Source organism: Lepus europaeus, chromosome 7, assembly GCF_033115175.1.
Source record: "Lepus europaeus isolate LE1 chromosome 7, mLepTim1.pri, whole genome shotgun sequence".
NCBI classification, from domain to species: domain Eukaryota; kingdom Metazoa; phylum Chordata; class Mammalia; order Lagomorpha; family Leporidae; genus Lepus; species Lepus europaeus.
The window spans coordinates 50,741,420-50,813,328 of NC_084833.1; the positions used below are offsets into that span (position 1 = coordinate 50,741,420).

Sequence of the window (71,909 nt, forward strand, 5' to 3'; positions counted from 1 at the left end):
CTGTCAAGAAAAAAATAAATAAATAAATAAAATAAAATAAAAAAATGAAGAAGAGGACTTGACACCAGAACCCTCTCTTTCCATACAATGAGAAAGCAGGAAGCCCGGATGACAGTCCCCACCAGAACTCAATCTGCTGCACCTTGATCATGGATTTCCTAGCCTCAAGAAGTTTGAGAAATAAATGCTTATTGTTTAAGGGAGAAGAATGCTATCATAGTGTAATCTTTAAAATGTGAGAGGAGGAGCCGGTGCTGTGGTGTAGTAAGGTGAGCCTTCGCCTGTGGCACGAGCATCCCCTATGGGTACCAGTTCAAGTCCTGGCTGCTCCACTTCCAATCCAGCCCTCTGCTGATCACCTGGGAAAGCAGCAGAAGATGGCCCAAGTGCTTGGGCCCCTGTACTCAGGTGGAGAGAGATTTTCCTTTTGTGGTTTCCCACCCCCAAAAGGCTGTAATGGCCAGGGCTGGGCCAGGCTGAAACTAGGAGACAGAACTCCATCTGTGTCTCCCATATGGGTGACAGGGGCCCAAATACTTGCACCATCATTCACTGCCTTCCTAAGCACAATAGCAGGGAGTTGGGTCAGAAGCAGAGTAGCCAGAACTCGAACCAACACTTTGATATGGAATACCACTGTCCCAAAGAGGCAGCTTAATCCCCCTGTGCCACAATGGTAACCCCTGTTATTGGAAGTTTTATAATAGGGGCCAGTGCTGTGGTGTAGTAGGCTAAGCCTCTGCCTGAGGTGCTGGCATCCAGTATAGGCACTGGTTCTAGTCCTGGCTGCTCCTCTTCTCATCCAGCTCTCTGCTTATGGCCTGGGAAAGCAATGGAAAATGGCCCAAGTGCTTGAGCCCCTGCACCTGGGTGGGAGACCCAGAAGAAGCTCCTGGCTCCTAGCTTCAGATCGTCTCAGCTCCAGCTGTTGCAGCCATTTGGAGAGTGAACCAGCAGGTGGAATACCTTTCTGTCTCTCCCTCTCTCTGACTGTAACTCTGCCACTCAAATAATAAATCTTAAAAAAAAAAAATCGGTAGCTTAACCCACTGTGACCCAAAATTAGGGTTTGTTTGTTTGTTTGTATTTTTTGACAGGCAGAGTGGACAGTGAGAGAGAGACAGAGAAAAAGGTCTTCCTTTGCCGTTGGTTCACCCTCCAATGGCTGCCAAGGCCGGTGTGCTGCGGCCAGCGCACCACGCTGATCCGAAGCCAGGAGCCAGGTGCTTTTCCTGGTCTCCCATGGGGTGCAGGGCCCAAGCACTTGGGCCATCCTCCACTGCACTCCCGGGCCACAGCAGAGAGCTGGCCTGGAAGAGGAGCAACCAGGACAGAATCTGGCGCCCTGACCAGGACTAGAACCTGGTGTGCTGGCGCCGCAGGCGGAGGATTAGCCTACTGAGCCACAGCGCCGGCCAAAACTAGGTTTTTATCCTGATTGTGTTGGTGATCACACAAGTCTAAACATGATCAAATTGTCTCGAACTAAGTACACAAGTGGGTGCCAGCAAAACTGGTGAAATAAGGATGGGTTAATATGTCAATTTCCTGGATATCAAATTGCACTGTAATTTTCAAGACGTTACCATTGGGAGAAATATGAGGAGGAGTATATGGGATCTCTGGATTCATGCCCCTTTACGATTATCTCAAAAATGAATGTACAGGGAGAAGGTGTTTAGCCTAGCGTTTAAAACACCAGAGTGCCTGGGTTCAATTGACTCTGCCTCCTGGCTCCAGCTCTTGCTGTGTGCCTCTTGATTTGTTAAAGTTCATGGAAAATGCTTATTATGAAAAGATGTGTTGGGGCCACCGCCTGCAATGCCAGTATCCCGTAAGGGTGCCGGTTCAAGTTCCGGCTGTTCCACTTCCTATCCAGTCTCTGCTATCGCCTGGGAAAGCAGTAGAAGATGTCCCAAGTCCTTGGGCCCCATGCACCCGTGTGGGAGACCCAGAAAAAGCTCCTGGCTCCTGGCTTCAGATTGGCACAGCTCGAGCCTTTGTGGCCTTCTGGGGAATGAACCAGCGGATGAAAGACCTCTCTTTCTCTCTCTCTCTCTCTCATTCTGCCGCTGCTTCTCTGTAACTCTGCCTTTCAAATAAATAAATAAACCTTAAAAAATACACTAAAAGATGTGCTAGGTTTTAAAATTTTGAATGAAAATACACAGGCTCAGAAAGGCACTCTTAAAATGCTGTCACACATGGTTTTTATGGTCTTTATGATGTGTTTTAGGTGTTCATAGGATTTATTTTTTGCTTGATGATACCAAAAAGGAAAACACTCAGAATAACTGGATTCCAGATGCATGAGGTACTATTTGTGTTCAATCCCTAGGAAGGTGAACATGTTAATAAGTGCAGGTTCTGTCAGATCTCTCTGTATGCACAATACGTTGCTAAGCCAAATGTTTTGTTATTAATAACAAATAAAACCTGTTTTGGCGGGAGTTTGGAAGTGGTTTGAGGGAATCTATGGCACCTCAAATGAGCAAAAGCAAAGATGCTGGTGGCTGACTGTAGCTGTAACAATTAGATCTTTACAGATGGCTAGACTCCTTTAAGGCTGCGTTTCCATGTACTTAAAAAAAAAAAAAATTCAATCTACACAAAAGAAGCCATCACTAAATAGCAGAAACGGCACCAGCGTGGCGTGACTGCCTGTTGAAGCAATTCCCGCCCTACTGCTGAGATTCGGATTCAGCTACCAGACACCACGAATTCGCGTGGATCTTGGTATAACCTAGTGGCGCTTATTAAAAGAACTGAAAATACTTTCCCAATAGTAAATAGTTCCCAATAGTAAATAGTACCTCAGTTGGTTTGGGGAGCAATTGGGCTTCCAGCTCCAGGTGCAGAACTGTTCCACACAGACCACGTAGCCTTAGGCAAACGTTCCCCTTGCCTTCCAGAACAAACTTCCCTCGTTTCAGCTCCTAGAAGTAAGTATTTCCACGCAGCGTTTACATGGCATTCGCGCTTAACTCGGCGCCTGGATTGCAAGGAAAACGTAATAAATATCTACTCCCATTCACCTCAGTCGCCTAAGCCAACCATATACCCGAAGGGAGGAAGAAAACAGGGCGCTTGCCGCGCGCAACTGCAGGACGGAGAAGGCGTGTCCTCTCCGACTCGCCGTAGGTGCTAGGTGGCTGCTGCTTCGGTCCCCACCCCACCCCCTTCCACGTCAGCCAAGGACTCGGAGGAGCCGCCGCCGCCGCCGCGGGTTGCAGTCCAAATAGACGGTCCCGCGGTGACCCCAGCCGCTGCCCCTCGGAGCCAGGTAGCGGACCTCGAGCCCCCCAGTCGCGGAGGCTTGGTGAGCCGGGCAGAGTCGGAGGAACTGCCTCTCTGGCTGAGAGATGCGAACGGCAGCTACTAGGCCGCTCGCTCCGGGCCTGGCAAAGGGGAACGGGTCGGGGTGGGGGCTGGGGGCTGGGAAGCTCTGGGCCGGACGCCCATCTCAGCTCGCGTTACCGATCGGGGTCTTCTGCCTCCCAAGACTCCGGGCTCACCCTTTGAGGTGGGGCCTGCTTTGCTGGAGGCGTGGGAGAGGGAAGTGGGTGGGTGAGCTGGGGGTGCAGCGCACCGATTGAGGGACCCCCAGACGCCGTGGGCGTCGCCTTGTGCCCGCGATAAAGCGCTTTAAAGTTTTGGCAGAGTAGTCACATAGCATCTCTTAATTTGAGCAGTTCTGATTGTATATTCTGTTAAAAATAGTGTTTTGTAACGTTGAGGGTGGGCTGGGGGACTGTCACTGTTTTTGACCCTTAATTCTGCTGTACAACATTCTCAAACCCTGGACAGCCAGAGGAATAGGGGAATCGGACGTGCTATACCTTAGTCCGGGGCTGACAAGGGTGGGTGTTTTGTGTTAGAATTTATTTTCATGTGAACACAATATAGAACGGTCCTTCCCATTTAGTACTTGAAAACTCGTAAGCCAAACGCAATGAACTTTAGCAATAAAGAACACAGTAGTTTATTGGTTTGTGAGTTTTTTTTTTTTTTTTTAAACGTGTAATGATGTCCCTGTATTTATTTTTCTAGATTTTCTGGCATCTGTTTATTCTTAAGTCTTCTATCTGGGGTTGATTATTAACTGGAAACCATGACGGCTGCTGAGAACGTGTGCTATACGTTAATTAACGTGCCAATGGATTCAGAACCACCATCTGAAATTAGCTTAAAAAATGATCTAGGTAATGCTTATAGTATTTTGAGAATGAAATGAATATAATGCTCTTTTACATTGCATGGTTCTTTATAATTATGAATGCTTTAGTTTTATCTAAATTCTTTTTTTCTAATGAAAATGTATTGCCTTTTGACTTGCAGTATTGGTTTTTGGAAATAAGACAACATCTCAGTTATGCTTGCTAAAGCTAAAGAAATGCAGTCACTGAGTTATCAGATACTTCTCAGACTTAATTGTGCAGTTCAGTATATTATACTTAAATGTAGTTGATAATTCTTTGGAGATAACAGGTTAAGAATTTGTATTAGAATGTCTTAATTCCTTTCTGCGCTTATCTTCCTATTACTTAGCTTATAAAACCAAAAAATTCAACATTGGAATCAATGTGTTTTTCCCTAAAATGTTAAACTTTTTATTTTTAAAGCATTTTTGCCAAGAAGGAAACAAGAACAATATTCCTTTTTTTTTTTTTTTTTTTTTTTAGTTATTTGAGAAACAAGACAGAGTTCTCACTTTCTGGTTCACTCCCCAGCCAAAGCTGGGACCCTAGAACTCAGTCTGAGTCTCCCATGTCTCCCAGGGTGCCCATTTAGCAGGAAGCTGGAGCTCTGAGCAGAGCTTAAACTCCAATCTAGGCACTCTGGATATGGGATGCAGGTGTCTCAAGAGGCATCCTAACCAAAAACCAAATGCCCAACCCTGTATTTCACTTTAATTTATTTTAAATTATGAGTAATTTTTTAAAAAATGTATTTCATTTCGTTTGAAAGGCAGAGAGAGAGACAGAGATCTTTCATTTCCTGGCTTACTTCCCAAATGCGCACCGCAGCTGGGGCTGGGCCACGCCAAAGCAAGGGGATGGGAACTCAACCCAGGTTCCTACATTGGTAGCAGGATTCAAGTACTTGAATCAGCACTGGCAGCCTCCCAGGGTGTACATTAGCAGGAAACTAGAATTAGAAGCAAAGTCAGGACTCAAACCCAGGCACTCTGTTAAGGGATGCAGTCTCCCAAGCAGCATCTTAACCACTGTACCAAACACCCACCCCGTTTATTTTCCTTTTAAAAGTGTATGTATGCCCTGTCTCCTTTGTGTGATTTTGTCAAGAAAAAAAATTATTTTAGGGGTGGGCATTTGTTGCAGTGGTTGTGATGCTACTTGGAACACTCACATCCCATATCAGAGTGTCTGGTTTTGGAGTCCATTTCTGATTCCAGCTTTTGCTGATACACACTCTGGGAGGCAGCAGATGGCAGCTCAGGTACTTAGATGCTGCCACTCACGTGGGAGACCCGGATTTTCTAGGCTCCTGGCTTTGGTCTGGCCCAGCCCCAGCTGTAAATGGGTACTGGGGGAGTGAAACAAGGAATGGAAGGTCTCCCTCCCTCCCTCCCCCTTCCCCTCCCTCTCTCATATTTATTTGAAAGAGTTACACAGAGAGAGGAAGAAACACAATGCTTGTGCTTCTTTCTTTCAAATAAATGAAAAAATAAATTTTAAATAACAGTTTCTAAAGTAATGATCCTCCCTTAATTGAATTTCTAAAAATAAATATAATTTATGGGCACGCATTGTGGCATAATGGGTTAAGTCACCGCCTACAACACCAGCAACTTATGGATGCTGGTTGGAGTCCCAGCTGCTCCACTTCCTATCCAACTTCCTGCTAATGCACCTGGGAAAGTATGGACACCTGCATCCAGATGGGAGACATGAATGAAGCTCCTGGCTTCTGGCGTTGGCCTGGACTAGCAGTGGTGGTTTCAACCATTTAGGGAGTGAACCAGCAGATAGAAGATATCTCTATCTCTCCTTCTCTCTCTCTCTTTAACCCTGCCTTTCCAATAAATAGAATAAATCTTAAAAATAAAATAAATATAACTTAAGCTGATAGAGTGCAATAAAGAATTAGACTTCAGATATGGATAGTATTTAATGTCGGTTTTTGGTGTGGCAGTTAATGCTCATCTTGTATCAGAATGCCTGGGTTTATGTACTATCCTTGACTCTTGACTCCGACTTCCTGCCAGCGGGCATCCTGGGACATAGAGGCTAGTTACCTGGCTCAAGTAGCTGGGCCCCTGCCACTCACATGGAAGGACTGGATTGAGTTCCAGGCACCCAGCTTTGGCTCGGTAGCCCATGCAACCATTTGAGGAGTGAACCAGCAGATTGGAGCACTCAATCACTTGCTCTTGCTCTCTTTCTGCCTCTTTAATTAATTACTTTCAAAGTGGACAGCATCTTTAGAAGGTAGTTTGCAGAAAAGGGATTTTTATTTAGTATTTTATTTGCCTATTCTCAGTTCTTAATCATCAGTAATGGAATACCTCCTGATTTGAGGTTACTCAATATTAAATTCTGTTGAGTCTTTTATAGAGAGGGGAAAAGAAGCCCTCTTTTTTGCCATTTAAACTGATACTATTAAATACAAAAGCCACATATGAGTTTTTTTTGTTGTTTGTTCATGTGAGATAATTGAATAGAATACAAATCAGTGAATATGCTTTCATCACTGCTTTTTTTTTTTTATAATTTAAAAGTTTTAGGGGCTAGCACTGTGGCGCAGTGCGTTAAAGCCCTGGCCTGAAGCGTGGCATCCCATATGGGCGCCAGTTCTAGTCCCAGCTGCTCCTCTTCCAGTCCAGCTCTCTGCTATGGCCTGGGAAAGCAATAGAAGGTGGCTCAAGTCCTTGGGCACCTGTACCCACATGGGAGACCTGGAAGAAGCTCCTGGCTCCTGGCTTTGGATCGACACAGCTCTGGCTGTTGCAGCCATCTGGGGAGTGAACCAACCAGTGGATGGAAGACCTCTCTCTGTCTCTATCTTTCTCTGTAATTCTATCTTTCAAATAAATAAAATAAATCTTTAAAAACAATTTTAAAAGTTGTAATTAGATCCTAAAAATATGTAAGGCTGTGGCTGGGAAGATAAAGAATAAAACTGATTTTAATTTGAACAAAACCTTGTCTTAATTATAGCTGCATTAATTATCTTCCTCCAGTCAGTAAATAAGTAGTCTCTAATGCATATATTTTTGCCTTTAAGAGTTGAGATGAGAAAAAAAAAGTTTAGAAACTCTTTTCCAAGTTTTTCTCTTTTTAAAAAAAATTTTTTTTAGTTTATTTGAGAAATAGAGAGAAGACAGCTTCCATCCACTGGTTTATACCCCTAAATGCCTGCAACAGTTGGGGCCTGGCTAAAACTGGGAACTAAGAATGCTATCCAGGTCTCAGTGTGGGTGGCAGGAACCCAGTTATTTGAGCCATCACCTCCACCTTGCTCTGCATTGGCAGGAAGCTGGAATTAGAAGTCAGAGCCAGACATCAAACCCAGGCACTCTAACATGGGGTGCAGTCATCTTTATAGTGCTAAACATCTGCCCCATCACATTTTGGTTAAATAGTGAGTGACTGTTTTCTTTACCTTCAGTCACTGGAACTGAGCTCTGAAAACTATACTCCCTGGAGTAGGAAATACACAGTATATTTTGATGAATTCTGAATTGATATTTTAAATTTTCTATATTGGGGGGGGGGCAGCGCTGTGGTGCAGTGGGTTAAAGCGCTGGCCTGAAGCGCTGACATCCCATATGGGCACCGGTTCAAGTCCCGGCTGCTCTACTTTTGATCCAGCTTTCTGTCATGGCCTGGGATAGCAGTGGAAGATGGCCAAGTCCTTGGGCCCTTGCACCCTCGTGGGAGACCTGGAAGAAGCTCCTGGCTCCTGGCTTCGGAACAGCGCAGCTCTGGCCATTGTGGCCATCTAGGGAGTGAACCAGCGGATGGAAGACCTCTCTCTCTTTCTCTGCCTCTCTCTGTAACTCTTTCAAAATAAATAAAATAGATCTTTAAAAAAAATAAATTTTCTATATTTTTGATAGTATTCCTAGAAGAAGGAAGCTCTGGGAATTTGAAGATGTGAAAAGAAACAACATCCTTTTTTCACCTCAATTTGAGTTATTGTAATAAATGGAAATTGGAGTGGGAGTCCTTAAAATATAAATGGTGTAGTTTTTGGTTTTGTTTTTTTTTTTAAGTTTGCAGTTACTTCTAAAATGTTCAAGTTCTATTATAGATGGAGTTCTAAGGTGATACAGCTTTGTGCCTTTTGGACTTTGTGTCCTTTATGTTATCAAACAGGAGAAAAAATAATTCAGAGAGTAGAACGTTGCCTGATCTGTTCTTTTTTTAAGATTTATTTATTTATTTGAAATTCAGAGTTACACAGAGAGAGAAGAAGAGGCAGAGAGAGAGAGAGAGAGAGAGAGAGGTTTTCCATCCGATGGTTCACTCCCCAATTGGCCGCAGTGGAGCAGCTGGGTCTCGAACTGGCCCCTGTAAGGGATTCTGGCATTGCAGGCCAGGGTGTAAACCTGCTGCACCATAGCTCTGGCTCCCAGGTTTATTTTTATAGCTACTGTCATTCATTTCTCTTGATAGTTTATTTTTTCATGTTCATAGAATTAAAAACAAAGTTTACCCCGATTGATACTCACTTCATCTTTTTATATTTATTTTTTAATTTGATACAACACACATTTCACATGTGGTAGGACATAGAAGACTTTGAAGCAAGTAAAGATGCATGAGAAGTTAGTCTGTTTTAAAAATGCTGACATAGGGCAGGTAGTTAGGGTGCTGATTGAAATGCCCACATCTCTTATTGGGGTTTGAGTTCTGGCTCTCTCTGTCTCCTGATTCTCTCTTCCTGTTAATGTGTACCGTGTAAGGCAGCAGGTGATGGCTCAGATACTTGGAACCCTACCTCCCACAGGGGAGACACTGATTGAATTCAACGCTCCCAGCTCTAGCTTGGCCCAGCCCCCACTGCTGTACAAGTTTGGGGAGTGACCCAGTAGATAGAAGATTTCTCTGTGTCTCTGTACCATTCAAATAAATAAATAATATAAATATTGACTCTCATTGGATATATTTAGCAGTAACTTTGTGTTTGCATTCCAGATACCTTAGGATGTCTGTTCTGCAACATGTGAAAATATGGTAGCCATAGTATATAGCCTTTGGAGACCAGAAGCAACTTTGGACTTAGCTAGTGCAATTCTTCTGAAATTGGAATCTTTCCTATGACCCTACCATGTGGTCATGTACAATCTCTGTAAGGATTTTATTTGAGAGGTAGAGTTACAGACAGACAGAGGGAGAGACAGAAAGGTCTTTCTTTCCTTTTTTTTTTTTTTTTTTTTGAGAGGTAGAGTGGACAGTGAGAGAAAGACAGAGAGAAAGGTCTTCCTTTTCCATTGGTTCACCCCCCAATGGCCGCTGTGGCTGGCGCACCGCGCTGATCCAAAGGCAGGAGCCAGGTGCTTCTCCTGGTCTCCCATGGGGTGCAGGGCCCAAGCACTTTGGCCATCCTCCACTGCACTCCCGGGCCATAGCAGAGAGCTGGACTGGAAGAGGAGCAACCAGGACAGAATCCGGCACCCCGACCAGGGCTAGAACCCAGTGTGCCGGCTCCGCAGGTGGAGGATTAGCCTATTGAGCTGCGGTGCCGGCCAAAGATTTATTTTTTTTGTTTGAAAGACAGAGTTACAGAGAGAGTTAGAGACAGAGAGAGAGGTCTTCCATCCGCTGGTTCACTCCCCAAATGGCCGCCAATCCAAAGCCAGGAGCCAGGAGCTTCTTCCGGGTCTCCACGCGGGTGCAGGGGCCTAAGGAGTTAGGCCATCTTCTACTGCTTTCCCAGGCCACAGCAGAGAGCTGGATGGGAAGAGGAACAGCCGGGACTTGAACCAGTGCCCATATGGGATGCCGGTGCTTCAGGCCAGGGCTTTAAACTGCTGCACCACAGCGCCGGCCCCTTAGAAAGGTCTTTCATCTGCTGGTTCACTCTCCAAATGGCCGCAAGGGCCTGAGCCAATCCAGAGACAGGAGCCTGGAGACCCTCTTCTGGGTCTCCCACTCAAGTACAGGGGCACAAGCACTTGGGCCATCTTCTACTGCTTTCCCAAGCCATAGCAGAGAGCTGGATCGGAAGAGGAGCAGCTGAGACTAGAACTGGTGCCATGTGGATTTTGGCACCGCAGGAGAAGGCTTTGCCCACTACACCACAGCACCAGCCCCAAGATAACTTTTTTTTTTTTAAGATTTTTTTTTTTTTTGGTCTGGAAGGTAAAAATTCAGAGAGGAGAGAGAGAGATCTTCCATCCACTGGTTCACTCCCTAAATATCTGCAGTGGCTGGGGCTGTGCCAGGAGCCAGGAGTTTTCCAGGTCTCTCATGTGGGTGCAGGGGCTCAAGCACTTGGGTCATCTTCCGCTGCTTTTCCAGGTGCATTAGCAGGGAGCTGGATTGGAAGTGGAGCAGCCAGACCTCAAACTAATGCCTGTGTGGGATGCTGGCACTGCAGGCAGAGGCTCAACCAACTGCGTCACAGCACCAACCCCCATAAAATACTTTATAGTGCATAATGTTTAGGCTAAGCAAGCAATAAACTTTCATTTTGTCTTAAATGTGTCATCCTTAAATTCTCAACAGTGGCTATAACTAATCTTGAACATTTAAATTTTCTTCCAGTTTCTTTCCTTTTTTTTTAAGATTTTATTTTATTTTATTTGAGAGGTAGAGTTACAGACAGTAAGAGGACAGAAAGGTCTTCCTTCCGTTGGTTCACTCCCCATATGGCTGCATGGCCGGAGCTGTGCCAATCCGAAGCCAGGAGCCAGGTGCTTCTTCCCAGTCTCCCACGTGGGTACAGGGGCCCAAACACTTGGGCTATTTTCTACTGCTTTCCCAGGCCATAGCAGAGAGCTGGACTGGAAATGGAGCAGCCAAGACTAGAACCGGCGCCCATATGGGATGCCAGCACTGCAGGCAGAGGATTAACCTACTGCGCCATGGCGCCGGCCCCTCTTCCAGTTTTAAATTGATATCTTAGGAAAGATTCTAAAACTCCAAACCCTGTAAAATATGATGAGATTTTGGAATTAATCTACTCCTTTAGTTCCTAACCCTTTTTGAGTCTGAGAACTCTCCTCCTAATGTTAAAGAAAAGATTGATGTCTGCCCTCTACCATAATAGTTGTTGTAGCTATTCACAGATGTATTCATGTTTTGAAAAATAGCTCCACATGTGTATAAAACATGGTTAGCTATGTGGTATACCTGTAGATTTATGAACTCTGCATTAACTCAACTGGTTGGGGACCAGAAATCGAATTCATTGCCTTCGTAGTATATGTAAAGAATCTGAGATTCAGAGATAAATGACTTGCACAAAGACATACAACTTGCTTGTTGTGGAGCCAGGTGGAAAAGCTTTGTCACTTGGGTATGTATCTGTATTACCATTGCCAATAATATATCAGGGTATTATGTTTAGTTAATTGTTCTTAAAATTATCTGAGGACTTTTGAAGTAATTGTGTTCGTTTTAAATTTTTCAATCAGAAAAAGGAGATGTGAAGTCAAAGACTGAAGCTTTGAAGAAAGTAATCATTATGATTCTGAATGGTGAGAAGCTTCCTGGACTTCTGATGACCATCATTCGTTTTGTGCTACCTCTTCAGGATCACACCATCAAAAAATTACTTCTGGTATTTTGGGAAATTGTTCCTAAAACAACTCCAGATGGAAGACTTTTACATGAAATGATTCTTGTGTGTGATGCGTATAGAAAGGTAAACCAGCCATAATTATTTCTGAATACTGCTTTGATTTTATCTAATTGTAAAGTTGGTGCAAAGCGCTTTGATTTGAATTTTAAAATTAAAACTTTGATGAGATGTTAGTTGTAGATATTTGAATTTAATTTGTAAAATGGTACTGTACAAAGTTTTTATTGTACTGAAAGTATGTCATTGTAAACACTGAAAGAAAGAGTAAGAAAGGAAGGAGGAAGGTGAGTGGGAGCGTGGACAGGAGGGAAGGAAGGGTGAAAGGTAGCACTATGCTCCTAAATCTTATATGTGAAATATATGAAATTTGTTCACCTTATATAGATTTTTTAAAAATTGTTTAAAAGTTTTTTCCAGATATTTTAATGCATTTTATGTGTTATTAATAATAACAGTGACATATGTAGTACACAGTAAGACATTGATAAGATAGGTGAAAACTGCTTTAATGAACAGGAATCTGATTAAAACTGTTTAATTATCAAGTTTTTTTTGCCTCAGATTTCCTTGTTTTTTCCACTAGAAAGTTTTTCATGTAAAAATTCATCTTTATAAAACACTGAAAGTCATTATTTCATATTTGAATTCTTATATCAGGATCTTCAGCATCCTAATGAATTTATTCGAGGATCTACTCTTCGTTTTCTTTGCAAATTGAAAGAAGCAGAACTGCTAGAACCTTTGATGCCAGCTATCCGTGCTTGTTTGGAGCACCGACACAGCTATGTCAGAAGAAATGCTGTTTTGGCCATCTATACTATCTATAGGTAGATAAAGATATTCCTTTAGCTTAGTTCTTTGAAGAATATTTTCTCTTTTAGACTAGAGGTTCTGAAAGTGGTTGCTTGCAGACTGTATGTAGCTTGTAAATGTGTTTTGTTGGCCAGCACAGTATTTTTTCCTAGTCATTAACTTGTCAGCCTTAAAAAAGATCTGATAACACTGGGCCCTGGTTTTTGCATGAAAGAAGTCTGCTAAAATTTATGACAGTAGCTTTCTTTAAGTAGTTTATATTTCCAGTTTATGACAGTGCCTGTATTATTCCAATCCATTTAATTCATTTATTTGATTAGCTTTTATTATAAGCTTTACATTTTTATTTTAAAATTCTCTTTTTATGGAATATAAGCCTTACCTTTTTACCCTTTAGAGTCTGATGAGAAAAGTTTTTCATTGAGAAGGGCTACAGTTCTCAACTGACTCATATTTTAGAAAGGTGAAGATTTAAGACTTTAAAAACAATTCACAGGGACAAGTATTGGCATAGCAGTTAGCTTGGGACACTTACATCTCATATCAGAGTGCATACGTTTGAATCCCGCTGTACTCCCAATTCCAGCTTCCTGCTAATACACATCCTGGGGAGTGATACGTGATGGCTCAGGTAGAGTCCCTACCCACGTGGGAGACCTGGTTGAGTTCCCAGCTCCCACCTTTGACCTGGCTCACACTGTTACAGGCATTTGGGGAATGAAACAGTGGATGGGGATGTCTGTCTCTCTGCCTGTCTCTGAACTCTGCATATCAAATAAAATAAATAAATAATTTGAAACAATTTACAAAAACAGGCTAGGATACTTGGTTTTTGCAATCACTGATGTCAGTTCATTCTATAAACATCTTTGTACATATTAGTTGATTGAAATTTTTTTATTTTTAAAATTTTTTTAAAGATTTATTTTATTTATTTGAAAGGCAGAGTTACAGAGAGAGAAAGACAGAGAGAGAGGTCTTCCATCCTCTGGTTCACTCCCCAGATGGCTGCAATGTCCTGGACTGGGCCAGGTAGAAGCCAGGAGTAAGGAGCCCCATCCAGTTATCCCATGTGGGTTCAGGGACCCAAGCACTTGGGCCATCCTCCATAGCTATCCCAGGCACATTAGCAGGGAGCTGGATGAGAAGCAGAGCAGCCAGGATATAAGCCAGTGCCCATATGGGATGCCAGCACTACTGGCAGAGGCTTAACCTTCTATGCCACAGCACAGGTCCCTGAGATATAATTTCACAGTTTTCTTACTATTAGATTTAGTCTGTTAAGGAAGGCGGCATTCTAGTTAGTAATGTTGTTCAGTACTTTGAATGTTACCAATCAGATGATAGGGTATAACATGAAAATTATGACATTTATGTATAAGACACTGGAAATTTGAGCAGGAACTGTATGCTTATATTAAGGAACTTTTGTTAGGGATATGATAAATTATGATTATTTTTTAAAATAAAGAATCTTTCCCTTAGAGAAGCATACTGACGTATTTATAGAAGAAATAGTTATCTGAGATTTGCTTCAAAATAGTATAGAAAAAGGGAAAATGGGCAGGGGTATATGTGAAATAAAACTGGCCATGAAATAATTGTCAAGGCTAGATGATATATTTTATTAAGCTGGTAATAATTTTGTGTTATTAGAAATAATTTTAAATTTGCAAAGTAAGAGGTAAGTGATAAGTAAATATGTAGACTAATGTTTATAAATAATGTTCAACTAGTAAAATTCAAAGAACTATATTTTTTTCTCAGATAATGCTAAATGAAGGATCTTTCCTTCATTAAGGTAAGATGGTAGCATTGTATTATAAAGTATACAAAAAATATTAGATAAATTAATAGATGGCATGTTCAATAAATAAGTTTTTTCTGTATTAAACTAGAAAATGTATAATTTGATTGCTTAATTGATGAAGATATAACTAATATTTTGCCTTCCTCCATTTCTAATTGATTTAAAGTTTCAAAAAGCAAAAGAATCAAGTGTTACAAAGTTTGAGTCAGTTTAATTTTGGTATTATCAGAGAGTTACTAAAATAACAAAGTAGCTTTTTATTAAAATATATTATCTTTTTTATTTAAAGAAATTTTGAACATCTTATACCTGATGCTCCTGAACTGATACATGATTTTCTGGTGAATGAGAAGGATGCAAGTTGCAAAAGGAATGCATTTATGATGCTAATTCATGCAGATCAGGTGAAGTACTTTTTATAAAATACCTTCATGATATATTTAAATGAGAATTAGAAAGTAGAAGGTGGCCCAAGTCCTTGGGCCCCTGCACCCACATGGGAGACCCAGAAGAAGCTCCTGGCTCCTGGCTTCTGGCTTCGGATTGATGCAGCTCTGGCCGTTGTGGCCATCTGGGGAGTGAACCAGCAAATGGAAGACCTCTCTGCCTTTCAAATAAATAATAATAAATAAATCTTTAAAAAAAAAGAAAGAAATTACACATAGGTCTCGTTATGTTTTTAGTTTTTAATTTTATTTGTAGTACGTGTGATTTGAGTATTTTGATTTTTTGGTATTTATCTGAAAGGCAGAGTTACAGAGAGGCAGAGAGAGAGAGACGTGTTTCGTCCACTGGTTCACTCCGCAGATGGCCGCAACAGCCGGAGCTGTGACGATCCAAAACCAAGAGCCAAGAACTTCTTCCGTGTCTCCCACATGGCTGCAGGGGCCCAAGGACTTGGGCCATCTTCTACTGCTTTCCCAGGCCATAGCAGAGAGCTGGATCGGAAGTGGAGGAGCCGGGACTTGAACCGGCACCCATATGGAATACCGGCCAGCACTGCAGGTGGCGGCTTTACCTGCTATGCCACAGCACTGGCCCCCATGTATTTTTTTAAATAAATATCAAGGAAGTGTTTTTAGAACAGCTAATTTAAGATTTTTCTTACGGCTTGTTTTGTGGCACTCACTTTGATGCTTTGCCTGTTTTTCCTTATGTTGGTATAGATCTAAAATTGCGTAGTAGAGAAAAATAGTAGTTTTTTATAGAGTCTACCTTTCTACATGTCTGTAGAAATAGAATGGCCTTCTATATATGGATGCTTATCTTCTTTAATTTTTTTAAATTTTGTAAGCTTATGCCAACCTCTACATCCAGCTCTGATGGTGGTTAAAATATATGTGTCTTCTTTTGGAAAGCAATGACTGCACACCTTTGGTGGCATTTGATGTGAACATTTTTGCTTTCTAGTATTATCAAAATATGAGAATATGCAGACTGGAAAATAGGGATTTATTCATTCCTCTGAAATCTGGATACTGTCATTTTGTCTCCAATTTTTTATTATAGTATAATGTACATAAGATTTACTATTTTAACCATTTTCAAGTATACAGTTCAGTATTAATACATTTATTATGTTCATATATTACCACACATTTTCGTAACTTTTTGTATCTTGCAAAACTGAAACTCTATACCCACTAAATAATAATTCCCCATTTTTCTTCCCCCAACCTCTGACAGCCACCATTCTATTTTCTGCCTCTACGATTTTGACTATTTAAGTACTTCATATATGTGGAATGATAGAGTATTTGTCCTTTTTGATAGGCAATATTTCAGTTTAATGTCTTTAAGATTCACCTATATTTTTCCATGTGTCAGAATGTTCTTCCTTCTGAAGGCCAAATAGAATTCTGTTTTAAATATATTCCATATTATTTATTCATCATTGGACACTTGGATTGCTTCTACCATTTACTGTTGTGTGCATTGCTGCTATGAGCATGGGTGCACAAAATATCTCTTTGAGATCTTTTAAATTCTTTTGAATATATATTCAGAAGTGGGTTGCTGGTTCATATGCAGTTCAATTTTTGATTTTTTAAGAAATTACCATACTGTTCCCATAACAGCTATAGCATTTTTGCATTACAGACATTGGTTCCAGTTTTTCTACTTCCTCACCAATACTTGTTTTCTTTCTTTATTTTTTTAATTTTATTTTTATGTACTTGAGAGGCAGGCAGGCAGGCAGAGTTCTCATCTACTGATTTATTCCCCAGATGCCTGCAACAGCAAAAGCTGAGAGCCAGAAAGTCAGTGCCAGGTCTCCCCTGTGAATGGCAGGAATCCAGCCACTTGAGCCATCAACTCTGCCTCTCTTGGTCTACATTAATAGGGAGGTAAAGGCCGGCACCGCCGTAGCTCTCTGCTGTGGCCCAGGAGTGCAGTGGAGGATGGCCCAAGTGCTTGGGCCCTGCACCCACATGGGAGACCAGGAGAAGCACCTGGTTCCTGGCTTCAGATCAGCATGGTGCACTGGCTGTAGCGCGCCAGCACTGGGGGGTGAACCAACGGCAAAGGAAGACCTTCCTCTCTGTTTCTTTCTCTCACTGTCAAAATAAATAAATAAATAAATAAATAAATAACAAAATAGGGAGGTAGAGTCAGGAACCAGAGCCAAGAGTTGTTGAACTCAGTCACTCCAATGCCTTGGTCTTAACCACTAGGCCGAACACTAGCCTCATTTTTTGTTATTGTTTTAATTATATGGGCCACAGTGCTGTGTCCTCTTGTAGAATTTGTTTCACTGAACTGTGCTTTTGATACCATGCTATAAACCCTATAGTAAGGGATAATAATTAGAAATAGTTTAGGGGCCGGTGCTGTGGCATAGAGGATAAAGCTGCCGCCTGCAGTGCTGGCATCCGTATGGTCGCCAGTTTGAGTCCCGGCTGCTCCACTTCCGATCCAGTTCTCTGCTGTGGCCTGGGAAGGCAGTGGGAAAATGGCCCAAGTCCTTGGGCTCCTGCACCCACGTGGGAGACCTGGGAGAGGCTCCTGGCTTCGAATCAGCACAGCTCCAGCTCTTGTGGCCATTTAGGGAGTGAACCAGCAAATGGAAGACCCCTCTCTTTCTCTCTGCCTCTCCTTCTTTCTCTGTGTAACTCTTTCAAGTAAAATAAATAAATTAAAAAAAAAAAAAAGAAATAGTTCAGTAACATTGATACTTTCACTGGAAAGATGTTACTGAGGTCACTGTTCTGCATATCTCAATCTCTGATATATGAGGATCCACAGAAGATTTTTCTTATAGATATTAGTAAGAACTAAATTCTGAAGAAGATGATTTGTTCTAATTTATGGATACTCTGAATCATGTAATACATAGAATTTATCTTTCTGATTTAGCTACTAGAAACTTTAGTCCACAGATTTATGGCCCACCTATGAAATATGTATTTGACTTTATATTGTACATTTTATCTGTCTGCTTCGTTCTTGATTTCTTCTTGCCCTAATTTCCTTGTTTTACCTTTAGTTGTATTATGTATTAAAAAATTGTATTAAGGTTGTATTGAACCAGGTGGAATATGATAATATATTCTTACTTTTTTAGGATCGAGCTTTGGATTACCTAAGTACTTGTATTGATCAAGTTCAAACATTTGGAGACATTCTGCAGTTGGTTATTGTTGAACTAATTTATAAGGTAAGAATGATAGTTTGTGTTGTGTAAATAAATGCAACAGTTTAAGATTAAATAGTCTCTTTCTGGGAAATGACCTAATTGTTAGGATAATAGTTTTAATAGTAGAAATATTTTATAACATGACCTTTTAAAGGCTTTTTTTTCCCCCTTTGATTTGTTGTATTTTCCAACTCTTTGCTTCCATCCTTTCTAAGCCTCCATAAGGAATTCTTTAAAAATTCATGACTTGCGGGGCCAGCATTGTGGCATAGCAGGTTAAGCCATGCCTGCAATGTTGGTATCCGATATAGGCACCAGTTCAAGTCCTGGCTGATCCACTTCCAATCTAGCTTCCTGATAATGTGCTTGGAAAAGCGGCAGAAGATGGTCCAAGTGCTTAGGCCCTTGCACCCAGATGGGAGACATGGTAGAATCTCCTGGCTCCTGGCTTCAGCCTGGCCCTGCCCACTGCAGCCATTGGCCATCTGTCTCCCTCTAACTTGGCCTTTCAAAGACATAAATAAATCTCAAAAAAAAAAAAAAAAAAAAAAATTCATGACTTGAGCCAGTAAAGCTGTAAAGAAATCATTGTGTGAGTAGATTATGAATTTGAATTTAAGAATGAAATTCGAGAATTTTTTTTTCAGTGTACAGTGGACTACTTTGGAACTCTAAAAACAAGCCAGAAAAGGCTTAAGTATTTTTTATGTCTCCTGGTTTAAAAAAAAAAAGAAAAATTGTGAATATAGGCATACGTGTTTTCACATGCTTTGCTTTATTGTGCTTTCCAGAGATTTAATTTTACAAATTAAAGAGGTTTTTTTTTTTTTTTTTTTTTTAAATTTATTTATGGGAAAGGCAAAGTTACAGAGAGAGAGGGAGAGACAGAGAGATCCATCTTCTATCCACTGGTTTACTCCCTCTATGGCTGCAATGCTGGAGCAAGGCTGGTCTAAGGCCAGGACCCCAGAGCTTCTTCTGGGTCTCCCATGTAGATGCAGGGGCCCAAGTACTTGGGCCATCCTACTCTGCTTTCCCAGGGACTGCAGCAGGGAGCTGGATCAGAAGTGCAGCAGCCAGGACTTGAATATGCATTCATATTAGATACTGGTATTGCAGGTGGTGGTTTTACCCACTGTACCACAATACTGGCCCCAAGTTAAATTTTTGTGACCACCTTGGTCAAGAAGTCTATTGGTATAGTTTTTCCAACAGCATGTACTCACTTTGTGTCATATTTTGGTAAATCTCTTGTTCTATCAAACTTTTTCATTCTTATTATTATATCTGTTATGATGATCTGGTCAGTGATGTTTAATGTTACAGCTGTATTATTTTGGGGTGCCACAATCCATGCACATAGCAGACTGTGAACTAAATTGATAAATGTGTGTGTTCCAACTGCTCTGCTAACTGGCTGTATCCCCATATCTCCCTCTCTCCTGGCTGCCCATTCCCTGAGGCACAAAAATATTGAAATTAGGCCAATTAATAACCCTACTGTACCCTCTGAGTGCTCATCTGAAAGAAAGGGTCACATGTCTCTCACTTTGAATCAAAAGCTAAAAATGATTAAGCTTAGTGAAGAAGAAATGCCCAAAGCCAAGATAAGTTGAAGGCTAGGCCTCTTAGCACCAAACAGCCAAGGTATGAATGGAAAGGAAAAGCTTTTGAAGGAATTTTGAAGTGCTACCTGGGTGAGCACAAATAGTAAGCAGCAAAATAGCCTTCTTGCTGTTATGGAGAACGTTTTAGTGGTCTGGATATAGATCGAATCTTCCCCTGCATTTCCTTAAGCCAAAGCCAAAGCCAGAGCAAGGCTGTGTTTTTTTGTTTGTTTGTTTTGTTTTGTTTTTTTCAGAAGAAAAATTTAAAGCAAGCAAAGGTTGGTTCCTGAGGTTCAAAGAAGCTGTCATAAAAATGCTAGCATAAAAGTACAAGGTGAAGCAGCAAATGCTGATAGAATCTGAAGCAAGTTAGCCAGAATATCTAGCTAACAGAACAGATTTTAAATGAAGACAAGATAACCTTATACTGGAAGAAGATACCAAGTAGGACTTTTCATACATAGCTAGAGAGGAGAAGTCAATGTCTGGCTTGAAAGGACAGGCTGTAGTAAGAGCTAATATAGCTGATAACTTGAAGTTGAAGCCAGTGTTCATTCACCATTGTGAAAATTCTAGAGCCCTTAAGAATTGTACTATCTACCCTACCTGTGCTCTGTAAAGGGAACAACAAAGCCTACATGACAAGCACATTGTAAGTCCTTCGTTGAGGCCTTCTACTCAGAAAGAAAGATCCTTTCAAAATGCACTGATCACCCAAGAGCTCTCATGGAGATACTCAAATAATATTGTTTTCATGCATCCTGTTACACATCCTTTCTGCAGCCCATGGATCAAAGAATAATGTATACTTTCAAGTTGTTGTGTTTGAGAAATACATTTCATAAAACTATAGCTTCATATGTAGTGATTCGTCTGATGGATCTGGGTACAATAAGTTGAAAAACTTATAGCAAGGCTTCACCATTTAGATGCTTTTAAGAACATTTGTGATTCATGGAGTAGGTCAAAATGCAAGCATTACAGGAGTTTGGCAGAGGTTGATTCCAACCCTCATACAAGATTCTGAGGGGTTCTAATACTTCCAGGAAGGAAGGAAGTGGTAGAAATAGCAAGGGAATGAGAAATGGAGCCTTAAGAGATGACTGAATTGCTGCAATCTTATGATAAAACATAACAGATGAGAAGTTGCTTCTTAGGATGAGCAAGAAAGTGCTTTCTTCAGTTTCTTCTATTCCTGGTGAACATGCTGTAAACCATGTTGATAATAACAAAGAATTTTAGAATATTATTTAAATGTAAGTGATAAGGCAGTGGCAGACACCAATTTTGAAAGAAGAATTCTACTGTGGGTAAAATGCTGTCAAACAGCAGCATATGCTACAGAGAAATCTTTGAAAGGGAAAATCAACTGATGCGGCAACCTTCATCTGATGCCTTAAGAAGTTGCCACAGCTACCCCACCCTTCAGCAGCCAACCTTGGTCAGTCAACAGTCAGCCACATCAAAGCTTGCAAGACCCTTCATCAGCAAAAAGATTATGACTCATTGAAGACCCAGGTGTTCATTAGTAACTTATTATTGATAAAGTATTTTTAATAAGGTATATAAATTGTTTTTAGACATAATATGGTTACACACTTAATAGTCTATGGCATAATGGCTGGCGCCATGGTTCACTTGGCTAATCCTCCACCTGCTGCACCAGTACCCCAGGTTCTAGTCCTGGTTGGGGCACCGGATTCTGTCCCGGTTGCTCCTCTTCCAGTCCAGCTCTCTTCTGTGGCCAGAGAAGGCAGTGGAGGATGGCCCTGCACCTGCATGAGAGACCAGGAGGAGGAGGCACCTGGCTCCTGGCTTCGGATCGACACAGCATGCCGGCCGTAGCAGCCATTGGGGGGGTGAACCAATGGAAAAGGAAGACCTTTCTATCTGTCTCTCTCTCTTCACTGTCTAACTCTGCCAGTCAAAAAGAAAAAAAATAGACTATGGCATATGAACTGGGAAACCAAAAAAATTTGGTGTACTCATTTTATTGAGTGATCTGAGAGCAAACCTGTAATATCTCCAGGTATGTCCATATGTCTAAATGACATCATAGGCCATTAACTAAGGAAATCTAAAGGCAGCAAAGACATTTGAATTTTAAAATGAAGTACTTTATTCAATTTGATGCAAAAGGATTGATTATATGTTAATGTTCTGGTAAAAGGTGCAATGGAATTTGCTGTTGATATCATTAAGGCCAATAGATCAGGAATGGCTTTATTTAATAGGTTGGTATGGATAAAACACTCATGTCAGATGCTGCCAACTGATTACAGCTATCAGTGAGGAAGGCACCCCTCTTGACACAGCGAAGTCATTTGGAATTGGCATTTAAGATGAAACCCAGGACTAGAAATATACGGCTCCTTTCAATTCGTTTGTATGATTTAGGGATGTCATTGAAGTTCTCAAAAGTTAGGGATTCTCTGTTATCAGTGGCTTTGTTTAATAGAGTTCAGATTATAGTTGGAAGCAATAACTTAAATAATGACCAATTGAGCCTCAGTGCCAACTAGTTTCTTTTGTTTTCCGTAAATGTTGCTTTAAAAAAAAAAGCAACATTTGGTTTGGTTTGAAAAAAAAAGAGTAGAGGGGCTGGCGCCGTGGTTCACTTGGCAAATTCTCTGCCTGCATCGGTTCTAGTACTGGTTGATCTCCTTTCTCTCTGTCTCTCTCTCTCACTGTCTGTAACTCTACCTGTCAAATAAATTAAAAAAAAAAAAAATAGAGATTTGACTATATATATTCTAGGAGAATCTAATTTGAACATTGCAAAAGAAAAGAAATAATTGCTTCACAAGTAAAGGTATCCAGATGCATTTTAAAATAGAAGATTTTAGTTTCCTCTCTACTATTGAATATGGTCCCAAATAATAGGAAATAGTACTTGAAAAAAAATTTACCTTTCTTGTTTAAAGGACTGGTATTCTCCCTTTATCATCTATTCAGATTTATAGCAACCATTGTGTTTCCCTTCTTGACATAGCATCCGGAATAAAAATTTAGGACCAAATTTAATATCCCACCAGAGTACCAACGTTAGTTTACTTAGTTAATGTGTCCTTTTGTTACTTTACATTCTCTCTTGTGTTTAGTATGCATATCTTATTAGAAGCTGTCTGAAAACCTTTTGTGAAGTAGTAAAATGTAAATTACAATGGAATGAATAAATCAATGAGTAACTATGACAGTTATTTGAAATAAGACATTTCTTTTTTAAATTACCAGTGTTATGTTACAGTGTCTCATCCTATGTTGGTTAACATGTTAATATGTCTGTGTAAAATTGTTCTGGGCCAGGTCTTTGGCAGGGTGGAACAGTTGCTGCTTGGGACACCTGCATCTCTTGTCAGTGCATTGTTCAAATCCTGGGTACTCTGCTTCTGATCCAGCTTCCTGCTAATGTGCACCCTCAGAAGCAGCAGTAGTTGGCACAAGTGCTTGGGTCACTGCCATCCACATGGGAAACTTGGATTGAGTTCTTGGCTTCTAACCTCCCCTGGCCCAGCTCTGACTGTTGCAGGTATTTAGGAAGTGAACCAGCAGATGGAAGTGCTTGTGTTTCTCTCTCTCTCTCTCTCTGTCTCTGTTTCTGTCTCTTTCAGATGACTAAAAATATATAAAAGGAAAAACTGTTTTCTTAGCTTTCAAATTAAGAATATTAGCACCCCATAAAGTGATATCCATAAAAATTTACATTTGAAAGCAAGTGTCCCTGCTTTCAGTTGACATTTTGAAAGCAAGTATTGAAACATAAATGTTTTCTTTTCCAGGTCTGTCATGCTAATCCTTCAGAAAGGGCCCGTTTCATTCGCTGCATCTATAACTTACTACAGTCATCTAGCCCTGCTGTCAAATATGAAGCTGCTGGGACATTAGTAACACTCTCTAGTGCACCAACTGCGATCAAGGTACTGCGTGTTTCTTTTGGGGCACACGAGATAATAGACATGCTGTTTTATCATTTGTGATTTAATGGCATTGCGATTCACTTGTTCTTACATGGCATAAAAAGAACAACTACAAATTTCATAAAATTATTTGCTTTCATATATAGTCAGCCCTCCTTCTTTTCTTTCTGCCTGCTTTCTTGCACTTATGTGAGCGATTTAAGTAGTTCATGAAGGTGCAGATATTTGGCCTAGTGGTTAAAATACTGGTTAATATGTCCACATCTCATATCAATGGTACCTAAGGTACACCTGTGCTCTTGTCTCTACCCTTCCTGCTAATGTGGACCCTAGGAAGTAGCAGTGATGGTTCAGTGATTGGATTCTTGCCACACATCTGAGATCCTCGATTGAGTTCCTGGCTCCTGGCTTTGCCACTAGCCGAGGGCCACTTGTGGGCATTTGGAGGAGTAAGCTGGCAGATGGGAACTTTCTGTCTCTGTCTCTGTCTCATTGCTTCTCAAGTTAAAAAAAAAAAAAAAAAGTTCATAGAAAAATGGAATTAAAAGATAATTTTCTTTTGGTGCAAAAATATGCATAATTTTTTCATAATATGAATTTCCATGAACTTTTTGAGGATTTCTAAAATGTATGAATTTCAAAAAACATTTTTGCACCAAAACAAACATGTTTTGATTCCATTTCCATGAACTTTTAGAGGTACCTTCATATATGGGGAGAAGAATTGACAGAGAATGACATATTTTGAGTTTATGAAGAATGATATTTTAGGGGGCCAGCGCTGTGGTGCAGTGGGTTAAAGCCCCAGCCTACAGGGTTAGCCTCCCATTTGGTCACCAATTCAAGTCCCAGCTGCTGCACTTCCAATCCTGCTCCCTGCTGATTGCCTGGGAAAGCAGTGGAAGATGGCTCTCAAATCCTTGGGCCCCTGCACCCACCTGGGAGACTTGGAAGAAGCTCCTGGTCCCTGGCTTCAAATCGGCTCTGTTCCCACCATTGCGGCCATTTGGGGAGTGAACCAGTGGATGGAAGACCTCTCTCTCTGTCTCTCTACCTCTATCTGTAACTCTGTCCTTCAAATAAATGGAAAATAATAAAATCTTTTAAAAAATGATATTTCAGGATCACTCTCTTGGAACTGGCATTGTGACATAGCAAGTAAAGCTACTACTTGTGATGCCAGCATCCCATATGGGCACTGGTACAAATCCCAGCTCCTCCACTTCAGTCCAGCTCCTTGCTAATGGCCTGGGAAAAGCAAAGGAAGATGGCCTAAGTGTTTGGACCACAGCTACCTATGTGGGAGACATGGATTTAAGCTCCTGGTTCCTGGCTTCTAGCTTTAGCCTGGCCCAATGCCAGCTGTTGAGGCCATTTGGAGAGTGAACCAGTAGATGGAAGATTCTCTCTCTCTCTCTCTCTATTTCTCTGTCTCTGTCACTATGCCTTTCATATAAATAAAATATAAAAAAGTAAATAAAAAAAATTAGCATCATAACAGTATTGTCAACTCAACTATAGACTTTCACCAGATTTCCACTTAATGGACATCCTTTTTCTGTTTTAGGATCTAGTCCAGGATTTCATATTGCATTTGTCATATCTTAGTGATAGTTCCCCATACTTTTCTTATTTTTTGTGACCTTGATACATTTGAAGAATACTGATTAATTCGTTTATAAAAGATCCTTCAGTTTGGATTTGCCTGATGTTTTCTCATACTTAGTTTGAGGTTTATGTGTTTTGGGGAAGAATAACACAGAAGCTGTGTGATATTGGCATCCATCAGTGGATTTTCTTTGTGACAGCTATTATTACCCTGATATTCTTTTTTTTTTTTTTTAAGATTTAATTTATTTTATTTATTTGAAAGGCAGAATTACAGAGAGAAGGAGAGACTGAGAGAGATGCTATGGTATTCTTATGGTGATTTTCTATTTTCCTCATTCTTTTTTTTTTTTTTTTTTTTTTTTTTTGACAGGCAGAGTGGACAGTGAGAGAGAGACAGAGAGAAAGGTCTTCCTTTTGCCATTGGTTCACCCTCCAATGGCCGCCGCAGTAGGTGCGCTGCGGCCGGCGCACAGCGCCGATCCGATGGCAGGAGCCAGGTGCTTCTCCTGGTCTCCCATGGGGTGCAGGGCCCAAGCACTTGGGCCATCCTCCACTGCACTCCCTGGCCACAGCAGAGAGCTGGCCTGGAAGAGGGGCAACCGGGACAGGATCGGTGCCCTGACCGGGACTAGAACCCGGTGTGCCGGCGCCGCAAGGTGGAGGATTAGCCTAGTGAGCCGCGGCGCCGGCCTATTTTCCTCATTCTATACTTAATAATTGGAATTCTTGGGTGAAGAAGAACTGTCCTTTGTCTTCTCTCCCTTACTTCCTTTCCTTTCTTTCATTATCATATCATATCAATGTGGATATTTTATCTTTTGGAGCATAATCCAACATTGTTATTGCCTACTTTGTTGATCAAATTATTTGGCTATTGAGTGCTCTTTCAGATTTGTTCCTTTGTCCTTTGCTTTTTTTTTTTTTTTTTTTTTTTTTTTTATTTTTGACAGGCAGAGTGGACAGTGAGAGAGAGAGAGACAGAGAGAAAGGTCTTCCTTTTGCCATTGGTTCACCCTCCAATGGCCGCCGCGGTAGCGCGCTGCGGCCGGCGCACCGCGCTGTTCCGATGGCAGGAGCCAGGTGCTTATCCTGGTCTCCCATGGGGTGCAGAGCCCAAACACTTGGGCCATCCTCCACTGCACTCCCTGGCCACAGCAGAGAGCTGGCCTGGAAGAGGGGCAACCGGGACAGGATCGGTGCCCCGACCGGGACTAGAACCCGGTGTGCCGGCGCCGCAAGGCGAAGGATTAGCCTGTTGAGCCACGGCGCCGGCCTGTCCTTTGCTTTTTAAAAAACTTTATGATTCTAAAATACTTAGAACATTTTTTGGCTTAATAAATGTTCTAAATATATGCTAAGATATTTTAATGACACAGGATCATCTTTATAGTCTCATTTTTTTCTGCATTGCGATGCATAAGTGTTAAACCTTGTCCCTAAACTAAAATATGCTTAATAGTTATATATTTTGAGATTCCGTATCTGCTTTCTCCTGTCTTATTCCTTAGTTTCAGCCCTTAATTTTTGACTATTTCTGGCTTTAGCAGCTCTTTTCTAGTGCTTCTAATCTGTCATAGGCTTGAAAAATAATAAGACCTTTTAAAATGTAGGGAATAGAGATACATACATTCTTTTGAGCAGAATTCATGAACTCTAATACAAGGAAGATGTATACATTTTGACTCCTTTTTCCTTATTTTCAGTATCTACATTTACAGCAAATGAATGACTTCTTATAAAGTGTACTTTTTTCTATAGGCTGCCGCTCAGTGTTACATTGACTTAATTATTAAGGAGAGTGACAACAATGTAAAGCTCATAGTTCTGGATCGATTGGTAGAATTAAAAGAACATCCTGCTCATGAACGAGTACTCCAGGTAAGTGTTGTCTAAGAGAAATCCTAAATAAATGTTTTTTAAATTTGGATCATTTCTGTGTTTTTTAAGCATTTTTATTATTTATTTATTTATTTGAAAGGTTACAGAGAGAGACCGAGAGAGAAATCTTCCATCCGCTGGTTCGGTCTCCAGATACCTGCCACTACTAGGGCTGAAACAGGCTGAAGCTAGGAGCCAGGAGCTTCTTCTGGGCCTCCCACATGGGTGGCAGGGTCCCAAACACTTAGGCCATCTTCCACTGCTTTTCCCTGGCCATTAGCAGGGAGCTAGACTGGAAATGGAGCAGTCCAAACAAGAACTGGCATCCGAATGGGATGCTAGTACCACTATGCCACAATGCTGGCCCCAATTTATATCATTTCTAAGTGTTAGCATTTTGTTAACCTAAATGCTTGACGACTAGACAGTTTAAATTTTGATTAGCTAAGTATAACTCCGTAATTACTATAACCTTTTGGGATATCATCTTTGCCATAATAAACATTTCTTGGAGTGGGTGTTTGACCTATAGGTTGAGAAACTGGTTTAAGATACCTGCATCCCACATGAGAGTGCCTGAGTCTAAGTTCTGCTTCTGGCTTTTGATTCCAACTTCTGCTAATACGAATTCTGGGAGGAAGCAGGAATTCTGGCTTTGGTCAGGCCTACCTCCAGCCATTATGGCCATTTGAGGAGTGAACCAGAATGGGAGTGTTGTTCCTGTCTGTCTGTCCTTCTCTCTCCAAAATAAATAAATAAATAAAAGGTAGAGAAGGAGGGCAGTGTTAGTTCGCAGTAGTTTAAGCTGCTGCCTGTGATGCTGGCATCCCACATCAGAGCCCTGGTTCAAGATCCAGCTACTCTTCTTCTGATCTAGTTTCCTGCTAATGCACCTTGGAAAGCAGTGGAAGATGGCCCAAGTGCCCACCCATGTGGGAGACCTGGATGAAGTTCTGGGATCCTGGCTTCAACCTGAATAAGCCCAGGCCATTGCAGCCGTTTGGGGAGTGAACCAGCAGATGGAAGATCTCTGTGTCTCTTGCTCCCTCTCTCTCTGTCACTCTGTCTTTCAAATAAATAAATATTTTTTTAAAAATGTGTATGTACAACATACACACATATATATATATTTCTAAAGTAAAATAATAGTCTATCTTTTAAATTTGTAGTGTTCCAGGTATTCTTAGCAATAGTGGGTCTATTCATTTTAACTTGAATATAATTTATATTTCTTGGAGAATAATTATACCAATTCATTGAGAATAGACTATGATCAGATTCTAAGAATTTATCAATAAACCTATTTAATACATAAAAATCGATATATTTTCTTGTATTAAATAGGTATATTGATAAATAAAAATAAAGGCCGTGACTGCTAAATACAATGCTGATCTTGGATCAATAAAGAGGGACCTGTGGTGCAGCAGGTTAAAGCCATGGCCTGCAGCACCAGCATCCCTTGTGGTCACTGGCTTGAGTCCCCACTGCTCCATTTCAGTCTAGCTCCCTGCTAATATGCACGTGGGAAAGCAGTGGAGAATAGCCCAAGTCCATGGGCCCCTCCATTCTTGTGGGAGACCCAGAAGAAGCTCCTGGCTCCTGGCTTCAGATCAGCTCAGCTCTAGCCGTTGCGGCCATTTGGGGAGTGAACCAGCAGGTGGAAGACCTCTCTCTGTCTCTCTCTCTCCCTCCCTTCCTCTTTCCCTCTCTCTCGCTCTCTCTTTCTCTCTCTCTCTCTGTTTCTGTCTCTGTCTCTCTACCTATGTACCTACCTACCAAACTCTCTAACTCTTCCTTTCAAATAACTAAACTAAACTAAAAAAAATAAAGAAATAAAAAAGGATTGCTAGGAAGAACATTATGGCACAGTTTAGAAATGTGAATATAGGGGCCAGCGCTGTATCATAGCGGGTAATATCACACATGATAACACTGTTAATAATTTCTTAATATTATCTAATAAACTCTAGATTCAGATTTTCCTGGTTGTTCCAAAAATGGTCTTTTTGTATCGTTTGTCCAATTTATAGCCATTGTTCAGGCTGTTCTGTCCTTTCAGTCTCTGAATTTTGTTTTTGTTTTGTTTTATTATTTATTTGTTTATTTATTTAAAAGGCAAAGTAACAGAGAAGGAAGGAGAGAGATCTCCCATCGATCGGTTCACTCTGCTAATGACCACAACAGCCAAGGCAAAGCCAGGCTGAAGCCAAGAACTGGAAACCCATCCAGGTCTCCCATGTGGGTGACAGGAACCCAAGTACTTGGGCCAACCTCCACTGCCTTCCTAGACACATTAGCAGGGAGCTGGATCGGAAGCAGAGTAGCTAGAACTCAAACCACCATTCCAATAGGAGATACCAGTGACACAAGCAGCAGCTTAACCTACTGTGCCACAATACCAGTCCCTCAGTCTCTTTATTATTATTTTTTTAATCTATTTATTTATTTGAAAGGCAGAGTTACAGAGAGAGGCAAAGAGAAAGGGAGAGGTCTTCCATCCACTCTTTCACTCCTCACATGGCCACAACGACCAGAGCTGTGTCTACCCAGACACATCCAGACACCTTTTTGTGATGTCATTGTCCCTCAGACTTCTAAATTTCTATAAACTCTAAGTTGGCTCTAGAGCTTAGTAGAGTCAAAATAAACAATTTCAGTTTGAATGAACCATTTATGATATTATTTCATATTGTATTACATGAGGAGGCTCAAGATACGTAGTTCTTGTAATTTTATTATTGATCAAAGGATTAAGGCAGCAAGATGGACAGAATCTACATTCTGCAGTTAGGATCGCCTTCTTATGATCAGAAATATTGATGCTAATTCTCAGGTTTTTTGTTCTTTTTCAGGATCTGGTAATGGACATTCTAAGAGTGTTGAGCACACCAGACTTAGAAGTACGCAAGAAAACGCTGCAGTTAGCACTGGACCTGGTCTCTTCTAGGAATGTTGAAGAGGTAAAACAAAACTGACAGCATTGTATAAGCTCTTAGACAAAACATGATCTAATTCTCACTTACTTTTACTTTGTTCTGTAGCTGGTTATTGTCTTGAAGAAGGAAGTGATTAAAACTAACAATGTGTCTGAACATGAAGATACTGACAAATACAGGCAGCTCCTTGTACGAACATTGCACTCCTGTTCTGTTCGATTTCCAGATATGGCTGCAAATGTTATTCCTGTGGTATGTAATTCTGATTACCTTTTGAAATGCTCTGAAAAAATTTTTTTAATTCTAGTCATTGAATATTTAAATTCCAGAGAACTCAGCTGTATGGAACCACTTTATCTTTTTTTCCCCCAGAAACCTTTTATTTAAGGAATACAGACTTCATATATTTCATAATTACAAGTTTAGGAACACGGTGATTCTTCCCACTGTACCTGCCCTCCCACCCACTCTCCTACCCCTCTTCCTCCTCCGTCTCCTAGTCTCATTCTTATTTTTTACTAAGATCTATATATTTTTTTTGACAGACACATTTAGACAGTGAGAGAGAGAGAAACAGAGAGAAAGGTCTTCCTTCCATTGATTCACCCCTTAAATGGCCGCTACAGCCGGCGCCCTGTGCCGATCCAAAGCTAAAAGCCAGGTGCTTCCTCCTGGTCTCCCATGCAGGTGCAAGGCCCAAGGACTTGGGCCACCATCCACTGCCTTCCCAGGCACAGCACAGAGCTGGACTGGAAGAGGAACAACCAGGACAGAATCCAGTGCCCCAACTGGAACTAGAACCCGGGGTGCTGATGCCGCAGGCAGAGGATTAGCCTTGAGCCACAGCACCGGTAGACTAAGATCTAGTTTCAATTAACTTTTTTTTTTTTAATGTTTTTTTTTTGTTTGTTTCTTTTTCAGTTAGCTTTATACTCATATAATTAACTCTATGTTGAGTAAAACGTTCAACAAATAGTATGGAAAAAAGAAAACTTTTTTTTGACAGGTAGAGTTATAGACAGCGAGAGAGAGAGAGAGAAAGGTCTTCCTTCCGTTGGTTCACTCCCCTAATGGCTGCCATGGCCGGCACACTGCGCCGATCCGAAGCCAGGAGCCGGGTGCTTCCTCCCGGTCTCCCATGTGGGTGCAGGAACCCAAGCACTTGGGCGATCCCCCACTGCCTTCCCCGGCCACAGCAGAGAGCTGAGCTGGAAGAAGAGCAACTGGGACAGAATCCTGCACCCCAACCGGGACTAGAACCTGGGGTGCTGGAGCTGTGGGGGAGGATTAGCCAATTGAGCCGTGGCGCCAGCCCAGAAAACAGTTTCTTAATAGTTGAGACAAGAGCTGTTCAAAGTCATTGCTCCTCAAAGTGTCAATTTCACTTCCTTTGAGATGCTATTAGTTACCACAGGTCAGAGAGAACATATGATATTTGTCCTTTTGGGACTGGCTTGTTTCACTAAATATGATGCTTTTTAGTTTCATCCATTTTTTGCAAATGACCAGATTTCGTGTTTTTTGTTTGTTTGTTTTTTTACCTCTGTGTAGTATTCCATGGTGTACATTTCCTATGATTTCTTTTTGTAGTCTTCAGTTGATGGGCATTTGGGTTGGATCAGGTCCATATCTTAGTTATTGTGAATTGAGCTGCAGTAAACATGGAGGTACAGATAACTCTTTCATTTACTGATTTCATTTCCCTTGGGTAAATTCCCTTGAGTGGGATGGCTGGGTCATATGGCAGGTGTATATTCAGATGTCTGAGGTAACTCCATACTGTCTTCCACAGTGGTTGTACCAGTTTACATTCCCACCAACAATGGATTAGGGTACCTTTTCTCCACATCCTTGCCAGCATTTGTTGTTTGTTGAATTCTGTATGAAAACCATTCTAACTGGGATGAGGTGAAACCTTATCTTATGGTTAGGAGGGACCTTTATGTCTGTCTTGAACTTAGAAGAACAAAGAATTTGACTTCATCATATATCTTCATAAAAAATTAATAAAATAGTAACAAAAAGCTCTACATATTTTAATTGAAATTTGTTATAATTACTGAAAGTAAAATCATGTATATGCATTATGTAGTAGGGCAAGTATTTCTTTCAAATAATTTTAGCTCTTATGAAGGAGGGGCCGGCGCTGTGGCATAGTGGGTAAAAGCTGCAGCCTATAGTACTGGCATCCCATATGGGCGCTGGTTCAAGTCCCAGCTGCTGTACTTCCGATCCAGCTCTCTGCTATGGCCTGGGAAAGCAGTAGAAGATGGCCCAAGCCCTTGGGCTCCTGTACCCTTTTGGGAGACCCAGAAGAAGCTCTTGGTTCCTAGCTTCAGATTTCGGATCGATGCAGCTCCGGCCATTGCAGTCGTCTGGGGAGTGAACCAGCAGATGGAAGACTCTCTCTCTCTCTCTCTCTCTCTCTCTCTCTCTCTAACTCTGCCTCTCAAATGAATTTTTAAAAAATTAAATAAATAAATAAAAGTTTAAAAAAGCTGAAGGAATCAGTTATAGAAAAAAGTCACATAACAAGACTTTTGATTCCTGTTATCAGATAAATTAGGTAAATTACTGTAATTTGAAATTTTACCATTGAATTCCGAATTTTCTCAGATGGTTTTACTTTTACTTACAACTTAGAAATATCCAACTTATTTTGAGTTGTGAATTTCTTCTATCAGAAGTTTATTGCTTTTGTTTTTAAGGTTTATTTATTTGAAAGGAAGAATGCCAGAGACAGACAGACGGAGGGACAGAGATTTTCCTTTTGCTGGTTCACTTCCTAAATGTCTGTAATGGCCAGGGCTGGTCCAGGCTGAAGCTAGGAGCCAGAACTCCATCTGTGTCTCCCATATGGGTGACAGGGGCCCAAATACTTGGATCATCATCCACTGCCTTCCTAAGCGCAATTGCAGGGAGTTGAATCAGAAGCAGAGTAGCCAGAACTGAAACCAACACTCTGATATGGAATGCCGCTGTCCCAAAGAGGCAGCTTAACCCCCCCCCCCCCCCCGCCCCCCGTGCCATAGCGATAATCCCTCTGTTGGGAATTTTTATTACAGGGGCCGGTGCTGTGGTGTAGTAGGCTAAGCCTCTGCCTGAGGCACTGCCATCCCATATAGGTGCCAGTTTGTGTCCTGGCTGCTCCTCTTTTTTTTTTTTTTTTAAGATTTATTTATTTATTTGAAAGTCAGAGTTAGAGAAGGAGAGGCAGAGAAAGAGAGAGGTCTTCCATCCACTGGTTTACTCCCTAGTTGGCTGCAACAGTCAGAGCTGCGTTCTGGAGCCAGGAGCCAAGAGCTTCTTCAGGGTCTCATGCAACTCTCTGCTTATGCCCTGGGAAACCAGTAGAAGATGGGCCAAGTGCTTGAGCCCCTGTACCTGCATGGGGGACCCAGAAAAACTCCTGGTTTCTGGCTTCAGATTGGCCCCTCTGCAGCCATTGCGGCCATTTGGGGAGTGAACCAGTGGATGAAAGACTATTCTCTGTTCTCTCCCTCTCTCTATCTGTAACTCTACCTCTCAAATAATTAAATAAAAATCTTTTAAAATAATATTAAATTAATCTTTGAAAAAAGTGAGTTTTATAATAAACTTGGCTGCACATAAAACAGAAAGCCAGGGCCGGCGCTCTGGCATAGCAGATAAAACCGCCTCCTGCAGTGCCGGCATCCCATGTGGTCACCAGTTCAAGACCCAGCTGCTTCACTTCTGATCCAACTCTCTGCTATGGCCTGGGAAAGCAGTGGAAGATGGCCCAAGTGCTTGGGCCTCTGCACTTGCATGGGAGACCTGGAGGAAGCTCCTGGCTCCTGGCTACAGATCGGTGCAGCTCTGGCCATTGTGGACAGATGGGGAGTGAACCAGCTTGTGCGCGCTCTCTCTCGCGCGCGCGCTCTCTCTCTCTCTCTCTCTCTCTCTCTCGTGCACGTGCGCGCGCGCTCTCGCTCTCTCTTTCTCTCTCTGCCTCTCCTTCTCTCTCTCTGTAATTCTGCCTTTCAAATAAATAAATAAATCTTTTCCAAAAATGCCATGTGGCTTTGATTATATAATATTTTTTAAGATTTATTTTATTCATTTGAAAGGCAGAGTTAGAGGGAGAGAGAAGGAGAAATAGAGAGATCTGCCTTCTGCTAGTTCACTCCCCAGATGGCCAGAATTCCTCCAGGTCTCCCACATGGGTGCAAGGGTCCAAGCACGTGGGCCATCCTCCGCTGCTTTTCCAGGAGCATCAGCAGTGAGCTGGATGGGAGGTGGAACAGCTGGGATTCTAACCGGGCCCATATGGGATGCTGGAGCTGTAGGCAGCCACTTAACTTGCTATGCCCACAGTGCTGACCCTTATGTAGTAGTTCTTGTCTCTTGTTTTATATTTGGTATGTATTTGAAATTTATTAGTAATTATATTCTTTGTATTTTTGTTAATTTATCTCTTGCCTTAGATAATTTTCTTTCTGAAAATTACATTTTTTGAATCATGTTTCCCTTTTTCCTTTTTAGTTAATGGAATTTCTTAGTGACAGTAATGAAGCAGCAGCAGCTGATGTCTTGGAGTTTGTTCGTGAAGCCATTCAGCGATTTGATAACCTGAGAATGCTTATTGTGGAGAAAATGCTTGAAGTTTTTCATGCTATTAAATCTGTCAAGTAAGTTTAAAGTACATTTAGATGTAGGGTCAATTAACCATTTTATCAGTTTCTATCTTTAAAGGTTTATTTGCTAGAAAATAGATTGGAGAAGAGATATGAGTCAAGGCAAATTAAGCATGACAATAAACATCACTTCACCCCTACTCTCAGTCAATCCATAGTTTGTGGATAAAGGGAAAATTTTTTAAAGATTTTTTAAATTTATTTTTATTTGAGAGTTAGAGTTACAGAAAGTGAGAGGGAGAGACAGAGAGAAAGGTCTTCCTTCCATTGGTTCACTTCCCAGATGGCTGCAATGGCCAGAGCTGCGCTGATCTGAAGCCAGGAGCCAGGCGATTCTTCTTGGTCTCCCTCATGGGTGCAGTGGCCCAAGACTTGGGCCATCTTCTACTGCTTTCCTAGGCCATAGCAGAGAACTGGACTGCAAAAGGAGCAGCTGGGACTAGAACTGGCACCCATATGGGATGCCAGAGCCGCAGACGGAGGATTAACCTACTGCGCCATGGCGCCGGCCCCAAAAGGAAATGTTTTTATCATGATCTAGTTAGGTTCCTCCACCATGGAAAAAGTGAAATTAAGTGATATTTATTTTGGTGCAAGAAATTTTTGAAATCCATACATATTTTTTCATAATATACATTTTCTTTAAGCTTTTTGAAGACCACCTCCTTTACTTGCGTTTCAGACCTTTTTTTGAACCAAAATAAGTTTATTTTTAAGTTCCATTTTCATGAACTTTTTTATTACTTCACTTTTTAAAGATTAATTTTATTTATTTAAAAGGCAGAATGAAATAGAGATGGAGAAGCAGAGAGAAAGAGAGAGATCTTGATTTCACTCCCCAAATGGCTGCGACCGTCAGGGCTAGGCCAGGCTGAACCCAGGAGCCTGAAATTCCATTCAGGTCTTCCACATGGGTGGCAGAGCCCAAGAACTTGAGCTGCCATCTGCTGCTTTCCTAGGCATGTCAGTAGGGAGCTAGATGAGAAGTGGAATAGCCAGTGTTTGAACTTGTGCTGTAGTATGGGATGCCATCTTTGCAAGCATTGGCCTAACCTGCTATGCCATGATACCAGCCACCCCATGAGGTTTCTGAAGTACCCTTTTTATCTCCTATAAGACCTTGTGAATCTCAAAGTAATTAAGAAACAAAGTATTTAAGAAAAGGCATCACTTTTTAGATTTCCTTATTTGTATTTTCCTCATTATTATTTATTAAAGGGAGAGATTGAGCATACAACCTAATCTGTGTTTCCCTTGAATACCCTTTGCTATATTGTATCCAAATTTTATCTCTAAAGCATCTGATGGGTGGAGCCAGCATTATGGTACCACGAATTAAGCCACTGTTATGCTGGCATCCCTTATCAGACTGCTGGGTCAGCCCCCCTTGCTCTGATTCTGATCCAGCTGTCTGTCTGCCTTTCACATAAAATAAGAATCAGAAAACTTAAAAAGCATCTGATGGATAGACTAAAACAGACTTGCAGCAGGTCTGCTTAGATAGAAATGAAGGAACCAGTGCAGAAATGTTTTTATGATATGAAATTGTGTTGATATTTATGGAAGTGATGAATGTTTTGGGACAGGCATTGTATCGAAGTGGATTAAGCTCTACTTGTGATACCTATATCCTTAATCATAGTACCTGGGATCAAATCCCACCTCCATTTACAATCCAGCTTCCTGCTAATGTGCAGCCTTGGAGGCATCAGATAAGGGCTCAAGTACTTGGGCACCTGCCACCTACCTGAAACCCCTTAGTGCCTGCCTTTTGGCTGTGGCCTGGCGCAGCCCTGATTGTTGTAGTCTTTGGGGGAGTGAACCAGCAGGTGGAACACTTTTTTCTGTCTGTCTGTCTCTCTCTCTTTCTGTTGTTCTGCCTTTCTAATGAATAAAAAGAATAAGCTTAAAAAATATATTTCCTAGAGTCATAAATGATAAAGCCAAATTTATCATATCTTTGTCCTAAATGAATGCTTTGCTGGGAAACATTTTCGTATTTATTTTTACTTCTAGGTTTGCCAGTTTTAGAATATTCTTAATGATAAATGGGAGCAATTATTTCGCTTTTAATCCAAATTATTTCTGGAGAGAATGAAAACAATGTTACATTCTTTCTGAAATGTTCATCTATAATCTTTTAGAATGGGATGACCTTGATTTCTTTTTTAAGATTTATTGTTTTTGTTTATTTGAAAGGCAGAGTTAGAGAGAGGGAGAGACAGAGAAGGAAATCTGCTAGTTCACTCTGCAAATGACCACAACAACTGAAGCGGGGGCTGATCCAAAGCCAGGCCAGGAACTCCGTCGAGTCTCCCATGTGGGTGCAGGGGCCCAAGCATCTGGGCCATGTTCCTCAGCTTTACCAGGTGCATTAGCAGGGAGCTGGATTGGAAGTGGAGTAGCCAGGACTTGAACCAGTGCCTATTTGGGATGCTGGTGCTGCAGAAGGTGGCTTAACCTGCTACGTCACAGTGCCAGCCCTTGGTTTCTTGCTTGAGCTTAAATTCAAAAGAAAGATCTCTGCTTCCATATGTGTTTGCCAAGGAAGCAAGAACACCATCCTCTAAAAGTGAGGGTGGAGCAGGAGCTTGTTGGAGATTTTAGAGCAGGGGAGGGGAACCTTTTTTCTGCCTAGGACCATTTGGATATTTATTACATCATTCACAGGCTATACAAAATTATCAACTTAAAAATTAGCCTGCCATAGATTTATTGAATTTCAAGTCTGACCTGCGGTTGCCTTAAGAAAGCCAGACAAAATGATTTCATGAGTCAGATGTTCCTCCTGTTTTAGAATAAAAGCAAAGATATTCAATAGAATTCTAGTAAGTACTGAATATTCCTTTTAATTATGTAACTCTATGCTTTGCAATGGATAGTTTGCCCGAAAAAGATGTGTTTGCCAGGTCCATGTTTCAGAGCTTGTATTCTTGACCCAGGATTTACCGAGGAGCATTGTGGATCCTGGGAGAATACTGTAGTACCAAGGAAGATATTCAGAGTGTGATGACTGAGGTCCGCCGGTCCCTTGGGGAGGTATGTTTTATTTTAATGACTCCTACTTTATATGAGTTTCCTTTTCAAAATTTGATCCTTATGTGAAGATTTGCTCTTGTGTTTTTATTTATTAGTATCTGAACTAAAGAACATTGAAAAAATGTATTTTAATTACCCCAATAAATAAGCCTTAGGCACTGTGGAAAATCAGGAGAGCTCTTTCTCCCCACATTTAGCCATAAAGCTTTTCTCTTTTATTCTTTAGCCTTCCAGGTAAGATTTTATTTGAACAAAATGTTTTATGCTTTAAAAGAATAAGGCTTATAAAATTTTAGCCTAATAGTTCTGAAACAAGAAATTTCTTAGGAAAAGGCTGACTTTAGGATATTTATGTACTGAAACTAGTAGCTTTACTGCTATTAGTGGTATACCAAATGACCCATGATAGAATAGAAAGAACAGTGTACTGCATGTTAGGAAACATGAGTTCTAGTCTTGGTTCTGCCAATAATTAGTTCTGAGACCTTGAATTTAAGTTTCTTTTAGAAAAAGGTTTATTTATTTCAGAGATAGAGTTACAGAGTAGGGGAGGGAGGAAACAGAACAGTCTTCCATCCACTGGTTCACTCCCCAAATGGCCACAGCAGCTGGAGCTGGGCCAATCTGAAGCCTGTAACCTGTAACCAGGAGCTTCTTCAGGTACAGGGGCCCAAGCACTTGGGCTGTCCTCTGCTGCTTTTCCAGGCCATTAGCAGAGAGCCAGATCGGAAGTGGAATAGCCAGGACACGAATTAGCGCTCATGTGGGATCCCAGCACCACAGGCAGAAGCTTAACCTACTATGCCACAGCACCAGCTACAAATTAATTTTTTTTTTCTCTGACAGGCAGAGTGGACAGTGAGAGAGAGAGACAGAGAGAAAGGTCTTCCTTTTTGCCGTTGGTTCACCCTCCAATGGCCGCCGCGGTAGGAACGCTGCGGCCGGCGCACCGCACTGATCTGATGGCAGGAGCCAGGTGCTTCTCCTGGTCTCCCATGGGGTGCAGGGCCCAGGGACTTGGGCCATCCTCCACTGCACTCCCTGGCCACAGCAGAGAGCTGGCCTGGAAGAGGGGCAACCGGGACAGGATCGGTGCCCTGACCGGGACTAGAACCCAGTGTGCTGGCGCCGCAAGGCGGAGGATTAGCCTAGTGAGCCGCGGCGCCGGCCAAATTAATTTTTTTTAACTGAACTAGGCATAGTTTTGTTTTGTTTTAAATTTTTAAAATTATTTAAGAGGCAGAGAGAAGATAAAAGAGAGAGAGTTCCCATCCACTGGTTCACTCTCCCAGTGTCTGCAGCCGCCAGGGCTGAGCCAGGCTAAACCTGGAAGCTGGAACGTTGATCCGCATCTTCCATAAGGGTAACTGGAAACTAAATGCTTGATGCATCACTGCTGGCTCCAAGTGTCATTAGCAGGAAGCCTGGGGTCAGGAGCCCAAGCTGGGTGATGACCCAGGAAGCCCAGTGTGGGATAGGGGTGTCTTAATTGCTAGGACAGACACCTGCCCCAGTCATCACTTTTTTCATCTATAAATAAAGGGATTCACATAGATAATGATTAAAGACTTTTAGAGTTCCTTAATAGACTGGTAACAAAGAATACATAGTAGCCATTAATTTAAAAGAAGTTCTTGGGGTGGGCATTGTGGTACAGCAGGTTAAGCCACTACTTGGTAATCCCTTATATCAGAGTGCCAGTTTGAGACCCAGCACCTCCACTTTTAATCCAGCTTTCTGCTGTTGTATCCTGGGAGGCAACAAATGATGAATGAATTACTTGGGTCCCTGCCACCCACGTGGGAGACTTAGATGGAGTTCCAGATTCCTGGTTTTAGCCTGGCCCAGCCCTGACTTTTGTGAGCATTTGAGGAGTGAACCAGTGAGCTCTCTCACGTTCTCTCTCTCACCCACTCTCTCACTCTCTCTATGTGTGTGTGTGTCTGTCTTCAGAAGAAATAAAAATAAATGAATAAACATTTACAAATATAAAAAGAAAAGGTAGTTGGTAAAGTTCTATACAAGTAAGATTTATTTCACTTTAAAAGGATGAGTGCTATTTTGTTTAATATTTCAAGGAAACGGGAAGAGAAGAGGAATAGGCTTAGTGAGCCATCTGCTTTGCATTTGACACTGTCATATGTATTTTTCTGTTAAGTAATTTGTGTGAAAAGAAGTGAGATTTTCATTTATCAGGGTAAGAAATTGAGACTCAAAGTGATTGAATTGACTTACCCAGAACTAGACAACTAGTAAGTGGCAGAGTGAGAATTCCAACCTAGGAACATCAAACTCTGTTCTTAGTCTCTGTTGCTCCCAAAACATTATCCTAGGAAGTAAAGGAAATTAGAAGCAGAGCTCCAGGTTCCAAAAATCCCATTGAGAAAATGCCTTCTTTATAGAAATGGTAAAATATATATGTGAATTTTGCTTGCTTTTAATATTATTACTAAATTTATGTTTTCAATTGACTTTTAGATCCCAATTGTAGAGTCAGAAATAAAGAAAGAGGCTGGTGAATTAAAACCTGAAGAAGAAGTAACTGTGGGGCCAGTTCAGAAACTGGTTACTGAAATGGGTACCTATGCAACTCAGAGTGCTCTTAGCAGTTCTAGACCTGCCAAGAAAGAGGAAGACAGGTAATTCACAACACTTATGAACTACCAGCTGTGCTTTTATTATTACTCTGATATAAAAAGCAGTTACATATTTATTTTCATGCATTAGTTTGCTTTTGTGATCAAAATGAAAATCTTTGCCATTTAAGGTATTTGAAAGGAAGATGTTTAAATATTTTTCCTAGAAATTATGTTGATGGTTTGTTCCTTCCAACTGTTTTCATTGAAATAATTCTTTTCTGTTGACATAAAATTATTTTGCTCATGTGAAATGCCATGAGATCACTTTGATGACATTTGAGTTTTGTTGCTATTTAGTACCTAGAAACATGAAGTTTTTTCTAGTTCTAATTAATGGAGTAAAAGTTTGATATTTTCTCCTTTATTTTGTTCCCCATTTTCATGGTAAAGAAAGCAACAGTTCTTTGAGATAAGGTCTATTACCTCTATTTTCCAGAAGAGGAATTTGAGACCTAGAGACATTTGTAATTTACCCAATAAACAAACAAATATGCCAGGATTTGAATGTAGCTCTTTAGCTTAATTTTGGCTCTTGCATCATTGGAAGATACGTTTTATTTATATTTTAATAAAGCTGATATTTTTTATTTTTATCTTTAAATTTTTTTTTAAATTTTTTATTTCACAAGCCAACAAAGAGCTCCAACCTAATGCTTCACTCCCTGAGTACCCACAAGGCTGGGGCTGAGCCAGATAAAACCAGCTAAATCTAGGTCTCTAGTTTGGGTGACCAGGACTCAGACGCTTCAGCCATCACCTGCTACCTCCCGGGATCTACAGTACTAGGAAGTTGGAATGGAGAACAGAGCCAGGACGCAAACCCAGACACTCTGATATGGGATTTTGGTGTTTTAACTACTAGACCAAATACCCACCCCTTTTAAAAATGTATTTATTTAAAATATTATTTATTTGAAAGGCTGAGTAATGGAGAAACAGAGAAATCCTCTTTTGTTTGTTTGTTTAATCTCTGAAGGGAGGAGAGAACTTCCACTTTGTTTATGGCCTTGTCTAAATATTGGCAGAGATTGTGGATTCAAAAGGCTTCCATAGCCTAGGCAGCTCATGTCAAGAGCCTCGGGTGATCACTGATGTCATAAATAAGAGTGTTAGTTGTTAAATTAACAGGAGTCACTGTGCACTAACTCCCCATGTAGGACCTCCGTCCTCAATGAGTTGTATTATGAGAATTAACTGTAAAATTTGTTCTCAAACAGTTTGTGTGTGTGTGTGCAAATTGTTGAAATCTTTACTTAGTATAGAGTTGTTCTTCTGTGTATAAAGTTAAGTGAAAATGAATCCTAATGGAGAATGGGACTGGGAAAGGGTGGAGGAGGTGGAGTGGGAATGGGGGTGAAAGGGCGGGTTTGGTGGGAAGAATCACTATAATCCTAAAGTTGTACTTAAGAAATTTATGCTTCCTTAAATAAAAGGTTTCTTTGGTGGGGGGGGGAGATTTATTTATTTGAAAGAGTTATAGACAGGGGAGAGACAGAGAAATCCTTTTTTTTTTTTTTTTTTTTTTTTTCCCTAAAGATTTATTTATTTTATTTGAAAGTCAGAGTTACAGAGAGGGAGAGGCAGAGACAGAGAGAGAGGTCTTCCACCTGCAGGTTGACTCTCCAAATGACCATAATGGCTGGGGCTGAACCAGGTTAAAACCAGGAGTCAGGCGCTTCCTTGAGGTCTCCCAAGTAGGTGCAGGGGCCCAAGGATTTGGGCCATCTCCTGCTGCTTTCCCAGGCTCAGCAGCAGGGAGCTGGATTGGATATAGAACAACTAGGGCTCTAACCGGTGCCCATATGGGATCTGGCGCTGCAGGTACCCACTACACCAGAGAGCCTGCTCCAAGGGAAGTCTTTCATCTACTGGTTCACTCCCCAAATGGCTGCAGTGACCTGGCCCTGCCAGGCGAAAGCCAGGAGCCAAGAGTTTCATCTGGGTCTCCCATGTGGGTGATGAAGGCCCAAGCACTCAAGCCATCTTCTGCTGCTTTCCTAGCCATGATCCAGAGAACTGAATCAGCAGAAGGGCAGCCAGGACACAAACTGGTGCTCATATGGGATGCAGGCAACAGCTTAACCTGCTACGCCACAATGTTGGTCCCTTATTTACTTAGTTGAGAAAAGAAAGAGCATCTCTCCACTCTTTGTTCTCCAAATGCTTATAATAGCTGGGGCTGAACTAAGCAGAAGCTGGAAACCAGAACTCAATCCAGGGCTTCCACATATTTGGCAGGGACCCAATTACTTGAACAATCACCTGCTGCCTCCAGTGTCTACTAAAGTCATGTATATATTTTTTTCCTTCTGAGCACTATAGAAGGAGCTAATTGAGGTCCTTCTCACTGAAGGGTGATGAGACTGGCTTATTTGAATCATTTTTACAAAAGCTGCATGGTGCTTCAAAGGTTGGTGTTTTGTTTTGTTTTATCTCTTTACAGACCTCCCCTGAGAGGATTCCTTTTGGATGGAGATTTTTTTGTTGCTGCCTCCCTTGCCACAACTCTGACCAAGATTGCCTTGCGCTATGTAGCTTTGGTTCAAGAGAAGAAAAAGCAAAATGTAAGTTCATTTATCATGCATTTACCCAGCAACTGAATATCAAGCACCTATTGTACTCTAGACAGTGAGAGATCCAGAAGTTAATGATATAGTTCATATTATGAAAGAGTGCATAGTTTAATAGGGGATGTGGACACAGTAATATATGTTAACCATAAAATTTACGAAGTTACATAATAATAATATCATGTGATAGTCCATGGAAGGAAAAGTCAGGGCTTATGAAATCACTTCTATTTGTTGGGATTAATCAGGGACCAGTGAAGGAAATGCCTTTCTCTCTAACGTCTTCATCCACTCACTCATTGTTTTATCCAAAAGAATCTTTTAAATTATTCCTATCTACAGTTCAGACATTCATGATGCCTTCTGACCATTCTGTGTACTCATTTACAATATTATATGAGGGTACTTCAAAAAGTTTGTGGAAAATATGTACTACGAAAAATTTGCACGGATTTTGAAATTATTTTATTCCATTTTCCACAAACTTTTCATTTTTTATTTTTTTTAAAGCAGAGTTAGGGAGAGACAGAGAAAGAGCTCTTGTGTTTGCTGGTTCTCTCCCAAGTGGCTCCAACTGCCAGGACTGGGCCAGATGAAGAATATTATTCTCATATGTTTAGCAAAAAATTTAATAAGTGAATAGGGCATTAAAGAGCAAATGTGGCAAAATGTTAACAATTGGTGAAATGTATCATTGTTTTTTTCTATGTGTGAGAGAAAAAAGATGGCCTCATCATGTGGGGTAGTTAGAGGGAAAACTAGAGCAAGGGAAAACCAGTAGAAAGCAATTGCTCTTTCAGTTGAGGGTTAATTAAAGCCTTAGAAAGTGGTAGTTAGAATAAAAAGGATGGAGAATAGTACAAAAAAAGGTAACTATGAAGATAACATCTAAAGGATTTGCTGTCTTATTCAATTGAAATGAAAAGTTAATTTTAGTTCTTGAATTGTGAGTTATAATAAAGTGACATTATTGCAGTTGGAGAATCATGACACAAGAACCATTTTTCTCATTTTCTAGTCTTTTGTTGCGGAGGCTATGTTGCTCATGGCTACAATCCTTCATTTGGGAAAATCCTCTCTCCCTAAGAAGCCAATTACTGATGATGATGTAGACCGAATTTCCCTGTGCCTCAAGGTTTTGTCTGAATGTTCACCTTTAATGAATGACATTTTCAATAAGGAATGCAGACAGTCCCTTTCTCATATGTTATCTGCTAAACTTGAAGAAGAGAAGTTATCCCAAAAGGTAAGATGTATATGGAAAAGCCATAAAAAAGCTTTATGGTTCAGTTCTTAAAATTTTGTTCATTTTTCAGTCCTCATATGTGAGGGTTGTCACTATTAAAGGTTTAGTAAAAGCTATTTGTTGTATTCCCAACACAGAAAGAATCTGAAAAGAGGAATGTGACGGTACAGCCTGATGACCCCATTTCCTTCATGCAACTAACTGCAAAAAATGAAATGAACTGCAAGGAAGATCAGTTCCAGCTGAGTCTGCTGGCAGCAATGGGTAACACACAGAGGAAAGAGGCAGCAGATCCCCTAGCATCTAAGCTTAACAAGGTAACAGAATACCAAATACACTGTAAATTAACTAAAATGACTACTTAAGAAAGTAGTAATCAGGAAGTTGCTGGTCCTGCTGTTTTCTAAAAGAAAAATGAGCTAGTTTATATACAGCATCAGTTTCTGTCAAGTCTCTATAATTGATAGGGCCATTAAACTTCAACTGAAACTCAAAAGTTGATGAAATATTTATTATAGTACTATAAGTCCATTAGATAATATTATAACTTGAACTAGTTGTGTTGTGTGAATCATAAGCTAATCAAGGGAAACTCAACAGACAGGGTTCTGGCTGCTTTGTTGACCTGAGCTTCTCCTGTCCCCTTCTGCTTTAAATAGCGCAGTTCCACTGTTATTTTCTTAATATATTGAGTTCTTTACAAGATTTTCTTAGGAAGTCAATTCTACTCTTTTAAACATAAATTTAAGACTCAATGCATAGTTTAACTGCTTCTCCATTAAATGAGTGAATAGTCTCAATTTGATTTTGTTGTTCAGGATAAAGTCAGTAGAACAATTACAACTACTAAAACATGTTTTCTTCCTTAAAATTAGGAATTGATACAAATAATCTTACATATATTAATTTTTGAATTGTAGAAATTAGATAACAAAATTTACCATTTTAATAAATTATTAATGTTTGCATTTTGACATTCATTGAATTCACATTATTGTACAACCATTTCAACACTGTTTTCATCTTGTAAAACTGAAACTCGATATCCATTAGACAGTGACAACTGATTCCTACTTCCCCCATCACTTGACAGTTACCATTCTGCTTCCTGTCTCAGTGATTTTGACTACTCTGAATATCTTATATAAGTAGAATCAATGTTTGTCCTTTTGTGGTTGGCTTTGTTTCATTTAGCGTAATGTTGTAAGGGTTCATCTATATTGTAGCTTATATCAGAATTTCCTTCCTTTTTAAAGCTGAATAATATTCCATTGTAAGTGTATCCCACATTATGTTTATCCATTTATTCCTGGACGTGTGGGGTACTTCCATATTTTAGCTATTGTAAGTAATACTGTCATCATAGATGTACAAATATCTCTTGGGAGTCCTTGCTTTTGGTTATTTTGAGTGTATATATATATATATATATATCTCCAGAAGTAGAATTGGTAGATCTTATGGTAATTATACTTTTAAGTTTTTTGTGGAACTACCTTATTGTTTTTCAAGGTAGTTGCACCATGTTACATTCTCACTAGCATTGTTCAAGGGTTCTAGTTTCTCCACATCTTTTAACAATTATTTTCTGTTTTTTTTTTTTTTTTTTACAGCAACTACCCTTGAGTATGAAGTATTATCTCATCATGATTTTGATTTGCATTCCTCTAATTATTAGTGTTAGAGTCTTTTTATGTGCTTTTTGGTTATCTGCCTGTGTTCTTTTTAAATACATGATTTACAAATATTTTCTCCCATTCTGTGGATTTTCATTTGTTAAAATCCTTTGATGCACAAAATGTTTTAATTTTGATGTTATCCGGTTAATCTGGTGGTTATTTGTTTTGTTGCCTGTGACAATATTACATTTTTAAAGTGTTGTACTTTGAGTGTTTTTTAATTTGGAGGAGGGTAGGAAGCGTTCGGTCTTCATGGCATCATAAAAGCATTTCTTGCTATATGATCTGTTTGTTTCCTGAGCTTAGGTAGCAAAGACTACCATATTACTTTAATTTTGATTCCTGAGTTTCATAGAGTGACTAGGGATTTAACTGAAAATATGTACAAATGTATTCAATTCCTAAGTTGGAACAGTGTTTAAATGTGTTTACTAAACATGTTTAATGTCTGTCTACCACTGAACTACTCAGCTTAAAAACAACACATATACCTTATACCAAGTTAATCAACTTAAAAGCCAAAAGGTGCCTGAGTATCATTTTCTTAAAAAAGATTTTATTTATTTTATAGGTAGAGTTATAGACATTGAGAGGGAGAGGCAGAGAAAAAAGTCTCTTCCATCTGCTGTTCCACTCCCCAAATGGCTGCAACGGCTGGAGCAGGTCCAATCCAAAGCCAGGAGCCAGGAGCTTCTTTTGGGTCTCTCACACAGGTGCAGGGACCCAAGCACTTGGGCCATCTTCTACTGCTTTCCCAGGCCATAGCAGAGAGCTGGATTGGAAGAAGAGCAGCCGGGACTAGAACCAGCATCCATATGGGATGCTGGTACTGCAGGCAGAGAATTAATCTGTGCCACAGTGCCGGCCCCTGAATATCATTTTTAAATTAAATTCTATATTGTGGCCAGTGCCGCGGCTCACTAGGCTAATCCTCCGCCTGCAGAGCCGGCACACCGGGTTCTAGTCCCAGTCGGGGCGCTGGATTCTGTCCTAGTTGCTCCTCTTCCAGTCCAGCTCTCTGCTGTTGCCCGGGAAGGCAGTGGAGGATGGTCCAAGTGCTTGGGCCCTGCACCTGCCTGGGAGACCAGGAGAAGCACCTGGCTCCTGGCTTTGGATCGGCACAGCCCGCCAGCCATAGCAGCCATTAAGGGAGTGAACCAACGGAAGGAAGACCTTTGTCTCAGTCTCTCTCTCACTGTCTATAACTCTCTTTCTGTCTCTCTCTCTCACTGTCTAACTCTGCCTGTCAAAAAATAAAAAAAAAAATTAAATTAAAAAAAGAAAAAGAAAATTCTATATTGTATGAATACTGTTTTTTAAACCTAGGACCTGTTATTTCTAATGTCCCACTTTAAATTTCCATTTCTACATTATAGAACAGTTTTATCATGCCTATTTCAAAGTGACTTTTCTAATCTGAGCACTGCTATTAATTATTTACCAGACTTAATCATTTAGTGAGGATGTGTTTGGTTAAATTGTCATTCCTTTGATTATACCTTTATTTTTTTCTTACAGGTCACCCAGTTGACAGGTTTCTCAGATCCTGTATATGCAGAAGCTTATGTTCATGTCAACCAGTATGATATTGTCCTGGATGTTCTTGTTGTGAACCAAACCACTGATACTTTGCAGAACTGCACATTAGAGTTAGCTACTCTAGGTGAGGAAATTTATTATAAAGGAAGAAAAAGATAATGCTACACAGTAGATCTTCGTGGCAGATTGTGCACAGGTTTTAGTATAAGCATTCTCTTGAATTACATTTTGATTCAATGCTTAGTTTTAAATTTTACATGTTGTCTCCTTTAACTCCAGTTGTCTAAACCTCTGTTGTGTTGATTTTCTATGTTTTTTTTTTTTTTTTTTGACAGGCAGAGTTAGACAGTGAGAGAGAGACAGAGAGAAAGGTCTTCCTTCCGTTGGTTCACTCCCCAAATGGCTCTACAGCCGGCACGCTGCGCCAATCCAAAGCCAGGAGCCAGGTGCTTCCTCCTGGTCTCCCATACGGGTGCAGGGCCCAAGCACTTGGGCCATCCTCCACTGCCTTCCCGGGTCACAGAACAGAGCTGGACTGGAAGAAGAGCAACCGGGACAGAACCGGTGCCTCAACTGGTACTAGAATCCGGAGTGCTGGTGCTGCAGGCGGAGGATTAGCTTAGTGAGCCGCGGCCTGTTGTGTTGATTTTCTGATACTTGCGGCACATTTAGATGGATTCACTCAGTGAACTTAATCTAGTAAATACAAGTTTTTCTACATATCGTACAAGTTATTTAAGTTACAGAGTTAGTGAGTGACTCAGAATTTTAAATGCCTTAGAATTAGGTATTCCCTGAATCATAGCTGTTACATACCATGTGTAGCTGAAGTATTGCATCATTACGACATGTAGCAGTGTAAGATTGTATTTTTCTCTTCATACCAATTTCATATTGGTTTTTAAATTAAAAAATGTAAATTGCATATAGGAACAGTGCAGTGCCCCCAGCAAATTCAATGTTTCTTCTGCAAGAATTAAGAGACTTCAAGATAACAAAGGAGTGGCAGTGGTCAGCCCCTACCTGACCTGCCTACCTCCTGTTCCCTTGCTGTGTGTTCAGCAGATCTAGCGCTGTTCTATACCTGTCACCACCTGTAATGGGTTCTTTTCCCTTGAGTCCCTGTAGAGACGCCGCTGTGGGTTCTGCCCATACCTGGATTTGGGGTTTATAAATTCACAATGGTGGGAATAAATTTATGCAAAAAAAGATAACAAAGGAGAACATATGTTTACTCTTAGTTCTTCAGCATAGCCTAGTACCTGTATAAAGAACTATGTCTCTTAAGAATTTATAAACTTGTCTACGGCCATACCACCCTGAACACACCCGATCTCGTCTGATCTTGGAAGCTAGGCAGAGTTGGACCTGGTTAGTACTTGGATGGGAAAATTTATAAGCTTGAGGCAGATACTGTGGTGTAGTGGGTAACCTCCTGCAACTCCCAGCATCCCATATAGGCACCGGTTCCAGTCTCAACTGCCCTACTTCCAATCCAGCTTCTTGCTAATGTGCCTGGGAAAGAAGCAGAGGATGGCCCAGATGCTTGGGCCCCACTACCCATGTGGGAGACCTGGATGGAGTTCAGGCTCCTGGCTCCAGCCTGACCCAATTCTGGTCATTGTGGTAATTTGGCGCATGAACCAGTGGATGGAACATCTCTCTCTCTCTCTCTCTCTCTCTCTCTCTGTCTCTCTCTCTGTTTCCTCCCTCCCCAATTCTGCCTTTCAAATAAATAAGTAAACCTTAAAAAAAAATTTCAAACCTTCATGCAAATTCTTTAATTTTTCTTTGTAATGCAATATATAGTTTAAGACTTAAGCTTTAAGTAACTGCCCCTCCATGAATTAAATATTAAAAATATTGAGATACCTGTAATTTTTTGAAAATGTACATATTGATATAATGAGGATGCTAAATGAATTTGTTTCATCATAATATGATGAAACATATAATATATAATGTTATTTTTCTAGAAACTTAAATTCATACATTTTATTAATTTTTTATTTTTTAAAACTTTTATTTATTTATTTGTAAGGCAAGCAGACACATCTCTCACCTCCTGGTTCACTCTCCAAATACCCACAACAACTGGGGCTGGGCCAGGTTGAAATTAGAAGCCAGGAACATAATATGGATCTCCCATGTGGGTTGGCCGGGACCCAACGATTTGAGTCATTACCTGTTGCCTCCCAGGGTATGAATTATCAGGGAACTGAGCTACAACTTGAACCAGGCACTCCATTATGGGATGCAGGAATCCCAAGCAGTGTCTCAACTGGTATGCTGCTCTAAGATGCATACATTTTAAAATTTTATGGTTAATATATGTATTTTAACCATGTCCAAACTTTTTTTCAGGAGACCTGAAACTTGTGGAAAAACCATCTCCTTTGACTCTTGCTCCTCATGACTTTGCAAATATTAAAGCTAATGTGAAAGTGGCATCAACAGAAAATGGAATAATTTTTGGTAATATAGGTAAGGCGGTGTTTTATGCCATGTGGTAATTCAGTATTTTTTTTTATTACGGAATTTCTGTAGTGAGTTGCTGTGGGGCACTCTTTATGTTGCCAAGCATTGTTCTATGATCTGGGTATACAGAAATAAACCATGTAGAGTCACTATCCTCAAGAAACTATTAGGCAAAGGGAGGAGATAGATAAGGAAATAATAAGATTATAATACAATGTCCTAGGGACTAATTTATATAGTAGATCATAGTAGAAACAATGGTTTGAGATCATAGTAGAAAAAATGATAACAGGGTGGAAGGATTTATGAAGAAAGAAGATATATATATTATCAAAGGATAACATTTGAACTGAGTCTAAACCTTCATACAGACATTTGTTCCCACATATACAAGGATGTTTCAGAATTAGGATTAGTTTGTTCAGAAGCATTCAGTCCATAAGCAGATTTTCTAACAATTTCTGTCATAGGAATAGGGTTACCATGGTGAGGAACGAAATCTCCAGATAGCTGGTAGTTGAGTAAGGAAAATATGTAAGTATATGAACATGTGTAAAATACTTGTGTCTCTTATGTCCATGGTCATAATCAAAGATTTTTTACTGCTTCTAAAGGAGCCAAACGATTTTAATAAAACTGGATTTGGGGAAAAAAAAAAATAGATACATACACTACAAATGGTAACTATTATGAAAGCAGCTTGTTCTAGGTAGGGTGGGAGTAAGGAAGGGATTTGTCCAGTTCTCAGAATGTCGAGAGCTTTTAGGACAGGGATTAGGAATGGCTTCCTGGGGGAGCTGATATATAAGTAAGGTTTTAAAAGATTTGTAAGTGTTCTACGGACAGACAAGGGTGCAGCTGGAACAAATGTAAGCAGTTTGATATATCTGGAGTTCAGAGTGCAGTGGAGGGTCATGGGAAGAAAAAACTTAAATTAGGAAGGTTAATGGAAGTCATATTATATTTGCTATGCTAAGCATTTCAAATTTTTATTTGTGGAAGGGGTAACATTAAGAAATTGTAAATTAGTGAATTAAATGATGAACTATTTCTGTGATAGCACTGTAGAAGATTGATTAGAAGAGGCAGGAAAATTAACTAGTAGCCTATTGCTGAAGCCCAAGTAACAAAGGACAGAGAGCTTAAACAACTGCAGTAAGAGTTGGAAAAGAAAGAATGAGTTAGCGTTGAGGAAGGAAGTGGCTAGATTATCTCTCAGATTTCTGGATTGGATTACGTTGTTGTTTGTGTCACTCACCAAAACAGGAAATATAGGAGATCAAATTTGAGAGAACACGTAGTTTAATCTTGAGCAAGTTGAATATTAAAAGTGTCTAAAGATATGCAATAGTAGTTTATTGTGAGTCTTGACACAAACGATCTAAACTAGAGATAAATATTTATTTAAAAGTAACAGGAGGGACCGGCACTGTGGCATAGTGGGTAAGGCTGTTGCCTGCAGTGCCAGCTTTCCATATGGGCACTTTATGAGTCCTGGCTGCTCCACTTCTGATTCAGCTTTCTGCTATGTCCTGGGAAAGCAGTAGAAGATGGCCCAAGTCCTTGGGCCCTTGCACCTGCGTAGGAGATCCAGAAGAGGCTCCTGGCTCCTGGCTTCAGATGGGTGCAGCTCCAGCCATTGTGGCCATTTGTGGAGTGAACCAGCAGATGGAAGACCTTTCTCTCTGTCTCTCCCTCTCACTGTCTGTAACTCAACCTCTCAAATAAATAAATAAAATCTTTAAAAAAAAAAAAAAAGACTTCAGAGTGAAAGAGATAATGATTGATGGAGTGAGATCCTTGACCAATGAAGAGATCATAGTTGTCAGGAAGTATTAGTCCTGAAGTGAATAGGCAGTATATAAAAGGGGAAGAGGAGAGAGTAGATTCAGAGAAATATTTATTTTTAATAAATTGGACTGAAAATTAAAGGACCTTTTTCTTGGTAATCTCAGTTTTCCCTTAAAGTAGAAGGAGTGAGGGACTGTCAAGACACTAATAAGAGGGAAGGTAGGCACCAAAGTGAAACTTCCCACTATGGAAGAGACAGTCATGAGAGCAAATGATCTTTCGTTGTTAAAAGTGCTGTGGTTCAGCAGTGCACCTACCGTGAGAATACTGTACTGCCTGTGTGTCTGTCTGCTGCAGTGGCTAGGACACTACAATGGGTCAGAATTATTTGTTTAAAAACATAATGTGCCTGAGTTTGAATCCTGTCCGTGCCACTTACCGTTGTTTGACCTTGTGCAATTTATTTAACTTCTGTGCTTTTGTTTCTTCATTTGTAAGATAGAAAATAATAATACAATCAGATAGGATTTTGGGTGCCAGCCCTACAATACTTGTAGAGCACTTAGAGCCCAGTACATAATAAATATTCTGTAAACGTTTATAAATAATATCATAATTGTTATTTGTATATGTTAAAACCTAAAGTCGAAATTTGCCTCAGTGATTGGAGATCTTTTTGTTTATTGCAGTTTATGATGTGTCTGGAGCAGCGAGTGACAGAAATTGTGTGGTCCTCAGTGATATCCACATTGACATCATGGACTACATCCAGCCTGCAACTTGCACTGATGCTGAATTCCGTCAGATGTGGGCTGAATTTGAATGGGAAAACAAAGTTAGTTCTTGGGAGGTTTCCTTGCACCCATTAATCTTTTTTCCTTTGGCTAATTTTGAGGGATTCCCTGTTCAGTTAATCCCACTAAAAAGTGTCATGTTTGAAAAGCGAACAGTCTTGATATCTGTTCCTTCAAATTAGCTGTAACTGAAAATCATGCAAGTAGTTTAGTAATTTGCCATTGTACGTTGATTAGAGTAGCAGTTCTATAATCTGATTAAGACATTATATGCAATATTCCATCCTTTCTACATAATAATAGCTTACCACTGAATATAGTATCTACAAGAGGCTTTGCAGAGTCTCTGATCCTCTAGTGATCTTTGTCCCATCAAACTTTGATTTCTATTAGAAATATTCTGTATGCTTCTTATTGATCTTCTGTTATCTATATCTAAAAGCACTGACAGCAAACAGCAGGTTGTTGGGATTTTGTAGATGTTATTTACCTTCTTGTTGCCTGCCCTTCCCCTCTATATGATAGTTGGAAGTAGGTTCTAATATGAAATATCACTGATTGACAGATTTCTCAATGGAAGACTTATGATCTCCTTGACATTGTTTTTCTTTACAGGTGACAGTTAACACCAATATGATTGACTTAAATGACTATTTACAGCACATACTAAAGTCAACCAATATGAAATGCCTCACTCCAGAGAAGGTAAAATTTGCAAAATTTCTTAAATCTGAGAGAGAATAATAGACTCCTGGCTGCTTCTAGTATAATTTCGGTTTTCTTCAGCTTGGGCAAAATGTCATTCTAGAGTAGCTAGAAGGCCCCCCTGGGCAGCAGGTTAACCTGCTGCCCAGGGCCCCCACATCCCATATCAGAATGCTAGTTCCATTCCTGGCTCCTATACTGTTTTATTTTATTTTATTTTTAAGATATATTTATTTATTTGAAAAAGTCAGAGTTAAAAGAGAGAAAGAAATCTTCCATCCACTGAGTTTGTGAGATTTACTCCCAAAACGGCTGCAATGGCCAGGGCTGAGCCAAGCGAAAGCCAGGAGCCGGGGGTTTCTTTGAGGTCTCCCACACGGGTACAGGGGCCCAAGCACTTGAGCTATCCTCTGCTGCTTTCCCAGGCACATTAGCAGAGAGCTAGATCTGAAATGGAGCAGCCGGGACTCAAACCAGTGCCCCTATGGGATGCCAGCAATGCAGGCAGCTACTTAACCACCATGCCACTACGTTGGCCCCCTCCTTTGCTTCTGATCCAGCATCCTGATATTGCTCCTGGAAAGGCAGCAAGTGATGGCCCAAGGCCTTGAGTCCTTGCCACTCACATGGAAGAGTGGGAGACCTGGGTGGATTTCCTGGCTCCTAGTTTGCTCCTGACCCAATCTTGGCTATTGGGGACATGGAAGAACTCTCTGTGTCATGTGCCTCCCTCTTTCTCTGTCACTCTGCCTGTGAAATAAATCTTTTTTTTTTTTAACTTTTATTTAATGATTATAAATTTCCAATGTACAGCTTATGGATTACAATGGCTTTCCCCTCTATAACTTCCCTCCCACCTGCAACCCTCCCCTTTCCCACTCCCTCTCCCCTTCCATTCACATCAAGATTCATTTTCAATTCTCTTTATATACAGATCAATTTAGTATATATTAAGTAAAGATTTCAACAGTTTGCACCCACACAGAAACACAAAGTGAAACATACTGTTTGAGTACTAGTTATAGCATTAAATCACAATGTACAGCACATTAAGGACAGAGATCCCACATGAGGAGCAAGTGCACAGTAACTCCTGTTGTTGACCCAACAAATTGACACTCTAGTTTATGGTGCCAGTAACCACCCTAGACTCCCGTCATGAGTTGCCAAGGCTATGGAAGCCTTCTGAGTTTGCCCTGTCAAATAAATCTTAAAAAGTTAATTCCTAGAATGTACAGATCTGCTTATTACCTCTTTCTGTTGGAATATATCATCCTACTTGTTCCTAGTGCAGTGGCTCAGTTAACTAGTCAAATTAATTTCTTCTTATTAATCTTTTACCCCTTTCAGCTAGAGAGTTATTCCAAAATAGTTTATTTTTTTTTTTCATTTTCTTTTTTTTTTTTTTGACAGGCAGAGTTGATAGTGAGAGAGAGAGACAGAGAGAAAGGTCTTCCTTTTTGCCGTTGGTTCACTCTCCAATGGCTGCTGCGGCCAGCGCATCTCGCTGATCCAAAGCCAGGAGCCAGGTGTTTCTCCTGGTCTCCCATGCGGGTGGAGGGCCCAAGGACCTGGGCCATCCTCCACTGCCTTCCCAGGCCATAGCAGAGAGCTGGCCTGGAAGAGGGGCAACCGGGATAGATCCGGCGCCCCAACCGGAACTAGAACCTGGTGTGCCGGCGCTGCAAGGCAGAGGATTAGCCTGTTAAGCCACGGCGCCGGCCCAAAATAGTTTATTTTTGATACTAGATTAGTAAATGTCCCTGACCTCTTTGATGGGCTCAATTTATAGGTCAGAATAAATCTACTCAAATCTAGAATTAGTATACTATGACTCTATTAAAAAAAAAAAAAAACATTTATTTGTTTGAAAGACAGTTACAGAGAGAAGTAGAGACAGGGGTCTTCCATCCAATGATTCACTACCCAAAATGGCCACAGTGGGTGGAGCTGGGCCAATCCGAAGCCAGGAGCTTTCTCTGGGTCTCCCACATAGGTGCAGGGACCCAAGGACTTGGACCATTCTCCACTACTTTCTCAGGCTCATTAGTAGGGAGCTGGATTGGAAGTGGAGCAGCCAGGACTCGAATCAGCACCCATATGGGATGCTGGCATTGCAGGCTAGCTTTTTAACATGCTGCGTCACAGCATCAACCCCTACCACGACTCTTACGTTTGTGTGTGAATAAAAAAAAACAGAAAGAAAAGAAAACTATACTGAAGCTCTAAAGAATATTTTTCCCTTATTAAATTTCTGTTATTCATTTTATCAATAAGAGAATGCTGCCAAACAAGTAGGTTTTAATTGATAAGTAAGTTTATTTAGAAAATACTAAGTCCAACTGAAATAATCCCTTCATGGAGTCTAAGATCTGACATGGCAGGCATCCAAACAAGTTAGGAGAATACAAATTGAAGTAGGTACTTTTTCTTTAAAGCCAGGTTTATTAAAGTATAATATACACACAGTTTTATCTGTATAGTTTTATGAGTTTTCACAAACTTATAAAGCCAGGTAACCACCACCACATAAATACTATTTACTGAATAATGTACTACGCTGTTTGCTTTTGCCTATGTGTAGTTCTCCAGTTAAGTATTGAATTTATTGTGAATTTCTTCTAGGCCCTTTCCGGTTACTGTGGCTTTATGGCAGCCAACCTTTATGCTCGTTCCATATTTGGAGAAGATGCACTTGCAAATGTCAGCATTGAGAAGCCAATTCACCAGGGCCCAGATGCTGCTGTTACTGGCCACATAAGAATTCGTGCAAAGAGTCAGGTAACAATTCCTCTCTCTCTCTCTCTTTTTTTTTTTTTTTTTTTGAGAGCATCTCTGAACTGAACAAAGGGAGAAAGAATTTATATCTGTCTTATTTGTTTAGTGTATTTTGTCGCTCATGCCTTATGCATTACATGCATATATATGATACTCTCTGAATATATAGAACTTTTGCTTCATTAAATTGGTTCAACTTTTGGGCCTGTTATTCTGGGATATTTGCTTTTAAAACAAATTGATTCCTCTAGGATGTTTGTGAAATGAATTCTCTAAAATGTTTTGTAAGCCAAGGTACAATTAGTGACTTTTTTTGTAAATCCAGCACTAAATTCAATCCAATAAAGTCTTAGTTTTTTTGCACATCTTCATTGCATTGTTGATGTGGTGTCATTCAATGAGGCCTTAATTGAAATGGAATAACCTGCTGGTTGTGCATAGTTTCAGTCATTATAAACATCTTCATTCTTCTTTACAGGGAATGGCCTTAAGTCTTGGAGATAAAATCAACTTGTCTCAGAAGAAAACTAGTGTATAAGAATAGACACAAAGTCCTTGAAGCTTTACAGTTAAAATCTAGATATGGGCTTATTGGCCTCCAACATCTTTTGTACTCTTTCATGCTTTATGTTATATAGAGTTCATGCTAAATGCATTCCAGCCAATAATTTATAACCTTTCCCTTAAATCAAGATTGAGTTTAAAATTATAATTTGTCTTTTGTCTTAACCAGTTCTGAATGCTGTCCTCAAAGTATATAATGTTTCTCACATGTACCAAGACCATTTTCACAGTACAATAAAAAGATTTATTCATAAATTTTTTTGTTATTTTATAAATAAATGAATAATTACATTATTTTAGCTATGTAGCAATGAATTTTTTGGTTGAGTTATACATTTCTATTACAAATTAAAATTACTCTGAGTTGTGAATATATACAGCTTTATTAAGAAAATTTATAAACTCAATGGCATAAAATGAGACAGCCCTTGATTTACTTGATTGTTTTTTACTTATTTAATTCTGCAACACTGGTATCTCTAAAAAGGCCTTGTCATGTTCTAAAGAGCTTTTCCCTGAATTTAGCTTCAGGAACAAAGTATCAAAATAACTTGAAAACAGATTCATCTTCAGCTTAAAGGAATATTGTGAACTCTATCTTAATCATCTTTAATCATAGTAAAAAGTAGATACTCTAGAATAGTTTTTAACCATACATGTTTCACTTTGATAATTATGTTTGTTAGGAATTAAATTGGTTTTAGCTGATTACGGAAGCTGTACTGGGAGGATTCAGCTAAAAAGACTTCAGAAAGCTGCCCTGTTCTCTCATTGCCTTGTGCCTCACTCCCCTTTTCCTCATTCTACACTAGTGCAGGGTACCATCACTCCCCAGTGTGATTCCAAGTGCATTTTTTAGCTTAATTTCCCAGGCTGATAATGCCCTCCTTTTGGCCCTTATCTCCACTGGGATGGTTGAGGTAGTCTTTTAGCTAAGTCTAAACTTCAGCTATTGTATCTTGTCTTCCAGCTAGGCTTCAGGCTACATTCCCCATGAGATATGGTTTGTGAAAGAGTGCAAGCATCATCTATTTCAGTGAGAATGGAATGATTTGTTTTGAGTGTAAGGAGATTGATGCCTTGGATGATGTCAAAAACTTTGAAGCCACTTGCATTTTTCATCAGTAAACCAGAAGATTACAGGGCATTTGAGATTCCAGAGCACTGAGATCTCGAAACAAAACCAGTGGCTCCCAAGTGGAGAAGATAATAGGAATGCAAGAAAAAGGTCAGTTTGATGCATTGAGTCAAAGGGTGGAGATTTGTGATGAGTGCAGAGGAACTGATGTGACCTCGTTTGAATTAGATCATTTCTCCAAGTCTGTTCTTTTTTTTTTTTTTTTTTTTTTTTTTTTGACAGGCAGAGTGGATAGTGAGAGAGAGAGACAGAGAGAAAGGTCTTCCTTTTTGCCGTTGGTTCACCCTCTAATAGCCGCTGCGGCCAGCGCATCTCGCTGATCCGAAGCCAGGAGCCAGGTGCTTCTCCTGGTCTCCCATGCGGGTGCAGGGCCCAAGGACTTGGGCCATCCTCCACTGCCTTCCCAGGCCATAGCAGAGAGCTGGCCAGGAAGAGGGGCAACCGGGATAAAATCTGGTACCCCAACCGGGACTAGAACCCGGTGTGCCGGCGCCGCAAGGCGGAGGATTAGCCTGTTAAGCCACAGTGCCGGCCCCAAGTCTGTTCTTTTAACATTAGCTAATTAATTAGCTATCATTAAATATTTGGAGAAAAAAAGGATTCCATAGTCAAATAAGTTTGAGGAAAACTACATACTGTCTTGTATGGAGAATTCAGAGTGCATATTTGCATACTAAAGATTCTGAGAAGCCTTTAAGTAACAAAAGCATATTTGGTTTAATTCATCATTTCCTAATCTTATTTGACCAGAGAATTCACCCCTCCTCCCTTTTTTTTTTTTTTTTTTTTTTTTTGAGATTTATTTATTTATTTGAAAGACAGAGTTACAGAGAAAGAGAGGGAGAGATAGAGAGTGATCTTCCATCTGCTGGTTCACTCCCCAGATAGCTGTATCAGCCAAAGCTGGGCCAGGGCAAAGCCATGAGAGAGGAACTCCATCCAAGTCTCCCACATGGGTGCAGAAACCCAAGGACTTGGGCCATCTTCTGTTGCTTTTCCAGGTGCATTAACAGGGAGTTGGATCAGAAGTAGAGCAGCCAGGACTGAACCAGTGCCCATATGAGATGCCAGCTATGCCACAGTGCCACCCCCAAGAATCCATTTTTTATAGACTACCTGTTGACATTCTATAGGACAGGGAAAGTTGCTTAGCATGTTAAAGAGGGTAGTCCTATATTCTCAGTCAACCAGTATTAAAATTTAAGATGTCAAGGAATTATGTTTCTATGTGTTCTTGAAAATACCTGTATCTCTTCATATTCTTAAAACGTTGTCTGCCTGACATGTTCTAGCTGTTTTTGTTGGAATCAGATTACCTCACGTGAAACTCATAAGGAAGGAAAACAAAGAAGTTAATGCAGATATATTAGACTGTTTATTTCATTAGCTTTGTGCATGTAATAATTGTAAACTGGATTGGATAGCAGCACTTTGTTTAAATAAGCTGTTTACTGTGTACTCTCTTAATTTGAATATAATATACATTCAAAGGTAGTGCAAGTTCACATTAAAATATAATATATAATTAAGACCATGATGTCTGATAAGAGAATAAACATGAGGCCAGTACCGTGGCATGGGGGTAAAGCTGCCGCCTGCAGTGCTGGCATCCCATATGGGCGCCATTCAAGTCCCAGCTGCTCCAGTTCCGATCCAGCTCTCTGCTATGGCCTGGGAAAGCAGTAGAAGGTGGCCCAAATCCTTGGGCCCCTGCACCCACATGGGAAGACCTGGAGGAAGCTCCTGGCTCCTAGCTTCAGATCGGCTCAGCTCCGGCCGTTGAGGCCAACTGGGGAGTAAACCAGAGATTGGAAGACCTCCCTCTCTCTGTAACTCTCACTTTCAAATGAATAAATCTTAAAAAAAAAAAAAAAGAATAAACATGTTATCTAACACCAAGTTAGGGCTTAATATATTAATGTATTGAATAGACCTGTAAGTTTTACAAGAGAATTAAATGGGCCTTATATTTCATTAATGTCATGACACTAGAGGGAGCTCTATTAGAAGGGATTAGAAATGTTAGCGTTTAAAGTTGTTTTTATAAAAAGAAAAAGCAGGGGCTAGCATTTGGTTTAGCAGTTAAGTCACTGCTTGGGATGACCACACCTCATATTGGAGTCCTTGATTTGAGTCCCAGCTCTACTTCCAATCCAGCATTACTGCTAATGTGTACCCCCCATGAAGCAGCAAGATGATGGTTCAAGTACTTGGGTCCCTGTTACCCATGTGGGAAACCTGGATTGTGTTCCTGGCCTGAACCCAACATGGCTTTTGGGGAGTAAACTAGCAGGTAGGAGTTCTCTGTCTCTTTTGACTCTCAAAAAATAAATAAATAAAAATAAACAATTTCAAATGCCAGGAATAATAGTGATGTTTTGGGGCTGGCATTGTGGCACAGCAGGTTAAGCAGCTGCCTCAGTGCTGGGATCCCATATTTAGGTACCATTCTTTTCTATCTAGCTCCCTACTAATGTGCATGGGAAAGCAACAAGGGAGGGCCCAAGTGTTTGGGCTCCTATCCTCACCCACCCAGATGAAGCTCCTGGCCTCTGCCTTCAGCCTGGCCCATCCCTAGCTGTTGCAGCCGTTTGGGGAAGATGGAAGATTCTGTGTCTGCCTGTCTCTGTAACTCTGACTTTAAATAAATAAATCTTAAATATTTATTTGTTTTATTTGAAAGAGTTGCAGAGAGAGAGAGGTCTTCCATTCACTGGTTCACTTCCCAAATGACTGCAACAGCCAGACTGAGATGATCTGGAGCCAGGAGCTTCTTCTCACGTGAGATCTCCAACATGGGTGCAAGGGCCTAAGCACTTGGGCCATCTTCTACTGCTTTCCCAGGCCTTAACAGAGAGCTGGATCAGAAGAGGAGCAGCCAGGACTCATAACCGGCACCCATTTGGGATGCCAGCACTGCAGGCGGCAGCTTCACCCACTACGCCTCAGCGCCAGCCCCAATAAATAAATCTTAAAAACAGACAAAATATACAAATTCAGTTTAGAATTAGGAAAGTATGGAATCCTGTCTACCACTTACTTTCTGTGTGGTCTTAGCCAAGAGTAAACAGCTAACTTATTCAGTGCTTAAATTAGCAGGCATAACAGCACATTTTCCACAACATGAACAGTGCTCACAACAGCCCTCTAAGGCAAAAACTATCAATCCACCAATTTCAGGTGGTGACCACAGTCTTAGGAGACAGTAAGTTGCTTGTTCAAGGTTTGACAGTAAGAGATGAACCAGATATAAAGCCAGTGTGTCTCACACTACAGCCCTTGTAACTAGTTACATATCGCCATCACTTCCGTTTTTTATTATTATTTTTTTTTATTTTTACTTTAAAGCTTTTATTTAATGAATATAAATTTCTAAAGTACAGCTTATGGATTACAATGGCTTCCCCCACCCCTGCCATCACTTCCTAATAACTTTGTGCCTTAGTTTATTCATTTGAAAGGTGCTTGTGATGTCTACTTCATAGAGCTGGGATGAAGCTGAGATGAAATATTTAGGATGAACATTTGGCACAAAGTGAACGCTCATCAGTAAGTGGTTGTTTCTTCCAGCACTCACTTTTACCTTGCAGAGAAGACTAAAACCTGTTCTCACTATCTTTACACCTCCCTCATAATGTAGGCTCACTTCATAGTGAAACGCTTTTGTTTTTGTTTTTATCACCAGTAACCTACATAAAAGAAGTTTTTTTTCTTGAGAATTCTTAATTGGGGTTGCCGTTGGCTTGTAACTATTTGTTGTTTCAATTATTTTAATATGCTCTTGGCACTTTTGCCAATCAACTGTTATCTCAGCAAAATATGAATATTTTAAGCCATATTCTTCATGTGATAGATTGTCCATCATGAACATACTGAAATTTAAATGCTTTAGTCACAGTCAGTTTTACTGGTTCTTTAAAAAATTGAGCCTAGAGGGGCCAGTGCTGTGGTGTAGCAGGTAAAGCTGCCACCTGCAATGCAGGCATCAAGTGGGCGCCGGTTCAAGTGCCAGCTGCTCTACTTCTAGTCCAGCTCTCTGCTATGGCCTGGGAAAGCAGTGAAGGTGGCCTAAGTCCTTGGGCCCTTGTACCCACATGGGAAACCTGGAAGAAACTCCTGGTTCCTGGCTTCAGATCAGCCCAGCTCTGACCCTTGCGGCCATTTGGGGAATGAACCAGTGGATGGAATACCTCTCTCTCTGCCTCTGCCTCTCTATAACTCTGCCTTTCAAATAAATAAATAAATCTTTTTTTTAAAAAAAGCAATGCTTTCCAAAAATGTCTGTTTCTTAATTATTAAAAAAAAAAAAATGGGGGCTGGTGCTATGGCGTAGCAGATAAAACCATCACCTGCAGTGCCGGCATCCCCTATGGGTGCCAATTTGAGTCCCAGCTGCTCCACTTCCAATCCAGCTCTCTGCTATGGCCTGGGGAAGCAGTAGAGGATGACCCAAAACCCATGTGGGAGATCTGGAAGAAACTCCTGGCTTTTAGCTTCAGATCAGCCCAGCTCTGACCCTTGCGACCATCTTGGGAGTGAACCAGTGGATGGAAGACTTCTCTCTCTCTGCCTCTGCCTCTCTGTGTAACTCTGCCTTTCAAATAAATAAATAAATCTTTTTTTAAAAAAATTGGGTATACCTTAAGGCATTCGGATCTGGCTAAAAAGCCCATTAGAGTATTTCAGGCATGGAAAGCTAAGACACTGTGGCAAAAAAATGACCTAAATGAAAGATCTCTGTGAGTGAGATCCTGGTGGAAAGAAGGGACCATTAGAGAAGGAAGGTACTTTTCTCTGAAGGGAGGAGAGAACTTCCACTTTGATTATGGCCTTGTCTAAATAAGCTTCCATGGCCTTGGCAGCTCATGACAAGAGCCTTGGGTGATTACTGACATCATAAATAAGAGTGTCAATTGTTAACAACAGGAGTCACTGTGCATTTGCTCCCCATGTAGGACCTCTGTCCTTAAGGTGTTGTACTATGCGAATTAACAGTAAAACTAATCTCCAAACAGTACTTTTTTTTTTTTTTTTCAAACAGTACTTTATAATTTGTGTGTCTGTGTCGGTGCAAACTGTTGAAGTTTTTACTTAGTATAGAGTTGATTTGTATATAAAGATAATTAAAAATTAATCTTAATGAAGAATGGGATGGGAAAGGGAGTAGGAGATGGGATGGTTTGCGGGTGGGAGGGTGGTTATGGGGGGAAGAACCACTATAATCCAAAAGTTGTACTTTAGAAATCTATTTTAAATAAAAGTTTTCTATAAAAAATAAAATAATAAAAATTGGGCATAGAAATATGTACAGCCAGGATATAGTATATGTGCTGCCGAAGCGAGCACAAGCCAGGTTATAGTAACAATGACCTGACCACATCCTCTTGATGTTCTCCATCTATCAATACAGAATGTTGTAGTAAAAATTTAAAAGGGTGACGACATCCCAAAATGAATATTGACAAGCAACCAGGGTTAAATGTCCTTAATGTTTACCAGAATACCCACTAGATAGTAGATGCTCCATAAATATCTGTTGAGTGAGTGACCAAGTGAATGAAGCATGTAGCTATAAAGATAACATGGGTGTGGATTAAATTATACTGTTGACATGTGCCTATGAAATACCGTTAGGTGAGATAAAAGATACCACTCTAAGAATGTATGTCTCCTCCCAGTTGGAGTTCTGAATTCTTGTCTTTGGCCAGGACCAACGTGGTCCATTGTGGCCATTTGGAGAGTGAACCAGCTTTGTCTTTCAAATAAACATTTCTAAAAATTAAAACAATTTTTTAAAAAGTATTTCTCCCTCATTAAGATGAGTTAGGAGATGTTATAAATATGCTGCTGCCTGGCTCTCCAAGTGAATGGAAAATTAGATACCACATCAGTCACTTCAGTAATATATCTTGAAAATAAGTGCTATCTACCCCACTCCACCCTGCTTATTGGGTGTGACTAAGATATGTCATTGGCTGTAGTCCTTGATTCCAGCGCTTGTGATTTTTGATCTTTGATCTTGATCTCTTGGGTCTCAAAGCAGCTGAAACTTCAGCCTCTTTGAGCCCAGCAGAGAGTTGGCATCTCCTTGTGAGTAAGCACTGAATTCTCACAAGAGGGTGGGGGCTGACTTAGCACACCGGACTTCACCAACCAGCCTGTGGGGAAAATGCCCAACTGACTCAAAAAATCTGTGTGGGAAAATTACTGGATTTTACTAAGCTATGCAAACCAGTTCCTAAAGCCCAATGACATTTTTTAAAGGTGAATTTAGTGAGTTATAATCAGAAATTTCACTTTCCACAACATCAAGGTCAACTGCCACACACACTCCACCTTTTTAATGTCCCTTGTTTTAAGTAAAGGTGTGACTATTTATATTAGGATAAAAGCAGGTTTTCCAAACCAGCTCTCTGCTAGAACACTAGCAGTCCACAACTAGACATGGTCTCACAGCTTAAATCAGATAATAGGGGTCTTTTTCCCAAGTCCAAGAAAACACAAGTTAGTAGAATTTTGTCAATTTTATCTTTCCTTTCTGTAAATTTTTTTAAAAATTTATTTATCTGGGGCCAACACTGTGGTGTAGCAGGTTAAGATTTATTTATCTATTTGAGAGGCACAGTTACATACAGAAAGAGGGAGAGACAGGTCTTCCACCCGTTGGTTCACTCCCCAAATGGCCACAACAGCCAGAGCTGAGTCGATCCAAGCCAGGCACCAGGAGCTTCTTCGAGTCTCCCACATGGGTGCAGGGGCCCAAGCAGTTGGGCCATCTTCCACTGCTTTCCCAGGCCATTAGCAGAGAGCTGGTCTGAAGACGAGCAGCCAGGACTTGAACTAGCGTCCATATGGGATGCCGGTGCCACAGGTGGAGGCTTAACCTACTACACCACAGTGCCGGCCCCTAGTGGTTTTACATTGCATACATATAGGTTCTACTAGTAAATTGTTCCTTATTCACCACATTGAATTAAACGTGTCAATATTTCAGGGTGGTGGAAAGGACAACTTGACTTAGATGCTCCACCACTGGCTTAGATGTCAGTGTGAAACAGAACTTTTATGTAATTCATAAAGATCATGTACTTACAGGAACTGTTTTCTCTAAGGAAATAAAATTATAAAACAAAGTTCAGGCAGTCCCTGGCATATGTCATGAAGTAAAGGACTCTGGGAAAGACTTAGAGGCTGGCATTGTAGCATAATAGGTAAAGCTGCCATCTGCAACACCAGCATCCCATATGGGCACTGGTTCATGTCCTGTCTGCTCTACTTCCAATTAAATTCCCTGGTAGTGGCCTGGGAAAGCAGCAGAACATGACCCAACTGTTTGGGTGCCTGCCACCCAAATGGGAGACCTGCATGAACCTGGCTACAGCCTGGCCCAGCCTTGGCTGCTGGAGCCATATGAGGAATGAACCAGTGGGTAGAAGATCTCTCTCTCTCTCTGTCTCTCCCTAGCTCTCTAACTCTGACTTTCAAATAAATCAATAAATCCTTTAAAAATATTTAGACATGGTTTAATAAAGAGGTGACGTTTGAGCTATGCCTTGAAAAGTATAAATTTGGTGAATGTCAGATTAGGGTTGGGGGGGAAAGAGCAGGAAAGCCGTCACAATCACAGATCAGTTTGGAAAAAGTCACAGGGATACATGGCACCAAGAGTTTGGTTCGGCTCAGCAGAGTCTATTGGGAAGCAATAGCAGTTGTTGGGGCTGGAGATGATAGCCAAGGGTCAGATCGTGAAGAACAGGCTGAGGCATTTGAACTTCACATTGTACAGAATGAAGGACTACTAAGAAGTTTAAGCAAATAAGTCATGGTCATATATGCAGTTAGAAAAAAGAAAAACTTTTGAAGAATAGATTGGAAGTGTGGAAGCCACTTAGGAGCCTGTTGTAGAAATCAAATTCAAGAATGGTTTTCGACAAGGAGCTGATGTTGTGGTTAAGCTGCCTCCTGCTATGCCAGCCTCCCATAGCCAAGCACCAGTTCAAGTCCTGGCTGCTCTGCACCCAATCCAGCTCCCTGCTAATGCACCTGGGAAGGCAGCAGAAGATGACCCAAATGCCTGGGTCTCTGCGCGCATGTTAGAAATCCAGATGAAGCTCCTGGCTTCTGGCTTCAGCCTGGCTCCCAGCTATGGCCATTGCAGCCATCTGGGAAGTGAATCAGTGAATGAAAGATATTCTCTCCCCCTCCCCCTTTCTTCCCTCCCTCTCCTTATAACTCTGACATGCTAAATAAATAAATCTTTTTAAAACATCTTTTGAAAAATGATTTTGATAGAACATGATGTTAAGATTGTGACAGGGTAGGGTGGGAATAGGGGCCACATGAGCTTTAAAAAAATAGAAAGTTACATGTTTCCCTAAAGACAAATGCTGCCTTGATAAAGGGGTAGAGTCACCAAATCTGCTTTACCTTTTATAAAATGGCACCACCTAACTCTTCCTGTCTTAAAGGGTTGCCGAAATAACACCGATATGCAGTGTGTGAAGGTGAACACCAGGGAGTGATAGAGAAGTCATCAGTAGGACTGTCATAGTCATCTTCATCCATAGAATTGATAGGAGGTTGCCTCTTTTATGAGATAAAACAAAGTCAAATACCAACAATTTCATGTGGATTTTCTGGTTTTCCTGTTACTTCCTGCTTCCTTTTAGGGTGTATCATTACTATCATTACTTTTTTTTTTTTTTTTAAGATGAGCAATATATCTCACCAAGGGGATTTCCAGGAATGCTGGAGAGGCAAGTGTGGTAGAAAGTGTGCAGGCTCTGGAGTCAAATAACCTAGAATTAAATTCCCCCCTCTAATTTATTAACTGTGGTCGTGGGAAGTCAATCTGTGTCAGTCTTATTTTTTTATCTGGAGAATGGAAGTAAATCATACTGCCTTGTAGGGTTATTAAATGATAAAATCCATGACATGTTAGTGTGTGGCACATAAAAGAGGTTGAACAAAAGTCTCAACTGTTTCCAATATCCACCTACCCTCCCTTTTTCCTACTTGTTCATAGAAGTTTTGGCATAGAACTCAGAGTTTTCTGCCTCCTTGTGTTCCAGAAAAACTGAGTTATGCCAGCGATTTTGGTGTACATAAAAATGTTCAGCTGTCATAACTTCAGGCCAAAATCTTTTAGACTGAGTGGCCATTTAAATCATCAATTCCATCATTCCATGGAATTGCTTTGGTACACAATCTGTGTCAAGTTTTTCTGGAATGCCACAAGCCTCATCACTTTTCACATCATTCAGGAAGTTACTCATTTAGCCCAGACTTCCAATAAGCTCATACATATAGACTGTGTCATATTCAACTGGAGGTGTCAGCACCATTTTTTTGAAATGTGATAACTGCTTTTGAAAAGGAAAAAAACAAATCAGTTGAAACGGTATCGATTTCCCTATACTCCCAACTCTGAATCTGACCCTAAAAAGTGAACTCATAATTGCTGACCCTTGTTACTCTTGGCTCCAATAGCACACAGAGGGATTTCTGTCTCATTTCCCCTGCTTAACATTTTTATTTCCTGACAATGTTCAATGGTTTTTTTTTAATGCAGCTTCTATTTCATACAAGCACTGTTCATGTCACAACATATATATGGTGAACAAGACACACAAATCCTTGCACTCAGCAGTTTACATTCTTGTTATAACAACCAAATAAGGTATTATTCAGAGTGAGTAAGTGCTAGGCAGGAAAAAAAATAGGCTAATGGCTTAGCTAGTGGCTAGTAGGTGGGATGTTAAGTTAGAAAGGGGTGTCAGTGTGGTAAGGCAGTAACAGGAACCTGAGGTGGAACTGGGTTTACCATATCTGAGGAATAAAATAGTTAGAATTTTAAAATGTGTTTTATGATGAAGAGATAAAATAGCAGGAGATGCAATAGTAGATAAAGGCAGAAAACAGATAAGAATTCTCTGTGGGGCTGGCATTGTCATTGTGGCATAGTAGGTTAAGCTATGCTTGTGACACTAGCATCCATATTGGAGAGCCAGTGCAAATCCCACCTGCTCCACTTCCCAGGAAGGCAGCAGATAATAGTTCAAGCAGACCTGGATAGAGTTCCCATCTCCTAGCTTTCAGCCTGGCCCAGTCCTGGCTGTCGCAGCCATTTAGGGAGTGAACTAGCAGATGGAAGATTCTCTCTCTCTCTCTCTCTCCTTGTTGCTCTGCTTTTTTTTTTTTTTAAGATTGATTTATTTATTTGACAGAGTTACACAGAGAGAGGAGAGGGGGAGAGAGAGAGTTCTTCCAGTTGTAGGCCACAATGGCCAGAGCTGTGCCGATCCAAAGCCAAGATCCAGGAGTTTCTTCCAGTTCTCCCACGTGGGTGCAGGGGCCCAAGGTCTCGGGCTACCTTCTACTGCTTTCCCAGGCCATACCAGAGAGCTGGATCGGAAGTGGAGCAGCCGGATCTCGAACCAGTACCCATATGGGATGCCGACGCTTCAGGCCAGGGCGTTAACCCACTGTGCCAAGGCTGGCCCCTATTCTGCTCTGCTTTTCAAATAAATACATTTTTTTTTTTAAGTTAGTCTCTGAGCTCTGGCCCTCAACTCTCCTGCAGGGCTGGATTCTGTAACTACCCAACACCAAGGATCTTGCTTTAAACCAGCCGTCTACCACCTGGAAGTCTCCTGTGACTGCCATTCCTACTCCAGCCCCACTGCATGGAGCTGCGCTGTCTTCCCACCTCCTGGAATTTGCCCCTGGCTGGAATCCAGCCAGAGTCTGATTCTCCACTAAGTGATGGCTTTGTTTAAACTTAAAAATTACTACTGAGGCCAGCGCCGTGGCTCAACAGGCTAATCCTCCGCCTTGCGGCGCCGGCACACCAGGTTCTAGTCCCGGTCGGGGCACCGATCCTATCCCGGTTGCCCCTCTTCCAGGCCAGCTCTCTGCTGTGGCCAGGGAGTGCAGTGGAGGATGGCCCAAGTGCTTGGGCCCTGCACCCCATGGGAGACCAGGATAAGCACCTGGCTCCTGCCATCGGATCAGCGCGGTGCGCTGGCCGCAGCACGCTACCGCGGCGGCCATTGGAGGGTGAACCAACAGCAAAGGAAGACCTTTCTCTCTGTCTCTCTCTCACTGTCCACTCTGCCTGTCAAAAATAAAAAATAAATAAATAAAAATTAAAAAAAAAATTACTACTGAATGGCCGGTGCCGTGGCTTAATAGGCTAATCCTCCGCCTTGTGGCGCCGGCACACCAGGTTCTAGTCCTGGTTGGGGCGCCGGATTCTGTCCCGGTTGCCCCTCTTCCAGGCCAGCTCTCTGCTATGGCCCGGGAGTGCAGTGGAGGATGGCCCAAGTGCTTGGGCCCTGCACCCGCATGGGAGACCAGGAGAAGCACCTGGCTCCTGGCTTTGGATCAGTGCGATGAGCCGGCCGCAGCGGCCATTGGAGGGTGAACCAACGGCAAAAAGGAAAACCTTTCTCTCTGTCTCTCTCTCTCACTGTCCACTCTGCCTGTCAAAAAAAAAAAAAAATTACTACTGAATAATGTTTGTTCATTGAAGATAGAAAATAGAGGCAAAGATAAAACTTAAGAGAAAGATAAACCCTAGTTCACATTTGAGATGTATCGTTTCTGCTATACATTTAAATATGTTTTTAATCAAAGTATGGTTACAATACAGTGGAATTATTCGATGCTGTAAACAAGTTATAATATAAATAATCCAATGTCTACTTCTGCATTAAATAGTTTCTGACATGCTGATGATATATTACAACTGATTCAACCCCTTCATTGCTTTGGGGACAAAAGGATAATTATGACACTATAGCAGTTACTAACCACAAAGCACTTAATACATGTTAGGAATGCTAATAATATTACACACATCATTGCTGAGCAAAGACTGTTAAGTGACTTGCCTAACACTAGCCAGATGAGTAAGTAACAGTGCTGAACAGAAATGCCATTTGCTAAGCAGCTGTGAGGGCACTTCAAAAAATCCATGGAAAATTAAATAAAAATGGAAGTTTATTTTGGTGAAAAAATTTTTTGAAATTCATGCATATATGAGAGGTCTTCAAAAAGTTCGTGAGAATTGCATATTATAAAAAAAAAAAACTATGGATGGATTTCAATGTTTTTTTTGCACCCAAATAAACATATCTTTTCATTCCACTTTACCATGAGCTTTCTTTAAAGATGTATTTATTTGAAATGCACAATGACAGATAAAAGGGGAGAGACAGAAAGACCTTCCATCTAATGCTTCACTCCCCCAAATGGCCATAATGGCCAGGGTTTGGCTAGTCTGAAGCCAGGAGTCAGAAACTCCACCCTGGTCTCCCATGTGAATAGCTGGTGCCTGACTACTTGGCCATCATCAATTGCCTTCTCAGGCACATTAGCAGGGAGCTGGATGGGAAACAGAGCAGCCAGGACTCAAACTGGTGCTCTGGTACAGGATGCTGGCTGGCGTCACCAGTGGTGGCCTAACCCACTGCACCACCACACCAGCCCCTAGCGTGAACTTCTCCCAGTGGCCTCCATTACTGTGGGCTGGGCACTATGCCAGTCTCAGTAGGGAGATAACTTCTGCTATTTCTCTCAGACTTCACAGATGAGAACTCTGTGACCCTTCAATAACCTTATTGGGAGTTAGACCTCTGGAAGTTCACTCTCACTAACACTACACAGAATGTGTACTGAAAGTGGGGTGCAGCCCAGCACACACTTACAACATTACCCCCTTGCCTTAGGCTATGTTCCTTTCCCTTGTTCTGATGCCCCCCGTGATGGCTTCTTCACCTGAGCCTCTCACCTCTTACCCTCTCTGAGGTTAGGTTCAGTGTCTTTATCTATAAAATGGATATACCATGCTTATTATCTTTTAAAGGTTTTATTTATTTATTTGAAAGGCAGAGATTCAGGGAGAGAGAGGGAGAGAATATTCCATTCACTGGTTCACTCCCCAGATGGCTGCAGCTGCTGGACGAGGCCCCATCCAAAGCCAGGAGCCAGGAACTCAATGTGAGCTTTGCACATGGGAGCACGGGCTCAAGCTCTTGGGCCATCTTCCACTGCTTTTCCCAGGCACAATAGCAGGGAGCTGGCAGGGAAGTGGAGCAGCCGGGGCTTGAACTGGGTCCCCTATGGGATGGCGGCACTGCAGGCAGAGGCTTAAATTTCTATGCCACAGTGCTGGCCCCACCATGGTTATGGTTAGCTACTAAATAGAGTCCAGCCCTGAGTAACCAAGTTTTCAAGAATAAAGTAAGTTACTGGCTCCCTACCAATGCCCTTTGAAAAAGTATGAAGCATACAGAGTTTGTGAGCCACAGAGACTGAGGAAAAAGGGTTTCGCTCAAGGTTACTGAAGGAAATCGTGAGGGGGAGAGGAGAAGCATGGGAAGACCTCCAGCAGCCTCCTTCAGATAAGAAGCACTCAGTGTGTGTGCCAAGTCACAATTCCTTTAAAACTCTGCCGGTTTCCTGGAAGAGCTCCTTGCAAGGTGACTTAGGGGCCTCACATTGGTTTGCATATAAAGCACGGTGGTCAGCCAGTAAGAGACGTCATCAGACAACTGTGAAGAGGTTAGGAGACAGAAACCAAAGCATGCTGCTTCATGCCTGCGGGATCTGAGCTGTCCATTTGCGTCCTGACAGTAGGTTGCTGACAGCACATTGCAAAGAGACGAAGCAAGAACTGGTGCTCCCCTGGCAGCCAGGCCCTTAGCGGAAGCAGGGAGAATATGCTCCTGTGTGGGCCCAGGAGGCTCCCTTTTCTCCTGACCAAAGAGCACGGAGGATGCAGCACCTGACTGCGTGCCTGTGTCCCTTGGTAACAGTTCTAGATCTAGTTCTAGTCTCTGCCACTTCCGAGAAGGAGCAGCTCTCTCCTGTGGCTTCATCTCCAAGGCCCAACTCACCTGGTGTTCCCTCTAGAAAGTTCACTCCACCTTTTTCTGTGCTCTCACAGCCCTCCCTCTTCCACCATTATACCGCACAGCACAACGTAGCACATCACTGTCTGTCTCATTGGACTTCCAGCTCCAAGGTGATGGATTGTGTCTGAGTCATCTTATTATCCCATGCCCACCTCAATCACTGAATGTTTCTAACTAAACTTACCCTTGTTTTCTCACCTGTATAATGGAGATAGTATTTGCACTGCCTGTCTCTGAGGACTGTTTTATGGGGTGGGCATTGTGCCACAGCAGGTTAAGCTGCCAAGTGGGAAGCCTGCATCCCAAATCAGAGTAGTCATGGGTGCTCTGCTCCACATCCAGCTTCCTGCCAGTACATTCTGGGAGGCAGCAGATACGACTTAAGTGC

At 41.1% G+C, this 71,909-nt stretch overlaps 1 protein-coding gene across 2 annotated transcripts; it reads left to right on the plus strand.

Annotated features, from left to right (window-relative positions):
* The first annotated feature begins 3,179 nt into the window (after window positions 1-3,179).
* COPB1 (COPI coat complex subunit beta 1) lies at window positions 3,180-56,719 on the plus strand. Of its 2 annotated transcripts, none has more exons than XM_062196458.1 (22): window positions 3,180-3,319; window positions 4,051-4,202; window positions 11,609-11,838; window positions 12,433-12,602; window positions 14,688-14,802; window positions 17,964-18,056; window positions 23,422-23,559; window positions 26,929-27,048; window positions 29,904-30,011; window positions 30,093-30,239; window positions 34,491-34,636; window positions 37,585-37,681; window positions 40,160-40,320; window positions 42,764-42,884; window positions 43,909-44,136; window positions 44,274-44,453; window positions 47,334-47,478; window positions 49,719-49,838; window positions 52,313-52,458; window positions 53,033-53,122; window positions 55,748-55,903; window positions 56,379-56,719. In XM_062196458.1, exons 2-22 carry the CDS (start codon window positions 4,112-4,114, stop codon window positions 56,436-56,438), a joined length of 2,862 nt encoding a protein of 953 aa, XP_062052442.1. In that variant the 5' UTR covers window positions 3,180-3,319; window positions 4,051-4,111; the 3' UTR covers window positions 56,439-56,719. The 2 variants fall into 2 exon arrangements, with proteins under 2 accessions (XP_062052442.1, XP_062052441.1); XM_062196457.1 differs by having other exon boundaries at window positions 3,180-3,283.
* Window positions 56,720-71,909: the final 15,190 nt, after the last annotated feature.

Excerpts from the sequence above, each read along its gene's own strand:
- COPB1 (XM_062196458.1), top strand. The coding sequence starts at position 4,112 with ATGACGGCTGCTGAGAACGTGTGCTATACGTTAATTAACGTGCCAATG. Across the intron at positions 42,885-43,908 it reads AAGAGAAGAAAAAGCAAAAT|TCTTTTGTTGCGGAGGCTAT; the intron begins GTAAGTTCATTT and ends CTCATTTTCTAG. Across the intron at positions 49,839-52,312 it reads AATAATTTTTGGTAATATAG|TTTATGATGTGTCTGGAGCA; the intron begins GTAAGGCGGTGT and ends TGTTTATTGCAG.